The sequence below is a fragment of the Mytilus trossulus genome, chromosome 8 (genome assembly GCF_036588685.1).
Source record: "Mytilus trossulus isolate FHL-02 chromosome 8, PNRI_Mtr1.1.1.hap1, whole genome shotgun sequence".
Classification (NCBI taxonomy): Eukaryota; Metazoa; Mollusca; class Bivalvia; order Mytilida; family Mytilidae; genus Mytilus; species Mytilus trossulus.
In genome coordinates this window covers 60,342,343-60,403,798 of record NC_086380.1, presented here as the reverse complement: position 1 = coordinate 60,403,798, position 61,456 = coordinate 60,342,343, and the positions used below count along the sequence as shown (strand labels likewise).

Below are 61,456 nucleotides of genomic sequence, written 5' to 3'. Positions count from 1 at the left end.
TTGATGGAAATTATAAAAATATTCTCTACGTATTTGCCGCCATTTTGGAACCGGAAGTCACTATTTTCTTCATTTATGTGTTGTTTTATTGTACTTGTAATTTTCTTAACGTTATCATAACTTACATTGGATTATACCTATAACACAATTTTCAAGGATTTACATCCCTTGTGAAGTTGCATGAAAGTATAAAAAATGAAATTTTTGACTTTTTCGCCAGCATTTTGAAACCGGAAGTCACCTTTAGTTTCATTAATGTATTGTCTAGTCGTAATTTTAGGAACTGTAATTTACTTTTTATCAAATCTAACAATGGATTTTACATATAATACACCTTTTAAAGGTTAACGAATTATTGTCAATTTGTAATGACGCCATTCCGAAATGTGTGGTGGCCATCTTGAAAAAATGATTTTTTTTTCTGGCCAGCAGCGGATTTTTTTTAAGTATCATTAAGTCAATCTTTATACCAAATTTCATGCTTGTATCACGATTTGCACAATTATGTCCATAATATCTCCCACTAAAATTTGTTAATAAAGTATCATGTGTATGTTTTTTTTTATTTTGTATTATTATGCTGACATAGAAGATGTTTAGTTCTTTGTTCATTAATTAATTACAAATGCAATCAATTATCAACCCTTCTTACTCTTGAAGGACCCTTATATTTTCAAGCAGCATTTGAAATGATATAGTCAGGAGGTGTTTGCTGAAGAAAAATTAAGCATCTCAAGATAACATTACTTGGTCACAAAAAACAATCCCATATATATAAACCATTCAAACAATACAAAAAAATACCAGTATATCAATTAACCAAAAATGCAACATTCTCTCCTGTGGTTTTTGATAGACATAAACATGATAAAAATCATTACTTAATAAAAAAAAAAAAAAAACATAAACTTAACAAGATACAAAATGTTAGTACAGTTGTAGTTTTACCGCTTATGTGCTTATTTCAATTATATCATTTTCACTGAGTGTAAATTATGTTTTCCCATTACTCCCTCCAATTTAAAAATTGAAAATAGGCCTACTCGGACAATTATAGTGCATTTGATGTCATTGTTTACCTGAACTAACCAATAGATTTGCAGAAATCAGACTGTTGGTGAAAGAGAAATATATTAATATAAAAAAGAAGATGTGGTATGATTGCCAATGAGACAACCATCCACAAGAGACCAAAATGACACAGAAATTAACAACTATCGGTCACCGTACAGCCTTCAAGACCATTATTAAGAACATTTGGAGCCAAAATTTTCATGACTTCGAGTTTGCATTCAACATTAAGGATTAATGCGGCCCATATTATACTAATTTAAGATTTCTAGAAAAAACAGATATAATTTTTAGTGGTACATGGACCTCTATGTGGGACACCTCTTCTTTCTTAAAAGAATTTAAAGTTGTGTTGAAAATTGGCATGTAGAAAGATGATACCTGTACGATTCAGAATATATCTGATTTCTCTGAAGTTAACAAAAAGGTAAAATATATACAAAGCTGTGAAAATTGCAAAATTTGGTTGAGCAGATAGGGCTTATACATAATACTATGAAGGTGGCTGGAAAGTATTCGACTGCACATAATTTCATGCATGAATTACATAACTATTTGTCGTAAATTCCATATATTTTTTTTTAAATATTTTGATTGATTAGAAATGTTAAATCATTGAAGTTATGTTACAAATAGAATATTTTCGTTATTATCCGTATTTGTTAAAGGGTCAATATGACATTTCACCCATTTTCTACCATTTTCCTGCCAAAATTTGGGTTTTAAGGCAAAATATTTTTTTGCCTTATCGGTGATCTATGTTTTTTATTTGCTCATTCTTTGAAGATATATTTCAGCTTTTTATATTACAGTTTTGGACCAAGTGTCATAGAAGGTTTTTTTGATATTCCGATAAAAATATGTCAACACCTCTATTTTCCCTATCATTTCATTGAAAAATGGTCCCTTTTACATACCTGTTTAAAAGTAGATTTTTTAGCTTTAATGGTCCGTGACTCCCTATTTTCTCGACCAATTTGATTCATTTTCTCAAGGACTTAAAATAGAAGGATTGGAATCTCATAATTTTTGGAAAATATGTAGAGAATCGTTGGATTTGAACATATCTTCTAGTCATTTTTAAATTGCTTATATTTAATCTTATATCTTACCCCAAAAATAATTACCCTCCTTTCTTAAATAATTCAAATTACATGAAGGACAGGAACATTATCAACCAAATTAACTCTATCAATGTAGGAATCATTTAAGTTTAAGAAAATCTTTATTTCATTAAAATCCATCAACAACTTTTAAAGTTTTAAGGTGTACAGTGGGGTTTCTACAATGATTCTCTACATATTTTTTTTATCGCAACAAGGATTGTTAAGAAGTTACCTATCCCTCTATATACGTCCCTGATTTTCTGTAAAGAATAAAATAACAAAATTACGGCACTTCTGATAGAAACTTCGAATAGGCCCGAACAACCTTAAATAAAATGATGCAACAAACCAAGTGAGACTAAGTTAATTTATCACTTCAACTTTTTTGCAGTTTGATCTCTTACACAAGATCACACAATGTAAAAATATATTTACAGCCGATAATATCTTTGGTTAGCTTGCTGGCTAGCTGAACCGTTAAGTCAGTATTAGATAAGGTATACAACCCTCCTTTCGAAGAAGCATAGTCCTACATACATACATATTGGTTATCTGTCTAACTAGTCTACTCTTAAAGGAGGGTACTTTACCTTACCTACTACTGATTCCACGGTTCACTGATGAGTCTTATGTAGACGAAACGCGCGTCTGGCGTACTAAATTATAATCCTGGTACCTTTGATAACTATTCAGCTAGAAAGCGAGCTAACCAAAGATATTAACTTTGCCTACACACTCAATGGAATCGGCTGTAATGGTATAGCAGGGGTAACATTTTGTTGATTTCAATGAATAGACGAGATTTTAAAGACAACATTGAGTAAAATATAATTATGGATATCTGATGAATTAATGCTTCATGAAAATGAAAAACATCTCAAAACTGTCAAACGAAACATTTAAGCAAAACCTTGACACAAGCGTCTCCAAAACCTTAATCTTAAATACTTTAATGTTGTTCTTTTCCGTTTGTTTGATGTGCAAAAGTTTTAGCGAATATTTTGTTTGTTTAATTTACTGAAAACGAAGACTAAAGACGACAGTGATAGCTTATACATTGTATGTATCTCTATGTCCGTTTGTCAAAATGAAATAAAAGGTAAAAAGTAAAATCTTACAATTGTGAATAATATCATAAATACCCAGTACGGACACGTTTGAACAAATAAAGATGTACAAAATAGAAAATGCATGGGAGAACATTATCTCAAGGATATTATGTTCTTTTAATGTATAAAAAGTAAAATCACAAAAGTACTGAAATCCGAGGAAAATTCAAAACGGAAAGTCCCTAATCAAATGACAAAATTAAAAGATAAAACACATAAAACGAAAGGAAAACTACGTCATTTTTCTGATTTTGTACCGGAATTTCCTACAGTAGAAAATTGTGGATTCAACCTGGTTTTATAGCGCTAAACCTCTCACTTGTAAAACAGTCGCATCAAATTTCATATAAGATATTTTAAGATTATTATTGACCATATATATGTTAATCATCAAGAGACAGTTACTTATATCTATATATATATTGTTGTGAATTAGTTATAGTTTCAGTTTAGTACTTTATACTCTTTTATTTGTTTAACGTTACTTATATATATCTTCATAAACCAAAGTACAATAGTACAGAGACATGTAAGGATATTAAACCAGAGATTTATTTTTATTATATTTGTATCTTTATATAAAAAGTAAAACAACAAAAATACTCTGAGGAATATCCAAAACGTGAAGTCCGTAATCAAATGGCAAATTCAAAATCTTAAACACATCAAACGAATGGATTACAACTGTCATATTCCTGGCTTTGCTAGTCATTTTCTTTTGTAGAAAATGGTTGATTAAAGTTTGTTTTATAACTAGCTAAACCTCTAACTTGTCAGATTGTCGCATTAAATTGCATTATATTGATAATGATGTGTGAACAAAACAAACATGCATAAAAGGTAAAAATGTCAATAAATGGGGGTACAGCAGTCAACATTGTGTTATTACTTCGATCACTATAAAAACAAACAAAATATGTAACAAAGAAACACTAAAACGTTTATAGACAAAGCACATTAGCAAAAATGAAAGACAAGAATTTAAAAAAATTACTTTCGTACAACAACGGGATGTTTAAGTAAAGAGCCACGTCATATGTAACAAAGAAATTTAAAATGCCATCAAGACAAATCACATTAGCAAAATTGAAAGACAGGAATACAAAAATTTACCATAGCACAATAATGGGATGTTTATGTACAGAGCTGCGTCATATGTAACAAGGAAACACAAAAAAGCGCTTTGTACGTATGCAATTTAAATTATAGTGTTTAAATTTTTTATTGTGTCACATATTTATTTTATCTTAGTGATCAATTTTATGTCGGATAACTCTTCTTTGAAATAAAGAAATGTATTGTCTAGTAGAATGACAATGTTCTTACCGGACAAAAAAGAATTTCTACATAGAGAAATATTGTTTCCTCTACATACAAATATTATAAAGGTTTTGAGATCCGATTCTGTTAAACATTTCCCGCAAAAGGAAAGCATTTTAGTTGCCAAGGTATGCATTTATATTCTAGTCAAAATATTACAATACATTATAGAACTACACCAAGTATAATGCATGTGTGAAAAAACATTAATTGTCAATAAACACCGCCAATATCATCAAAAGTTTCAATCGTGAATTTTAGTTACTATCACGACAAAAATATTGACTGAAAAAATGTGATAATATCCAACTTCATTCCAGTAAAGTCCAGCATCATGGTTCATGCTTTAAGGTTATACATTTACAGTGTAGTATTCACACTTTCCTACGGAATGGATATCAAAACTCAACGTTTTGTAGCAGACAAGCCTGTAAAGATTTGTTCTTCAAACAATTCATCTGTTGAAGTCCGAAAAGTGAAATCTGGTGTAATATGTGCTTCGTGGTGTATGCATCATCAATCATGTTGTTCTTCTGGTTTTGACAAACAAACTGGAGAATGTTTTCTAGATCATGCTTGTTTTCCTGACTGTGTTCCATCACAAAATGCAACGTTCTTACGAAAAGTCACATGTAAGTAAACACGGAATTCCGAAATAAGTTTTACCTAATAGTTATCAAAAGTACCAGGATTTACCTAAAAGACACCAATTCTTCGATTGTTCGTAAGGTTTTGACATGTTTTTTAATGAATGTATTTTTGGCATATTTGACTCCTTTTGTCGAAATACACTCTACTGTAACAAGATATTGAAATAAATGTGGTTTATCGCAAACACATTTATGATTATACAAAAAAGTAGCGTCTAAATAAAAGTGTGCAAATCTTATACTTCAAACTATGTCAGTGGACAATGTGACATAGCCGAAAAATATTCTAAATGGCCACCAAGTTGGGATTCAAAAATCACAATAAATTTTATATGGAAGTTGTTTCAATGCATTCTATTAAACACACAAGATCAAAAAGGATCAAAAAGGAAATAAGAAAAATCCAAATATGTAAAATTTTTGTCGAAAAATAGAAAAACCATATTGCCACAGGACTTGTGTTTACTGATTTATGTTCCGGGAAACAAATTTTGAATAAAGTGTAAGAATGAAATAAAAAAAAAACACTAAACACAAGTAAAGATGATGTTATAACCATAATTAATATTTTTCATGCAAGCTTAGTTTTCTACGAAACAAATAAATGGAGACGTAGCATAAACATGATAAACAATACTTAGATGACAATCAAATAATTTTTTTTTGTCTTTATACTAAAACTGTTGCAATTAAGCATTTTATAATTATTGTATATTACATTATTATTTACTTGCATACGTGGTATACATATTACTAGTATAATATATTCACATGATAATCAGAGAACCATGTTCAAAAGTCTTTCGGAATGATGAGATTTTTAAAAATAACTCACTGAAAAACAATACTTTTAATCAAATACAAAAAAAAATGCTATTTATAAGCTCACATCGGACAGAAGGATGTGACCTGTAGGCTGTCTCTGGGTGAGTTTTATTTTATTTTCTCAAGAGTGCATACTGCATAAATATCTTGAATAATTTCACATTCTTGTTTCAAATCATAGATAAAACTGAAGATTACGAAACAACAGTATCTGAAATCACAAGAGAAAAGACAACAAAGTTTGAAACGACGAGCGAAAGAGACACTCTCAGTGTCACAACAAGCGAACGAACAACAAACCATGGCACAACAAAGGAGAAACTAACAATTCAAAAACAAAAAAGCAACGGACTTAACATGACGAGCCAAAGGACCACCATCAGTGCCACAACAAGCGAACGAACAACAAACCATGGCACAACAATCGAGGAACTAACAAGCCAAAAACCAACAAGCAACGGATTTATCATGACAAGCCAAAGGGCCACCCTCGGTGTCACAACAAGCGATCGAACAACCAACCATGGCATAACAATGGAAATCCTAACAACCCAAAAACCAACAAGCAACGGACCTGACTGTAATGGTATTTCTGGTGGAAGTTCTAGTGGTGTTTACACAATATATGTTGAAAATCTACCTCTCGATGTATACTGCGAAATGACAGGTTCTGGTCAATGGACGGTAATGCATTCAAATTTTAATTACAAAATCAATGAAATTTCAATGGTTTGCTACATAATATCTTTGGACACAATGATATATCATTTTGCAAATAACTTTGGAAAATGACCATTCGTAGTGTAAAGTGTCAATATAAAGTTGATGATTACCTGTCTTATGTCTCTGTATTAAGAAATGACGACTATAACATCATAATGAGGTTTAGCTAGCTATAAAACCAGGTTAAATTAACCATTTTATACATAAGATAATGCCTGTACCAAGTCAGAAATAAGACAGTTGTTATCCATTCGTTTGATGTGTTTGAGCTTTTGATTTTGCTATTTGATAGTTTTTTTTTTGGAAATCACGAAAAATTCATTTATCAAATGATTGAAGAAATTTAATATTTTTGAAAGGAGAAAGGAGTAGGTTCAGTAAGACCCCTTTTTGGACCAAAAATATAGCAGTTTTACAAAATTGTTTAAATGTAAACTTTTAATTATTTTTTGGAAAGTATAGTGCCTCCGATTCTAGCTTAAATATGAGAAATCTGTCAAATATGCCAAAAACTGTCACTTTTCAGATGGTTTTTGTCTAAAACGGAAGTGGCCGCATTCGTGTTCATTCTTGATATTGAAATGTAAGTTGTGTTTAATGATAATACATAACATATATAAAGGTCAAAGATGAACACGGATGCGGCCACTTTCATTTTTGACAAAACCCATCTGAAAAGTGACAGTTTTTAGCATATTTGACAGATTTCTCATATTTAAGCTAGAATCGGAGCGTTTTTAATGAGTGAATCAGTTAAAATCTTTCACACAAAATAATTGAATCAATTGAAATAGACATTTAAGTGTTTAAAAAGTGTCCAAAACTATTCGTCAGATAAACTTGAAATTTGAGGCCAAAACCGGCCCTTACCGGACCTACTCCTTTTACGAAGGGCTAGAATTTGTCCTAATATTTTAGAATTTTAAATGACCAAACGTCAAAAAAGTCCAATGTTTTTTTTATAATTTGCAACAGCTTTTTGCCCTTCTTACTTTGGCTCCTTTCCCTGATCTCCAGACTTTTTTCAACTAGGGATTCAATATCAATCATGGTCCATGGCACATTTTGGATACAGATAAATGATGATCGAAGTGTGCCTTAAAGTATCACGTTCCAAAAACATGCCCTATAATTTCTATTACGATGGATTTTGTTTTACCCAGCAATAATTACGTCTTTTAAAATCTCCTTTTGATTCGGTTATGACTATTATAAAATTAAATTTTTACTTGCCATGTATACTGCACATGCAACATGTGGACCAAAATCTATTCAACCTTGTAGAACACCACAATTTTTTAATAATTAAATTGGCTCTTTTTATTGTATTTATTTTAACTTTATTTTGCATTGATGATCAAAAGTACGGATACTTAGTGCAGCTTATAAATAATAAAATAAGTGACAATGATTAACAACTATACAATTTATAAATCAAATTATACAATACCTACAACTATGTTTGATAAATTTGTAAGAATTATTTTTCATTATTGAAATGTAAAGGTGTTTCAAAGAAGAATAGATGGTTCTACAGATTTCTACAGGACTTGGCAGGAATATAAACAGGGATTTGGGAATGTAAATTCGGAATACTGGTTAGGTAAGTATTTCGTAAGGACCTGACAAAAATTTTAGTACAATTTTTTTTTTACGATAGTTAATTTGATTTCACCCCAAGTATTTGAAGGGGATCGCGTAGCTTAGACTTTATATTTCAATGTTGTGTTTTGGTGTACTATTGTTTCAATTGGTCTATTATAGCCATGGCATTGTCAGTTTATTTTCGACCTATGAGTTTGAAAGTCCCTCTGGTATCTTTCGCCCCTCTTTTATAAAGATTTTCTTTTTCATTATTGCATTTAATTAATTTGAGAAATAACCATGTTTTGAAATCTATTTCCTGAATACTCCGATCAATATAGACCATTAAACATGTTTGGTTTGTGTGTGAATAACTTAATACTTAATTTATACTATCTTAAGAAAGAGTACCGTATACTATTATGGTTTACTTTTATAAATTGTGACTTGGATGGAGAGTTGCCTCATTGGCACTCATACCACATCTTCCTATATCTATTTATTGTACTTGTTATCGACTATTTACACTTTTTTATCTGCGTTTTTTGTCAATAAACAATATATAATTTTATACAGACATATATATTCCTAACCTACTAACATTTATTCCATACTTTAAAGGCACTGGCTACGGTTACAATGAAATGTAACAAAAATAAAAATAGTATTGTTACATTAGAGACTAATTACCGGAATACAGAGTTGGGTAAGGATCCGTTTAATTACGAATGTTACAATAATACTTGACTCTAAGGTTAAATTGCGTTATTGTTACATTAATGCACTTCAATGTACGCTAGATAAATTAAACTTAAATCTTCTATAATTGTGTTACTTATTTTGTTTTGCAATAAAAATGAAATTATTATCACAAAATACATGAACTCTGAAAATGAAAACACCGATTCTACCAGTTTCAATATGTCGGCAAATTTCCTTCACAATTTACTAATATTTTTATGTTTTATTGGGGTTTAATCTATGCTAAGTTGGATGTAAAAATCAGAGTTGAACATAAATCAGTATTGGACGGCAATGACTAATAAAATCTAAAAAAAAAACTTAACTCCGAGGAAAAATGATAAACGGTTAGTCCTGTTTCCGACTTAAACATGGACGAAAATATAAACATCTCAACAGGGATTTTTATATACAAATCCTTGATCGTAAAAGTAAAAAAAATATTTAAAGTTTCTTTAACTTCAAAACGTATTTAAAGAATGGAAATACATACGTGCATATTGCTGCACCACACGTTAGGATTTGTTGAAACTGTAACTATTCAAATATATTTTGTTTAAATTGTATGCAATTTTGTATAATTCAATTAAAGTTTTCAAGTTTTACTTTATTACGTTTTACTAGTCCCACTGTAAATTGAAGTGAATTAATGTAACAATAACCCAATGTAATCAAAAACTCAATAATTATAATTACATTCGTAATTAATCGATTCCTTCCCCTACCTTGCATTGTTGCAATTAGTCTCCAATGTAACAATAATATTTGTATTATTGTTACATTTCCATGTAACCATAGCCAGTGCCTACTTTAGATCCATGTTAATATTCCTGCCAAATCTTTAAATCCTGTAAAAATTTGTTAAACTATCTATTCTACTTTGAAACACCTATATATTCATATATCTAAAAAAAAATATACCATTTTGTCCGATGTCCTATCTAGTTTTCTTTTTCTATTAAACATGGACCCTGGTGAAACCTGGTATATTTCCTGGTAGGGTTCCATACACACATGCCGATCTTCATTTTCATGTTGGTGCTGTGAAAACGGTAGATAAAATGAAGCACAGTATGTAAGTAAATGTTTTGTATTTACAGGGAATGACAATTTACATAAGATCCTATCTACAGGGAACTACAAACTACGAGTTGATCTAGAAGACTGGAACGGTGAGGTGCGGTATGCTGAATATGAAACGTTTGATGTAGGCAATGAAGCTACAAACTACGAACTCACTATAGGAAATTATAATGGAAATGCTGGTTAATATTGTTATCATGTAATTCATTTTTTTTTTTTTTTTTTGTTCAGATCACATCATGACTCCAAGTTCTTACTTAGTCAGGGATCTCCATGGATGAAAATTGAACCATGGAGGAACTTTCACCATCATAAACCGTATCTACGCCGTACAGTGTAGCGCGATCGAAAGTATTTCATTCCTCCACATAAGGATAGGTGAACATGCAAATTCATTGCTTATTTAAATTATATGTAGATCTATTTAAATTTTCATTATAAATACTATATAGAAGTATATATATTTTCAATAATTGCCGTTTGTAACTCTTCAAAGGACAAGCCCTCAAGCCCCCTGCCTTTCCCTTAGTCGAGAATGACCAATAGCTATCACGAAGGTCACCATGTAGTTCTCTTGCTATTTTTGGTAATTGTTATGGGGGTTAAAAATCATTGAAGCTTATTTTTCACGGTAATGTCAAAATTCAGAAGTCATGAAACCATTACCGGTATGGCTGATTTGCATAAACGAGTCGTTCGGGTTATGTAAAAGGTTAAAAAAGATTTGTAAAGCAAACGCTGTCAAATGAAAAGGTTTTTAATGACTTTATTTAGCAAATCGATGCTATGCAACATGCATCGTTTGAGTCTGAATAGAAACCGGAAATGCGGATGTATCAATTTCATTGTAAACTACGAAATGAATTCGGAATTACGATACGATATTTCTTTACAGGAAATATTAATATTTTTACTTTTAACTTTTAAAGTAATTCTATATTATCGTTACAATACAGCAGTACTCGAGTTATTTGCGATGAAATAATAATTACTGTTTTACGTGTTATTTTGTACTTCTTAAAAAGGGGGATGCTGATTGCGTAAGTCAAAATAAACGCACGTGTTCGACTTGTTAAAACTTTGTAGCTGGATTATTAATTTATTTATTTAATCTGAATTATCATAAGCATTTGCGGAAACTTCGTTAAATAATTCGACAAATGTATCGTCTATCTTCGGATAATCTTATCCTGTCTGGTTTGTTGATCTACCTGTACAAGCTCAGGTACAAGTGATTAGCGATCTTAATCTGGTTATCCCTCAGGCGTTAGAACTATATTGGATTATACATGTACTATAAAAAAAAGCCTGAGGGTCATGCAATTACATGCATTTGATTATAATTGCTACAAAAATGGCGTCAGGCTATAAAACAACGACAGTTTTGAACGATGGCAGAAGACAATTGAACGATGGCGCAAGTCATTTGACGATGGCGCAAGACATTTGAACGATGGCGGGGCGCCATCGTTAAACAGGCCATGGAGATCCCTGTTAGTTATAAGTTAGTTTAGCTAGTACTTATGAACGAAAACACGTTGATTTTTTAAACACTTAGGCAAGCAAAAACAAAGTAATAGTTTTATATAAATCCAAAATGTGGGAAGTATTAAGATAAAACTATGACAGTCACATAAACAATGTTCCCTCAGAAACCTGTCTAGTTTAACCCACCTTTTCCATTGGAAAATATCGGTACTATGTCAGGAATATACAAATTTGTTTGCCATTTGTCCCTTTCATTAATACGTTTGATTGTGTCTGTGTTTATTAACTTCCTCTGTTTACATTTGTCTTGATGTTCGGCTTTTTGTGGGTTTTTTTTGTTCGTACAAAAGCCTTAAATTTAAAACATATTGCATATCAAAGTAATCAAAACAAAACATAATAATTTTTATTTCTGCAGTTTGGAGTCCCTCGATTTCAGTGACCGCAATACTAGATCATTTAAACATTTAAACCGACGGTCCATATGTGTATTCTTTACAATTTTATATAAGAATTGCTTTTACAACTCCCAGCGAAATAGTAACACAAACCATACAATACGCTTGTAATTATTATTATTTTATATCGGTTAAGAAATGGATCCTTTTTTACGAAAAAAAAACCCGGACCAGATGGTTAACGATCGTTGAAAATGCCTGTACCAAGTCAGGAATATGACAGTTGTTGTCCATTCGTTTGATTTTGATGTGTTTTGTCATTTTGGGTTGACCATTTGATTAGGCACTTTTCGTTTTGAATTTTCCTCGGATGTCAGTATTTTTTTATGATTTTACTTTTTACATGTAAATTATCAGTGGGCGTGATTTCTATGCTAAGAGTGGTGTCAATTCTATATTGAAGTTGTTGAATTGTTTACTTTTTGTTTTCGCTAATTTTGAAATTTCATAAAACTTTATTTTGAATTCCTATATTGAAAAATTGCATTTAAATGAATGGCAGTGACTTACAGTTATCACTATGAAAGGTCCTCACTTTTTCCTTTTGAAATCGTACAATAACTTTGCTGTGAACAATTTAAATTCATGAGCCTACGGCTCGGTCATTATTACTGTCTTAGGCAATACCATTGTCCTGTGGGCAGTCCATGTTTTACGATAATGACCAATTTTTCAATAACTATTAGATAATGAATGATTCAACCAGTTACACATTTTAATGCTTGCTAAACTGATTGATATAACTTTACTCATTATGCATGTCATTATATATTGTTGTTCTTAATAATATAACATAAATGTTACGTATTTTCAATTAAATTGACAAACTGGGTCTATGACATTATATGAGTTTCGAGTAAAAATTACAGGAAACAATGTTGCTGCGTACCGTATTACGTGAACGAATTGAATTAGAATTAACATTTTATATTCGAATGAGTTATATATAATTATCGCAAAAGTATGAATTTTTCGAAAACCGCAGGATTTTATAATTTAGGCACATTTTACCTTAGTCGTATTTGGCACAACTTCTTGGAATTTTGGGTTCTCAATGCTCTTCAATTTTCTACATGTTTTGAGTTTCTAAATATTTTGATCTGAGCGTCACTAATTAGTCTTATCTAGACAAATACAAACCTGGTAGCTTTGATAATAAAATAAACGGTACCAATTTTCCTGCACCAGATGCGCATTTCGACAATACATGTCTCTTCAGAAATGCTCGTTGCCAAAATATTTGAAATTCAAAGCTTATATAAAACATGAAGAGCTATAATCCAAACGGTCCAAAAAGTAAAGCCAAATCCGCGAAAGGAGTCAGAGCTTTGCACTAGGGAGATACATTCCTTAATTTATAATAATTTCTAACATTTTGTAACAGCAAATTTTAATAAAACAAAAAATCCTTATTTTCTGTACTGGCTACTGGGATGGTGATACCCTCGGGGACTAACAGTCCACCAGCAGAGGCATCGACCTAGTGGTAGTAATAACATTAACGATACTAATTTTCTTGCGCCAGATGCGCATTTCGACATATTTAGATTTTAACCTTAGCCACAGGCACAGTTTACCTTAGCCGTATTTGGCACAACTTTTTGGAATTTTGGATCCTCAATACTCTTCAACTTTGTACTTGCTTGGCTTGATTTTTTTTATATGAGCGTCACTGATGAGTCTTATGTAGACGAAACGCGCGTCTGGCGTATTTAATTAACTATTTACACCACTGGGTCGATGCCACTGCTGGTGGACGTTTCGTCCCCGAGGGTATCACCAGCCCAGTAGTCAGCACTTTGGTGTTGACATGAATATCAATGATGTGGTCATTTTCATAAATTTCCTGTTAACAAAACTTTGATTTTTTCGAAAAACTAAGGATTTTCTTGTCTCAGGAACAGATTCCTTTAGCCGTATTTGGTACAACGTTTTGGAATTTTGAATCCTCAATGCTCTTCAACTTTGAAACGCGCGTCTGGCGTACTTAATTATAATCCTGGTACTTTTGATAACTAATTAAATTAGTGTGAGTCGCAAAGTAAAATGTGGTGGACTAAAATTTAGAAATGTGTTCCTTTGAATTGTATTTTGAATCAATGAATTGTCAGTGGAATGAGAAGATCAGTTTCGTCTTTAGATAAAGCGTGAGGGAAGAATAATAGGAAAAGCTAAACAGTTTGATATTGTTACAGAATTTGAATAATTATTTATGAAAATTATGTATCTTCTTAATTTGTAAAATTATTTGATCTTAAACGAGCGACAAGCGCATTGAATAACGCAAATTTCAAATTTTGTTTTAACCAGATCTATTCTCATGTCATCAAATATTGTCATCATTTGGCGTCTATTGTCGTTGACAACGACGTCCGTTAATTTTCCTACTAGGATCTTCTCCTCGGCTATTACTTTGTTAAAGAAAGCAAAATTGATGTGTAAATTATATCCTAGAAATTCTAGATATGTTAGTGATCACATGAAATGAATGTTGATCGATCCTTCTCTTGGCGAACACTTTTGTCACAAGAAGTATTGCTTTATGATGACAGTTTACTTGAATTCTAATGCAATGAGTTCGTAACGATAATTTTCATTGGACGTTGACAAACAATATGAACGGTTAGATTACACGTTCTTCCAGTCGGTAACTAAGAAAGCCAACATTTTGAATTCCGATTTTTTTCGTTCGTTCGATTAAAACGATATTGACACAAAAAAGATTTTGTGTCACAAAATGTGACTTTACTTAGAAGATAAACAAAAACATCACATTTTGTGACTCGAAACTTTTTGTTTTGGCAATTTAGAAAATAATTTAGAAGCGTACGAAAAGTATAAATGCGTGTTATGTTTATGCTACAGTTTGACATCGGGAGTATACATATGCCGTTGTAGATTATTGCGTTGCGTTGTGTATTTGGTCGTAAGCTAACTAAGGCGTTAAAGATAGAACTACGTCTGCCATTATACGTTTCTCTTCAATACAACATAAAGTATAATAATTACGCGACGTCACAAAGATAGTGGCCGTACCGCAAAAAGGTACGTAAATATTAGCGCAATTCTTTACATTCTGGGACCGCAGAAAATAATATTTAACTCAAATTTGAAATACAATATGAAAAATTCGTAAATTTTAAATTAAATGTTTGATCAATTGTGATATAAAATGAAATAAAATCATAGTTATAAAAGTCTCTCAATAGTTTTTTAACTGTTCACGTCTGAATAATTTAACACTTTTACAAGTCTATATAATAACCGGAGTTAATTGAACAGTCTATACATAAACTAATTTCTCCAGGTCAGAAAAGATCATTCACTGTCATCATTTGTACTGCGTATTTCCATCGGATAGAGCTTCACAATCGGACGGTTGGTGATTCCTGTGTCGTTCTTGATAAAAGCTGATCGAATGAGTCCATCCTTTCCACGAACTAAATCTTGTACAACTGCTTATTTCCACATTATACGAATTGTGTCATTGTGTACTTGTACATTGTCACCTATTTGTATTGTTTGTTCGTTTCTTCCAGATGTACGGTGGAATTCACGGAGTGACGTCAGATATTCGTGTTTCCATCTTGAGCGAAAATGGTTGATTAGTTCATTATTTCTCTGTAGATTTTTATTCAGTTTCACGTGCAAATCTTCGGAAGTAAAACTGTCAATATTCTGTTCCGATTGGTTGTCAAGTCGACGACCATATAAAAGGTGCGCTGGCGTCAGCGGTTCGGGATCTTTAATATCAGTATAAATGTAAGTTATAGGACGATTGTTTAGAGTTTCCTCGATTTCGATTATAATTGTATTCAACATTTCCGTAGTGACACATGACTTTCCTAGTATTGCTTTGATTGACTTTTTCGTGAGTCCAATTAGGCGTTCCGAAAAGCCTCCAAACCACGGTGCGCGGTTGGGTATGAATTTCCACTCAGTTCCTCGATCGGCAAGTTTTTCTTGTATTCGGTTGTCTTTGCTTGATCTTGTAATCTTTTCGGCGGCTGTCTTGAAGGTTGCTGCATTATCGGACAACATAATCCTTGGTGTAGATCTCCTAGCGAAAAATCTTTTAAAAGCAAGCATGAAAGACTTCTTGGTTAAATCTGTGACTATCTCCAAGTGTATAGCTCGTGTAGCGGCGCAAGTGAATAAACAAACATATGTTTTGCTTAATGCGTTGTGTTTTCCTTTGGTATACAAAGCTCCTGTAAAATCAACGCCGGTTACTGAAAAAGGATAATCGTAGTTGACTCGATCTTTAGGTAACGGTGGCGGATCGGGTGCGCTGTAAGGCATTCCTGATATTTTAATACATTGGACGCATTTACGAATTTGTGATTTTACGCACTGCCTTATTCCCTGTATCCAATATTTCTGTTGAATATATGCGATTGTTCTGTTAAGTCCGGCATGTAAAGTCTTTGTGTGTGCATCCATTACGATTAAGGACGTAAGACTGTGGTGTGTTGCCAATAACAACGGATATTTAGTACTCTCCTTCACAGGTGCGTTTTGTATTCTCCCGGTACAACGTAGTAATCCATTTTTGTCTGTATATAGTTTAAGTTATCGAACAAGTGGCACTTTTTTCTGTGAAGATGAATTCAAGCTTTCAAGTTTATCCTTAAATGTTTCTTGGTCACGGCACCAATGTAGATTATTGAGTTGTGTGGTGTATTTGATCGTAAGCTAACTAAGGCGTTAAAGATAGAACTACGTCTGCCATTATACGTTTCTATTCAATACAACATAGAAGTTTCTGTGTCTACTTTATTTTGCGATTGTTCAGTTTCAATATGATGTCTATATATGAGTACGAGTTCTGTTTACATAATGAAGAGTGATGCTTCCGGTTGCAACACTTACACGTATTCTTGGATTTGCAATCGGCTATTTTATGCTTACCTAAACAATTAAAGCATAACCTCTTTTCTTTTATAATGGTTACTCTTTTATCGTGATCTATGACATCTTTACATTCGTTTGGCCAGTGGTTTCCGTCACAATATGCGCATTGTTTCTTCAGATTCGAGTTTAATGATTTGTCTGTTGTGTTTATCGGACGGGATTTATCTGTAGTTACTCGTTTAACGCCTGTTATGAAATTTGCGCTGGGAGTTGCGGTTGAATACGTCTGTGTATAATCCCCGTATCCGGACTCTTGAATAGAAATCTCTTTACCTATCGCGTTTCTAAGCGATTGAATATTCCAACTGTCGCTCCCGTTTTCTTGTGTTATATATTTTCGTACTTCATGCGATATCTTTCCGAGAATCACTGGTATCAATAGCTGTCCGTACATTTCCTGACATTGTCCGAGAGACTCTAGACTCCGTATGTAAGCTTCTGATTTGTCATGAAATGTTCTCAAACTTTCTAATGTATCATGTGGTGCGGGTATACCAGGTAGTGCTCTCATATATGCATTAATGATTTTATGTGGTTGGCCATAGCGGTTTCTCAATAATTCAATTGCTTTGTGATAGTTTGGATTTGTCATGGTCAATCCTGAAATAAAGTTTGCAGCTTCAAATTGAAGCAATGAGTTCAAGTACGAAAATTTCTGAATGTCAGTTAATGTGTGATTGTGATGAATCGTGGTCTCGTATGAATCCCAGAAATTTTGCCATTATAAAATGTTTCTATTAGAATTGGGAAGAGAAAGCTTTGGTAGGCGATGGTTATTACTTGAGGTCGAACTTGACTGAGATAATTGCTGACTTTTGTGAGTAAATGGGTTTGTTAACGGAACAAACTCTGGTGCGTTTGAATCTAGTATCGAAGATGTTGCTTTTGGTACGGGTTTTAAGAACTTTTTAAATTTTCGAATTTTACCCACTAAATCTAAATAATACTCATCTGTTTCAAGAATTTCATTTGTAATATCTTCTGATTCGACTGTATTTAATATCTGTTCGTCTATTGAGGCTAACGTCTTCTTTTTCTTCTCAATTGCTTCGAGCAATGTTGATACTTCCTCCGTGTCTATTTGTGAATCTCCGATGGCTTCCTCCAGTTTTTTAAAAACTTTTGTTACAGCTGCTTTGTTCCCCGCTCTCATGGATTTTAATCGGTTAATGTCCATTCTCTCCGTTTGAAGTCACGGCACCAATGTAGATTATTGCGTTGCGTTGTGTATTTGATCGTAATCTAACTAAGACGTTAAAGATAGAACTACGTCTGCCATTATACGTTTCTATTCAATACAACATAAAGTATAACAATTACGCGACGTCACAAAGATAGTGGCCGTACCGCAAAAAGGTAGGTAAATATTAGCGCAATTCTTTACAGACGTCACATTATTTCAGATGTAAACAAGATGCAACAGTTTTGTGGACTTTTCTTTTATGGCACTTTTAAGACAAATTTTTATTAAATGGAATTGTTTTTTATTTGTGGCATAAAAATGATGATAACTGTATTGTATATTAAGCCTGGCCTTCGTAAGCGTTTTTTGATACCGCAAATGTCAGTTACGCATCGCTAGTTAAACTCCATTTGCGACACTAAAATTTACGTTTTACGAAAGCCAAGCTTAGAATACAATACAGTTATCTCATAATTTTATGCGAATTTTAGATTTCTTTCATGAAACATAAAAAATATTACAAAAAAAACCCACTTCAATAGTCAACCCAAATCACCATCAATTTCTTTATCTGAAGATCGTGTTCACTGTTACACCAGTTTCCACGTGGTTTGAGTAGTCAAAATCCTGAACACTAGACTGTTATACGTTCGAATCACGTTCGAATCCGCCACATGGCAGATACGAGTTTGACTCTGATTCATATTGATTAGGGTTGTCAGTTTTCTTTTTGGGCACTCCGACTTCCTCTATCAAAATAAAATGATATGAACGATATAGCGCAAGAGTGATAAAAAACATGCAAATAATAAAGGGATAGAACTTCATTAATGGAAATTATCTTTAAATCCACAGATGGTTTGTGTCAACTATTTTCATAGATATATTTTAAGCTTCTAGGTTACATTGATTATTTCTAATCTGTTTCAGGTAATTGCTTAAAATAAAAAGATGAAACTTGAATTTTACAGACGCATTTACAACTGATTTACAAAGTTATCTCCCTAAACCAAGATCTATACTCTTAATAAATCAATACATTAATACATAATTTGTTCGTCTCTCCTCAAGTATTGATAGAGTAATACTTGTTATGCTTTCAATTTTTTATTTGATGTTTGGTGTTTAACTCCTCTTTCAATAATCTTTGATATATTACCAATTTGTATAAGTGGATGTCAGGATGTCGAAATAAAACATGGTACTTCGGAGAGGAAAAAATGACCTAATCTTAAAAACTTCGATCAGAAAAGACCGCACCGACCTTTAGCGGGTTGTTACTAAAAAAATCAGTGTTAACAGTCTTACGATTGTTGTTTATTTTTTACACGGCTTCGCCAACAAGGCTTCTTAAAAGGTTTTTGTTAAAGCGTTTGTGATGAAGTAAAATGTAGAAAAGAATACATTACAAGGTATATTTTATTTAACTGTACTTTATTACAGGAGATAGCCTTACTGCACAAGAGGTATCATATCCACCAAATGGATATGGGTTCACAACATGGGATAGAGACAATGATGGATCATCCAATATAAATTGTGGAGAGATAGAACATGCTGGTTGGTGGTTCAACTTGTGTACTGAGGGCAATCTAAATGGGAAGTTTTACAATGGTGGAATGATTGAGAAAGACGGGATATACTGGGAAGCTTGGAAACTGTCGCACTATTCTCTAAGAAGTGTATCGATGAAAATAAAACAAGTTTAAAAAAATTTCATAAGTGACTGATGGAAACATTAGATACAGATTGAACATACAAATTAATGATACACGGAGAACTGAGTTCTTTTGAGAAGAAAACGTTCACTTTTTTATATAAATTTCTTTTACGCAGTTGATTTATCAATGTTAAATAATTTAGTTATTGAATTTTGTTTTAGTTATTTATGACATATGCTAGTTATCATGTTGTATCATATTGTTTAAGGTAATAGTAAGAAATGAAGAGTTTGGTGATCTTTTATTCACATTATTTAAAAAATTGTAAGTCTGGTATCTTTGATGAAATGTTTTAACAATGTATTATGACTCCGATTTAGATCGTCGTTATATCATTAATTGACAGTTATTTCAATTGAAGACTGTATATTCATTTCTCTTTCTTATCTTTGTTTTATTGCATGTTTGATATTTGATTTTCAGTTTTGAAATTAAAAACATTGTTCTACACAAGACTTTGTTATGATTTATCCTAAAGGTTTTTTTTTGCTTCGAAATGTCAATTTATAGTTTTGTTCATCTTCGTCATTCGTGCATTGGCATCTTTAAGAATATACAAAGCGGAATCTCTAAATTACTTAGTGCTTGACAATGCTGTTAACTAGTTTTACAGATACGTCAACCGTCTTTCAATTACACACATGATTGGAAGTTCAAAAATTAGTATACATCTCTTTACGTGTTGTTCCTGAATTGAAAAATAAACACGAAACTGTCATATGTTATTAAAGTCAGCGACAGGATATAAAAATTGAAAATAGCACGTATGAATTTCATGAGTTTGAAGCGCTTTTCTTGCTGGGTTTACTTAATTCACGAACGCTCAAAGCCGAATATTTGAGAGTTAAGGATGTGAACGAACCGAACCATAAGTCGAACATCGTTGTGTTGAATTCACTTGTGTCGAAAACGCGGATGTGTCGAAGTAACTGAACGGTCCCTTTAAAATATTTCCCTTTTATGAGCCGAACTCTGCTGATTTTAAAACTCAATTAAGTAGAGAAAATGTAAAAGAGTGGCGAAAGATACGAGATGGACAGTCAAACACATAGATCGAAAATAAACCGACAACGGCATGGCTAAAAAATAAAAAAAGACAGACAAATAATAGTACACATATTATTTGTCTGTCTTTTTTTATTTTACAAGACACAACATAGAAAACTTAAGATTAAACATTTGGAAATCTTTTATTAACATTTTCCTTGTGATCAGAAACCCTCTATCAAGGAAACAATGATGGGAAACACATACCCATGAATATCATATCAATTGGGAGATATATACTCCGTATGTAGGCTGGAATATTGAAATGTAAAATTCACAATTGGGAAGGTAAAATCATCTCTTTTGTCGTAAAGTTTTGTTTTCAATCGACCCTCACTGTAAATTTTTAGATGTAAGTCAAGATATGAGACGGACTTAATTGTATCTGCTGTATCCTGTATCTCTAGTATGATGGGATAGATGAGTTCAACATAGTCACCGAATTTTGAATTATTAAGTGAGAGAACATCATCTATATAGCGGAAAGTAAAGTTAAAGGATATTGCTAACTTCTAATCTTTCTTCCTAACAAGTTCCTGTATGATGTCAGCCTCATATTAATAAAGAAACAAGTCGGCAAGATGATGGAGCACAATTTGTTCCCATTAGAATGCCGACAGTCTGTTTAACAACACGTCCTCCAAACGTAACAAATATGTTGTCAATAAAAAAATCAAGCATCTTGATTATGTCAGTTTCAGATAATTTTTGGTTTGAATCAGAGTGATCCTTTACAAAGTAGGATTAATCTCTCCCCAAGACAAGATATTGGTATCTATGCTCGCCATTCTCTTTTTATGAACGAAAGCAATACCAATTCTTTCAAATTGTCTTGTTATAGTTTGGAATGGGGAATAATTGTGTAAAGTGTAGAAAAAGTCAAATGCTTAGTACTATTGCAAGATGAGAGATCTAGAGTCTTAGATTATATGTACTTGATTGGAATTGCTTAGTATCCACATCTGATTCAAGTCTAATCGTCCCGTCGTTGTAAAATAAATGTCAATTTACCCCGATGTCTAGAGGTTCGTAAGATGCAGACTTAATAATAAAAATTCAAATCAGATGTATTCTTTCCAAAAGAATTTAAATCTGTATTAACATACTTTGTTGTATAACAGTTGGAATGACATTTTCATCATGTGTTTATGGGGAACGGCAATCAACATCTTTGTTGATCGTCCAAGCAGAACATTAGTGTGTTGAACATATTTGACCTGAAATACAAACACAAAACGCATTTAAATGACCCGAGCCGTAGTTAGATGAATCCTAAGGTTTTTGTGTATTGATTTTATCAACGAATATTTTGTATTTGTTCTTAAATTATTATGAGGGAGCAACAATTATAGATATTGAATACACAATCAAAAAGTGTCATATCGAAAAGGAACACTCTTCAAAATACCTAGTTCACACTTATCGCATACCGTATTTTTTGCATTCAAGATTAACGACGATACAATCGACCTCAGAAGAGTCGAACCTAAGATAAGAATAACACGTTTATTCGTTCCCTTCGACTTCAAAATTAGAAGATTCGAATGTATTCGATTGGCAACAATTGACCCCCTTTTGTTACAAAAGAGAGACGAAAGATAACAGAGGGAGAGTCAAACTCATAGATTGAAAATAAACTGACAACGCAATAGCTAAAAATAAAAAGACAAACAGACAGAGATATCAAAAACCTGTTTAACCCCGCCGCAATTTTGCGCCTGTCCCAAGTCAGGAGCCTCTGGCCTTTGTTAGTCTTGTATGATTTTTAATTTTAGTTTCTTGTGTATAATTCGGAGTTTAATGTGACGTCCATTATCACTGTACTAGTATACATATTTATAAGGGGCCAGCTGAAGACCGCCTCAGGTAGCGGGAGTTTCTGGCTACATTGAAGACCCATTGGTGGCCTTCGGCTGTTGTCTGCTCTATGGTCGGGTTGTTGTCGCTATGACAAATTCCCCATTTCCGTTCTCAATTTTAAATAATAGTACAGAAGACACAACCTAGAAAATTAAAGACTAAGCAACACGAACCCCACCAAAAACCAAACTTGTTCCCATATTCTTAAAAAATAACTGTTTATGGCCACTCCCATTGAAGAGCTTTACAGATTTAGTTCAATTGATAATTTTGATAACACTTTACGTAACTTTGATTTTTGCTATAAAAAATCAAGATATTTAATATTTTACACGGGGGATTTATCTTAGGTGACCTGTACATAAAAAGATTATACATACCAGGATTACATATTTGAACGTTAGACGCGCGTTTCATCTACATAAGACTCATCAGTGACGCTCAAATGAAAGCATCAATTAAAAATGCAAAATAAAGAAGAGTTAAATTGGGACCCCAAGCTCCTTAAAGTTTTGCCAACTACAGATTAGGTATTATATTCCTGAAAAAGATGAGACTTAGTATTTCAAAAAGATTTAAAAAAAAATAAGAATGATCATATAATTTATAATTCATGTCGATACAGAAACTTCTGGAATTTTGATACCCTCATGGAGAATAACTCCATCAGCATTTGCTTATACCCAATAGTTGTAAACAATATTTATCAAAGGTACCAGGCTTATAATTTTATACGCCAGACGACCGTTTGTCTACAAAAGACTCACCAGTGACGCTCAGATCAAAATAGTTATCAAACCAAAGAAGTACAAAGTTGAAGATCATTGAGGACTAAAAATTTCAAAAAGTTATGTCAAACACGGCTAAAGTAATCTATGTTTGGGATATGAAAATCCTTAGTATTTCGAAAAATTCTTAATTTTGTAAACAGGAAATTTATACAAATGACCATACAATTGAAGTTCATGTCAACACCGAAGTGTTGACTACTGGGCTGGTGATACCCTCGGGGACGAAACGTCCACCAGCGGTGGCCTCGAACTAGTGGTTTAAATGGATATCAAAGGTACAAGGATTATGATTTAATACGCCAGACGCGCGTTTCGTCTACATAAAAAGCATCAGTGACGCTCAGATCAAAATAGTTATAAAGCCAAACAAGTACAAAGTTGAAGAGCATTGAGGACCCAAAATTCCAAAAAGTTGTGCACTCGTAGTGTTGAATTAAAGAACAATGCAATTTTTGCTAAAAGTATTACAATTCATTATGCTATTAGTAATTTTTTTTCATATGCTGAATTGTACTGTGTTAATTGTTGTTGGCCGCATTTTTCTAATTGGTCCAAGTTTTTATCAATTAATAATGAATCTTTATCGCTTTCCAAGATAACAGACAATTCCACCATTTTGATCTATTTTAGCCTTGGTGTTAGTGTATGTTCATGGAATTCTTATTAATTGGGAAGATTTTAAAAGATAACATTAAAGGATGTTTGTGACCAATGTTTTTTTTTCCCGTTGAAAAAAAAAAGTTTCAGAAAAAATTGATTTTGTTAAAGGGAAACTTCGGAAAAAAATCAAAAATTGATATTATGTTCATTCTGTAAAAAAATGCTCAAATTCATAGATATTAAAGTTTTATTCTGCTAGATAAGCGATCACCATCGATTTTAAATTTAGAGTATCAATTCTCTGCGTTCGGCCATTTTGTCTTCTTTCCCGAATAATAACAACGATATGTCTATAAACCACAAAGGAACAAAACTACAGTAACCGATGTAGTCGTAATTGCGTGTCGATATCTTGTCAATCGTACGGTTGTTTTATCCGACTAACAAACTTGATACGGAAAATATTCTTAATTTTATAAATTACCATGGTCTGTTGTTTTTAAACTGTTGATATTGGAATTAGGTAAAAAGTCAAAGTTGAAATCATAAAAAAATGTTCCGTGAAAATTGTTTTCGAAAATCTAATTTGTTCATAATTCTTTAAAGTAATAAACTTTTTTCAAATAAATTCTGATTTTCCCTCATCTGACCACCAGCATGGCTAAAGGTATTACTTCCAAAGGTATTGTGAGGGGTGTGAGGTGACACGTCCAGGTATTCAAGCGATTTCCTGTCGGGCTTGCAAGTTCATGCATCGTTTCACTTCTGCAGGTATTGATCAGTGTACACGGCCGATAACTTATAACTTTCCATTTTGAACTATCAGATGTATAATATACAACTCTGTCTTACTTGTCAGTACTAAACTCATACGCTTGTTTATAAATAACATTTCTGGTGTAAAGAATATTATTCATAAAAATATAAATAATACCCTAAAAATAAGATTTGATGAAATTAAATTCTATTTAAATATTTTTTCCAAGGGTGAATTTGGGAAAATGTAATATATACTCATTGTCAATAGTGAAGGACGGATTGGAACACACCAGAAATATTGATTTAAAAAAATGTAGGCACTTGTCGACGATTCGTTTATACGACTGGGTAGAAAGTTACGGAACTATAGCGCAATTTAAATAAAGGCAACAGTAGTATACCGCTGTTCAAAACTCATAAATCCATGGACAAAAAACAAAATCGGGGTAACAAACTAAAACCGAGGGAAACGCATAAAATATAAGAGGAGAACAACGAAACAACACCGAAACGCAACACACACAGAAACGGACCAAGCAACAGACAAAACACCACGAGAATAACAAATATAACAGCAAAACCAAATACGTGAATTTGGGATAGACAAAATATATACATAAAAGTGAGAATGGAAATGGGGAATGTGTCAAAGAGACAACAACCCGACCAAATAAAAAAACAACAGCAGAAGGTAACCAACAGGTCTTCAATGTAGCGAGAAATTACCGCACCCGGAGGCGTCCTTCAGCTGGCTCCTAAACAAATATATACTAGTTCAGTTATAATGAACGCCATACTAATTTCCAAATTGTACACAAGAAAATCAAATTAAAATAATACAAGACTAACAAAGGCCAGAGGCTCCTGACTTGGGACAGGCGCAAAAATGCGGCGGGGTTAAACATGTTTGTGAGATCTCAACCCTCCCCCTCTACCTCTAACCAATGTAGAAAAGTAAACGCATAACAATACGCACATTAAAATTCAGTATACATTGAACATAAGAAAAAAAACATATATTTTGAATAAATTGGGGTAAAAGTTTTGAAATAGACTAGTCCACGTTTGCCAACAGTATGTTATCATCGAAAGTCGATAGACTATTGTATACCAGAAGAAGAAGAAGAGAACGAATTTGATTTAAATACAGGTCGATGTATAACTTTTGCTTTGGTTCACTGAAGTTGTGGACATAGTAAAATCACAGATTTATATTTCAATAAGATTGTTCTCGAACAAAGGAAAGAATTCGTCATCACAATTGTTATATATATGCCACTGGACGAAACTAATTATCCCCAAGGGATGTGAATATTTCGCCGGGAAACTATTGAGTATCAAAGTTTCAAATTAATTTCGGGATTTATTTTCTTTCATGGTATTCAATAACAGAAAAAAGAATAAATTACTTGTCTGCTAAATAGGGATATTCTTGTCGGATAAAAGACTTTTAGTTATATTTAAAAAAAATAGGGAAATATGACATTAAATTGGTTCTGTCTTTTTTTTAAACATCGTTAAAAAGATGTGTGTCAAAGGTGAACGCCATAAGAACCCTGTAATACTAGTACGAGAGTATAACATGTAAACAATCCTTCTTAATAATATGGTTGTATTGGAAATATTTTCATACAGATTGACAACTCATGGTCCGATATGCATGTAATATTTGCCACTTGACGCCCATAGTTCTTTCTACCATCATCATCTTATTCTTTGATATTGCTGTAATCATCGATGGTTCACACCCAAACAAAATGGAAGTAATGTACCTTCAGAGCTTCTCCGTGTTATACACCTGTGAAACTTATATATATAGACGAAATTTCTGTATTGAAATGAATCTACATCTCACAAACAGGATTTTCAAATAACGATTTTGAGTAATCAACTTACAAACCAATATAAACGTATGGCAAGATATAACCATGAAGCAATTTATTTTTTGTCAAACGCAAGAACTCATCACTACCATAAACGTATACGTATATATGCATGCAGTTTCAAATATCAAGAACAAGCGGTCGATGTCGATAGTCCGTTTTCTAACTGTTCAGAGTTAGACATGTCACTTGTTCGTTCCTGGAAGCCTTCATATTCCCCGTCCAACGATGGGAACTCTTTCTGATTGTGTTGACTATAAATGCTTGTATGATAATTCTGTCGTTTATCTGTACAAGTGGTTGCATTTCCTCTCCTTTCCCACCAAACAAACGAACGAAACGCTACTAGTCTGCCTTCTCTGGAGCTCATCCTAAATGGCGCTTATACGTCAGGAAACGTACATGTATACTAATAATGATTGTTTCAAGAACAACGATGTATGGACGAACTATTCTAAATTCGTCAATATCAGTTATGCATGACTAAGATATAAGTTTTATTACAACTACTGTATTACTTATTTGGATTAATGACGGCTATCATGTTCAACATTGCACAAATATTATCATAGAATTTAAAAAAAAGATGTACAAAAATCCTCAAAAAAAGTAATGCCTTAGCTAAGATAATTGGTATTCTTTTCACAAAAAGTTCGTGTAAATGATTGTCAAATGAATTTAATTATGTAAGAATGAAACGTTAAAAAGAAACTAAAAAAAAAATCATGCATGTTCTATGTTGTATTTTTTATCAATTAAAAACTTTAAAAGTGCGATAGTTTTATTAGCATTTAAACACAGTCAGATTTGAATACAAGTTAAGAAATTCCGGTAAAGTCAATGATATCAAACAGATGTGCAACGGTATATCAAATTGGGTAATATTGCATTTTGTTTTTATTAAAGATTAAAACTACTATGTTTTACTTCATATTTGAATCTTTACGCCAATTGCCGCTAAGAAAGTAATCAAAAATCGTTTCCTTTTATTTTTATACACTTTCGGAATTACGAATCTGAATTTTATTTTCAATTAATTTACACAATTTAATTATTGTATCTTTATTCTCATCGTGTATTGAATCTTAGTGTATTAAATTAAATACAGCATACTCTTTCTAATACTTTCTGTTTATCCTTTCCAAATAACAACATTCATATCTGTGTACGCTTGAACTCACACTGCGGCTACATAGCTACAAGGTAAACGAAATGACCTCAAGCCGAGAAATATACAGTGACCTTTACAAAATAATATACACACTCTGCTCACACATTAGTTGCATTGAAATGATTATCAAAACAATATCAGTAAAAATGTTTAATAAATATTTTATGAAAAAAATCTCAACAATATTTAATGAAATTTATTCGAAAACATTTAATAGAGATAATTTTATAGGAGTTTAATTCAATCAATACAAAACGGTACATGCATATTCATTTTCGATCATTCTTATATTGTGGTTAATAACTACGACCATTCGTCAGCTGTGCGCTTTTAATGACGTCTATTGTCGATAAGCTATAAGATTTAAACAGATTTTATTTTTTTCCCAGAATTCAACAAATCGGGCTAAAACGTAACGACCCACTCGAGAATTCAACCAAAAAAGTTACAAATACTTGATTTTCTCCGTTATTAGAAGGAATATAAATTTAAAACTTTGCAAATGTGTTTTTTATTTTAAGATGAACATAATTAGATGATAAGTAAAAAATCGCGGAATTTCCCTTTAAATCTTTAGGTCAGCGAAAACGATAGACGACGGTCGCCAAAAACGGGTAAAAAAACGAACAGTAATGGAAGTTAAAACGGAAAGTCCTTTATAAAATGGCAAAATCAAAAACCAAAAGAGGATAATAGCTCTTACGTTTTTCCCGTTTGGCAAGGCAAGCTTATACATGTTATAGGAAAAGGAAAATATAATCTTACTATTGTGGATGAAATCATGAAAATCTAGCACGTACACGTTTGAACAAAATGCGAATTGCACACCAAAAGTTTATCTGAAGGGCATTTTGTCTCGTAGTAATGTAAAATATATTATCACGAGACCCTTACTTTGAAGGATATTTATTCAGAGATTTTTTTAATTATTTATTTATCTTTATTGTGTTCATATATTCATTTAATCTTATTGATATTTTTTTTTGTCGGAAACGTTCTACTTTGAACTAAAGAAATGAATGGTCTAATAGAATGACAATGTTATTAGCCGACAAAAAGAATTTCTACATATAGAAATATTGTTTCCTTTATATATAAATATTATAAAGGGTTTGAGATCCGATTCTGTTAAACATTTCCCGCAAAAGGAAAACATTTCAGTTGCCAAGGTATGTATTTATATTTAAGTCAAAACATTACAATTCTCTATCGAACTACACAAAGTATTATTAGATTTATTTCACTTGAATGGGCGGGGTTTAAGAAGTTCGCTTATTTTAGACCAGTCCACCTACAAACAGGAGTTTAGGGATAAACCCATCAATGAAGTGTCCCGTTATTTGTTCCATATCATTCACTCAGTTCTTTTGTATATGCGTTTGATGACACCGATAGGTGATTAGAATTCGATAATAAGTATGACGGCAATCATCCTTATCACACACATCTTCAAATAGATTGTCCTAATGCAAATTAAAACATAAGCTCCACCCGATCAGTTAAAATAACATTGGTAATATAATGCCTGTGTTAAAACAAATTAATTGGCAATAATCACCATCAATATTATCACAAGTTTCAATCTTAGGAGACAGTCTTACTGCACCAGATGTAACATATCCACCAAATGGATATGGGTTCTCAACATGGGATAGGGACAATGATGGATCATCCCATAAAAATTGTGGAGAGATAGAACATGCTGGTTGGTGGTTCAACTTGTGTACTGAGGGCAACCTAAATGGGAAGTATTACAATGGTGGAATGATTGAAAATGACGGGATATACTGGGAAGCTTGGAAACTGTCGTAATATTCTCTCAGGAGTGAAAATAAAACAAGTTTAATCATTTTTATATGCGACCATGACAAAAATTTAATCCGAATTGTGCATATGAATTAAATAATACACGAAGAACTGAGTTCTTTTTAGAAGAAAAGGTAGACTTTTTTATAAATTTATTTTACTTAGTTGACATATCCAATGTTGAATAATTTAGTTATTGATTTTTTTTTGGTGTTATTTATGACATATTATAAGTTTGGTGACTATGTGGAACGCATCTATTCCATCGAACTAGAGATAAAGGATACTACAGATACAGTTAAGTCGGCTTCATATCTTGACTTACATCTAGAAGTTGACAATGAGGGTCGGTTGAAAACAAAACTTTACGACAAAAGAGATGATTTCAGCTTTCCAATTGTGAACTTTCCATTTCTAAGTAGCAACATTCCAGCAGCACCTGCATACGGGGTATATATCTCCCAATTGATACGATATTCCCGTGCTTGCATTTCCTATCATGATTTTCTTGATAGAGGGTTGCTGCTCACAAGGAAGCTATTAAACCAAGAGTTCCAAATAGTGAAGTAGAAATCATCCCTTCGTTAATTTTACGGACGTCATCACGAGTTGGTTGACCGTTATGGAATAACCGTTTCACAAATGATATCGGATATGTTCCTTACGTCGTTACTACAATCCCCTTCCCTTTCATGAATGTGACCTACCGAATTAGACTATTTACCGGATTTGTTATCACATAAGAAACACGACGGTGCCACGTGTGGAGCAGGATCTGCTTACCCTTCAGGAGCACATGATATCACACCTAGTTTTCGGTGGGGTTCGTGTTGTTTATTCTTTAGTTTTTCTATGTTGCGTCATGTGTACTATTGTTTGTCTGTTTGTCTTTTTCATTTTTTGCCATGGCGTTGTCAGTTTGTTTTAGATTTATGAGTTTGACTGTCCCTTTGGTATCTTTCGGCCCTCTTCTATATATCATGTTGTATCAAATTGTTTAAGGTAAGAAATGAAGAGTTTGGTGATCTTTTATTCACATTATTTACCAAATTGTAAGCCTGGTATCTTTGATGAAATATTTTAATAATGTATTATGACTCCGATTTAGATCGTCGTGATATTTGATCTTCCTTTTTGAAATTAAAAACATTGTCCTACATAAGACTTTGTTATGGTTTATCCGAAGGTTTTGCTTCAATATGTCAATTTATAGTTTTGTTCATCTGCGTCATTCGTGCATTTAGTGGAGTGACAAATCGTGAAAAAGTCGCATATTTAAAGAGTTTAATGTTCCGAAATACCTCCAGGCTGAAAATCCACATGAAGATAGAGTAAACATCATACTTTCATTTTAGCCCTGTCGTAGAGTTTTCCCACGGTACATTGTTTTGTTAAATCGCGTTAAAGTGTGACTTTCGGATTTTTTTCTTTTTCATTTTCAAACATGGGAACGCTTATGATAAACACCCGAATAAAGATGTCATCAACAAATTGGTTTCAGATGAAAGAGTTATGTACCAGCTTTTATTTGACATCAAACTTTAATATCATGTGAACAGATTAATTGAGTGAATTGGACGATTTTTAAATGTATGTTAAATTTTTTTTCAATCTTACCTTCTGTCAAAGTATATTACATTTTATATATATATTACCTACAGTAAAATAGTGAAACAACTAATACTAAGAAGTTTTGATATATACAAGTTTGATAGAACATAAACCTTAACAAGCCTTTTTATAATACCAATCACATAGCAGTAATACTACTCAATTTTTCACCTCAATAAGTCATGTCAAGCTCCCTTTTCCTATTTTCCCCTGTGATATGAAATGTTGTGTTTTTCACAATGAATTACTTAAGTTTTATATTATATAGATATAGATATGATCAATAGATGTGTCTATGTGCTTGTTTACAGATCTTTCATGTTGCGAAAAGAATATGAAAAGCTGTTTACGATCGTTCGAAATTTCAAAATTATTTCTATCTTGACGATGTATTCCAACCTCTCTGATAAATATTTTGACTAGTTAGTAGATGACAATTATTTTCAAATGGATAATGTTTACAATTCACTCTCAAGTGACACTGATTGGAAATGTATAATTTAACTGATTGTACATGTGTGATATCCCTTTATGAAAAACCAGTACACCCCTGATCAGATAGATGGTATTGGTATTGTCCAGCCTTCAACAATAAGTAAAGCCGTTAGCGCATAGTCAGCAATAAAAAGTCCCTAATTGACTAATGTAAAACAATTCAATTCAGAATAATTAATGGCAAAATAATAAACGAACAACGAAAATGTAACACAGCAACAAAGGACAACCACTGAATAACAGGCTCCTGACTTGGGACATGCACATACAGAATGTGAGCGCCCAACCTTCCCCTAACATTGGGCAGTGGTGTATATAAATAGAAGATGTGGTATGATTGCCAATGGGACAACTCTTCACAAGAGACCAAATGACACAGAAATTAACAACTATAGGTTACCGTACGACCTTCATCAATGAGCAAATCCCATACCGCATAGTCAGCTATAAAAGGCGTCAAAGGAACAGTAAAGTTTTTTTGCAAATGGCGGTAGATCGAAATTGTTCTTCAAGTCAGTGAATGCAGAACAGTTAGAGATTGTAAGAAATTTCTTGGTGCATCCGAAAATAAACATGGGTTGATAAGATTTTTAGGTTCTTATATAGTAACTATTCACTATGGCAATACAGTGATTTTGATTTGCAAGAACATGACGAAATATTTCTAGCTTGATTTTTTCAAAATCTTTAGACTGTGAAGCAATTATATGGAGGATATGTAAGTAAATGAAGAGGCAGATATAAGAATTATTCTGCTTCCTCTGTTTACTATTGAACAAAAAGTGAAAAGTTTTTCCAGACGTTGCATCATATTAAAATCAAGACTGTTATGTTTTACACCACTTTTATTCCCCTTTAAAAGTGTCCTGTACCAAGTCAGGAAGATGGCCATTGTTATAATATTGTTCGTTTCTGTGTGTGTTGCATTTTAACGTTGAGTCGTTTGTGTTTTCTCTTATTTTTGAGATATTAAGATAAGACGTGGCACGGTACTTGTCTATCCCAAATTCACATATTTGGTTTTGATGTTATATTTGTTATTCTCGTGGTGTTTTGTCTGTTGCTTGGTCCGTTTCTGTGTGTGTTGCGTTTCGGTGTTGTGTCGTTGTTCTCCTCTTATATTTAATGCGTTTCCCTCGGTTTTAGTTTGTTACCCCGATTATGTTTTTTGTCTATGGATTTATGAGTTTTGAACAGCGGTATACTACTGTTGCCTTTGTTTATTTCTAATAAGGTATTTTCCTCAGATGTCAAACATGATGAATTGTGATTTAAGACTGGAGGCTTTTCTTCAACCAAAACCAAAAGACAGTGTTTACCTATTCACGACATTTTTTTAAGTTATTGGACCCCTGATGTCTGGCACAACAACAGTAGCTCGTCTTCTCTAATCGAAATTGGCAAAATAAGACAAATACAAGGAGTCAGAAAAAAACATGCATGTATCAAGATTGTCATTCTAGCTGGTTCTTATATTGACACATATATTGCAGTGAAAATCTATTCACCGCGGATCAAAATGACCCCAGAAGCAATAGCAATCGGTATGTGGGGATCTGAACAAATACATCTACTTTTTCCCCAGTATTCCGTTACCTTTTCAAATTGATATGCATACTAGACAGCTTCTTTTAAAGCGTTATATCTCTTGGAATCGTGTTTTTGTCGTTCACATATATATATCGGGCTTTCAAGTCTGCTATACATTCCAATTTTATGCAGTTAAGCTGCATTATGCTAGCACCCTAGATTTGTGCTCTACCCAATAAATGATGAAATACGTGCCATTGTTATTATCTAGCTGGCTAGTATTTTATATATAACTAGTTGAACACTTTTTTAATACTTTTAATTCTGTATTACAAAAAATATGACCAGAAAAACCTTAAATGATCGTCGAATCACCAAAAAGTTTTGAAGTTGCACGTAGGAAGTAGTGCTCTCTAGAAATCCTTATGTAGTTTATTATCGCCTGTGCTTTTGGCTAAGATGTGAAAGAACAATTGTATGAAATATTTAATCGCCGAAAATCTCTAAAGACAAGTAGTTTAGATTTCCCAAATGGCAAAAGTCGTAGGAATATTGTTTGTCGTCAATACGTAGTACAACTACGTCAGTAGTCTATTAATAAGTTCAACTGCTCATGGTGTTGTCGGCAATTTCAAATTAGAAGACGAAATTTTCGTATCTTTTCAATTTGGAGCCCGGCCCGCGGGGGTTCAAATTAGCGGTGGTCCGAGGTCCTCGACCTTCCACTTTTGCAATCGGACTTTCGACTTGGTTATTAGCTACGCCCGACGGACCTTCCACTTGAAAGAAAATAAAAAAAAAATACTTTGCAAACCTTTTCACCAAAGTTTCCAAATAAACGATTCCAAAACTTATTTTCATCATTATTATTCATGACAGCGATGTTCATTTTGTTCAACCGCTAGCTTTATACAGAAAATCGCCGACAAATAATGTGTAAATTCGAGTAAAATCGTGTCTGACTGACACAAACAACATTGAAAACACAATGACAATGGATGCCGAACAGACAATTACAATATCGGATCCGATTCCGAAAGTGGATAAGGGTAATTCCGTCTTTTGGCAATCAACTACAAAAAAAGATCCAGGCAGGTAACAAAATACATCTATGCATGGTAAATGAATATAAACAATAGAATTGAAAACCAAAAGATATATGTAAAAGAAAGAATCAAAGCACCAAAGGCGCTATTGGCAGTTAATTAAAAAAACAGAGGCAAACTTGGCAGAAGTTAAGACAAATATTATGGCAAATTGGTGAAAATATTCATCTCGGCTATTTCTCAAGTATTGAATAATGTGTGTACCCTAAAGTTTTCACTATCTAATCCTGCCACTTTCAAAAGTTATGTCCAATAATTTTTTTAATATTCAATATTTGCGATTATGCACATACTGTACACTGTCCGGTGTAAGGGGAGAGTTTTGTGCCAGCTAACATGTTTAACCAACCACATTCTGTATTTACCTGTCCTTATTGAGGACCCAGTAATTTGGTAATTGTTGCTGTATATCGTATCTATTTTTCATAAATGTTTTGTACATAAATCAGGCTGCTTTAGTTTTATTGTTTTACATTTGTTATACCTGGTCTTTTAAAGCTTACTATGCAGTATAGGTTTGTTAATAGTTACAAGCTGCATGGAGGAATATTCTTATCAGAATAATAATTTCAATAATGGCGTCCAACAGTGATGTATGGTTTATTTCCACTATATTCTAGAGTATGAATATGCCATATTAGCAGTTTTAGTTGCATCAGCTGGTGCATTTATGGAAAATCATCATATCATTTCTGAAACTATCTGAAGTGGTGTAACTTTCTTGTACATTATATAACAAACCTCTCAGTCATATGCATGATTGTTGTGAATGAGTTAAAGTTTCAGTTAAGTATTTTATACTCTTTTATTTGCTTAACGTTTTACCGCCATTTTGACGTAACAATAGGCCCGTAACGTCGTCACTTGCCGACGTAACTTTGTATATCTTAGACTCTAGTAAAGCATACGAAACATTGAAGACGCTTTTGTGTTTACTCGCCTATATTATCGATACGTCCAAAACATTGGTGCCGTGACAAAAACAGAAGAATACGAAAGATGAGTACTGCGACAACGAAGATGAAAACCAGACGAGCTGGACATTGGGGAGTTCTTACAAAGTTGCTAAAGAAAGTGGAACCGAGTCCCGAGGAACTTTTGCAGGAATATGACGTTAGCGAACTTTCTACCATTCGAAGACGTATTGTTAAGAAGCAGGAAACGATCGATCAACTGAACTAGAAGATTGTGGAGGAACTATCAGAAGAGGAAGTGAGCGAAGAAATAGAGGAAGCCGACAGATACACGTATGACATAGAAATGAGCGTAACCAAACTTTCAAAAATCATTAAGGAATCAGAAATCACAGACAAACAGTCAAGTAAGTCATTGCTAAACCCAAATGCACACGAGTTTATTAATTACACGAATCATCAAGAAAGTCAGCCACAGCCCAGTTTCATGCACGCAAATACATCAGCGTCCGTATTTTCAAACTCCAGCATGTACCACAAACTTCCCAAATTAAATTTACCAACGTTCGGCGGGAATATGTTAGAATGGCAACCCTTTTGGGATTGGTTTAGTGCTGCCGTACACGATAACCTGTCTTTAAACGATGTACAGAAAAATTTAAAAACTTGAAATCTCAACTGTTCGGAGAAGCCACCCAATGCATAGCAGGTCTACAAATAACTAACACAAATTACGTACAAGCATTAAATGTACTGAAACAAAGATTCGGTCAACCACACAAGATAGTACAAGCATACATGCAGTTTAATCAGCCTTCCTAGTCCAACATCAAATATTACACATTTGAAAAAATTCTACGACAGCATGGAAAACTACATCCGTGGCCTTGAAAGAATAGGAGATTCTCACGAGTCTTTCGAAAGCCTTTTAGTGCCCATAATATTAAATAAACTACCTGGGAATATCCGAGAAAACATGGTACGTGCCCACTGAGACGACCACTGAATCTTGCCGTCGTGACGGCAAGCTATTCAACATGAGATAACGATTAAAGAAGCGGGTCAGTCTGTAAATGGTGATGATATAGAGCCAAATTACACACCCACATCAACATTCTTTACGGGTACCAATCGCATCTACGCAAATCAGAAAGGGAAAAGAGACATAACCAAGAAGCCGTGCGTCTTTTGTCAAGGAGTTCACGCTCCATTAGCTTGTAAAACTGTTACGGAAATTGAAGATCGAAAACGCATTGTTAAGGAGAAACAGGCATGTTTTAATTGCTTAGGAAATCACAGAGTTGCCGATTGCAAATCCGACAAAACGTGTAAAAACTGTAATAAACGACCCCATACTAGCATTTGTTCAAAGAATGAAACACACTTGTATACCAAGTCTAAAGATAGCAGTACATTAAAACCAGATACCGATGCCGCAGTCGCAAGCATGCATTCATCCACATCATCGGCTAGATCGCAGGTATTGTTGAAAACCGCGATAGCACCTATCACGTATGACAAGATACATTTTAACACCGCTAATATTCTATTCGACGGAGGAGCCCAGCAAAGCTTTATTACTCAAGAGATGGCCGATTTATTGAATCTGAGACCACATAAGAAAGAAGCGATTACGATATCCGGTTTCGGTGAATCCAACAAGAAGGTTAGAAATTTACAAATTGCTACTATCTATATAAAAGGTCTAACGAATACGCTTATCCCTATTGAAGTTCTTATAGTACCACAGATTGCTCATACGATACATACTTACGCAAGGAACCAGTCGAGTTTTACGCATTTAAATGGATTGAAGTTAGCCCACCCAGCTTTACAGGACGAGGATTTTGAGATATCAGTCTTAGTTGGCGCCGATTATTATTGGGATATAGTTAGAGACAGAGTAATTAGAGGTTCCGGACCAACCGCTGTACAGTCCAAAGTTGGATACTTGCTATCAGGACCTATACAATTGAACACTAACAGTTATAATCAATCAACGTCATCGATTATGAATATTTTGACCCCACACAGACTAGAAAAATTTGAAATACATAAATTCTGGGAAATCGAATCCATAGGAACAGAAAAGGACAGTGAAGTGAAAGCGAAAATGGACTTACAAGAAATGACCACTTACCAAGATAATAACATTAATTTGAAAGAAAATAGGTACATCGCCATGTTCCCATGGAAACAGGAACATCCGCAGTTGCCTAGCAACGAGATGATCGCCAGAAAGAGAACATACAACGTGATAACCCGACTTGCTAAAGATCCAGAGATGCTTAAAATATACGGTAACATTATTAACGACCAAGAAAATCGAAGTTTTATAGAGAAGGTTGAGAACCCGGATGAGACTACTAATCGAGTGCATTATATTCCGCACCACCCAGTGAAAAAAGATTCATCGACTACACCGATACGTATAGTATATGATTGCAGTTGTCGCAAAGATTCAGAATCACCCAGCTTAAAGGATTGCCTTTCTTCTGCACCGCCGCAGCTTTATAAGTTAACAGATATTGTTACAAGATTACGCGACGGAAAATACGCCTTAACAACTGATATTGAGAAAGCATTCCTCCAAATTGGACAAAACGAAGAAGACCGCGATACACCCGATTTTTCTGGCTTAGAGATCATAGCAACCCCAAGAGTGAACTTGAGACATACAGATTCAAGGTAATTTTATTCGGAGCGACATGTTCGCCATTTATTCTTAACGCTACATTATTGAAACATTTATCAACGGTTAAAAATGCTACTGTTGAAATACTCAAGCGTGATTTGTATGTAGACAACGTACTTACAAGTGTTAATACGGAAGAAGCTGCATTAAATTTCTTTGAAAAATCTAGAGAACTCATGACAAATGCAGGATATAATTTGAGAACATGGAAGTCAAATAGCAATCAACTTAGCAACGAAGCTACAAAGGCAAACGTACTTGATAAGGATAGCCAGACGAAAATTCTTGGAATGCGTTGGGATGCGATGTCAGACATATTGACATTTGCGCAACAAAAAGATCATATAGATATTGACAACACACAAGCGACAAAGAGAGAAGTTTTGCGGAAATCATCGTCAATTTACGACCCACTCGGAATTCTTGGACCAGTGACCGTAAGAGCTAAGCTACTGATACAAACATTATGGAAAGAAGGATACGATTGGCACCAGGTGTTACCTTGCAACATAGTTAAATCATGGTGTGAAATTTTAGATGACATCCGAGATGTAACTGTTAATACGAAAATAGCACGACATTATTTCAACGATCAAAATGAAAACGAAAGCAACGAGAAAATCACATTACATGTCTTTGTTGATGCCAGCCAACGCGCTTATGGAGCCAGTGCCTACTTATGTAAAGGAAACACTTCTTCTCTTATAATTGCAAAAAACCGGATCGTTCCGCTCGCCAAAATGACATTACCAAAGCTTGAATTGATGACTGCAGTAATAGGAGCTCAAATGGCTAAAAACCTCACGAAAACCATAAAACCACAACGCACAGTACTATGGAGTGACAGTCAGATCGTTCTGCACTGGATTTCGTCTTTAAAATCATTTGGAAGATTTGTTCAGAATCGTGTACTAGAAATTAAAGAAACGACACAAAATTACGATTGGAAATACGTACCAACAGACTCAAATCCAGCCGGCATTCAAACTCGAGGAATATCATCAATGCAATTCAAAGAATCGACTTTGTGGATGCAAGGACCGCCGTGGATATCGGATGAGAATAGATGGCCTACATGGACCCCACAAGTTAAACAAGAGATTCTTTTGTTAACGACAACAGATGACAGCGAAAAGATAAAACCGTGTGTATTAAATGGAATTTCGAAAATAATCGATCTATCAAGATTTTCGTCATTGAAGAAGTTACTACGAGTTACATGCTACGTGTTAAAAATTTGTGAATATATGTAAAAGTAAGCGACCGTATAACTTAAGGAAATATGCTAGACACGGAAAAGATATTACGAAAGATGAACTCGACCGCGTTCCCGTATTCTTATAAATAACAGTTTATGGCCACTCTCAGTGAAGAGCCTTATAGATTTCGTTTAATTGATAATTTGATAACACTTAACTTTACTTTGATTTTTGCTATAAATAATCAAGATATTTCATATTTTACAGAGGGGAATTATCTTAGGTGACTTGTAAATAAAAAGGTCATGAATACCAGTATTGGAATTTTGAACGTTACCCGCGCGTTTCCTCTTCCTAAGACTCATCAGTGACGCTCGAACGAAAACAACAGTTAAAAGGGTAAAATAAAGAACGAATTTGAATAGCATTCGGGACACCAAGTTCCTTACAGTTTTGCCAAATACAGCTTAGGTAATATATTCCTGAAGAAGATAAGCCTTAGTATTTCAAAAAGTTTTAAAATAATTCATGTCAATACAGAAGTGCCAACTCATAGGTTTGGGATAACCTCGTGGAGATTAACTCCATCAGCATTTGCATCGACCCAATAGTAGTAAACAATAGTTATCGAAGGTACCAGGGTTATAATTTAATACGCCAGACGCGGGTTTCGTCTACATAAGACTCATCAGTGACGCACATATCAAAATAGTTATAAAGCCAAACAAGTACAAAGTTAAAGAGCATTGAGGACCCAAAATTCCAAAAAGTTGTGCCTGAACTTTGCACTCATAGTGTTGAATTTTTTCATATGCTGAATTTTACTTTGTATTTGGTTGTTGGCCCCATTTTCTAATTGGTTCAAGTTTTTGTCAAGTATAATGAATCTTTATCGCTTTCCAAGGTAACAGAGAATACCACCATTTTGATTTAATTTTGCCTTTGCGTCAGTGTATGTTTATAAAAATCTTATTAATCGGGAATATTTTTTAAGATAAAATTTAAGGATGTTTGTGACCAATGTTGGTTCCCGTCACGACACCCTTACTTTGACGGATAGTTATACAAAGATTTTGTTTTAATTATGTATGTATCTTTATTGTGTTCATATATTCACTTAATCTTAGTGATCATTTTTTTGTCGGAAACATTCTACTTTGATCTAAAGAAATGTATGGTCTAATAGAATGACAATGTTCTTGGCTGACAAAAAAGATTTTCTACAAATAGAAATATTATTTCCTTTATATACAAATATTATAAAGGTTTTGAGATCCGATTCTGTTAAACATTTTCCGGAACAGGAAAACATTTTAGTTGTCAAGGTATGTATTTGTATTTAAGTCAAAATATTACAATACACTATCGAACTACACAAAGTATAATGCCTGTGTTGTTAACAAATTAATTGGTAATAATCACTATCAATATCATCACAAATTTCAATCGTCATTTTTAGAATTTTTCGAAAAACTAAGGATTTTCTTCTCCCAGGCATAGATTACCTTAGCCGTATTTGGCACAACTTTTTGGAATTCTGGATCCTCAGTGCTCTTCAACTTTGTACTTGTTTGGCTTTAAAAATATTTTGATATGAGCGTCACTGATGAGTCTAATGTAGACGAAACGCGCGTCTGGCGTACTTAATTATAATCCAGGTTCCTTTGATAACTGTTAGTAACTATCACTACAAAAATATTGACTGAAAAAATGTGATAATATCCAACTTCATTCCAGTCAGGTCCAGCATCATGGTTAATGCTTTAAGGTTATACATTTGCAGTGTAATATTCACACTTTTCTACGGAATAGATAAACAAACTCAAAGTTTTGTAGCGTACAAGCCTTTAAAGATGTGTTCTTCAAACTTTTCATCTGTTGAAGTCCGAAAAGTTAAATCAAGTATTATATGTGCCGCGTGGTGTATGCATCATCAATCATGTTGTTCTTCTGGATTTATTAAACACACTGGAGAATGTTTTCTATACCATGCTTGTTTTCCTGAATATATCCCATCACAAAATGCAACATTCGTACAAAAAGTTACATATAAGTAAACACGAAATTCAGAAATAAGTTTACCTAAAATACACCAATTCTTCGATTGTTCGGAACGTTGTCATATTCTTTAATGAAATGTTTTTATGTTACATTTGACTCATTTTACATCGTAAACACATTTACAATTTAACAAAAAAAGAACGTCTAAATAAAAGTGTGCAAATTTAAAACTCCAAACTATGGCATAGGCATCTTTGTATCCTTCGACAATATGACATAGCCAACAAAATTCTAAATGGCCACAAAATTGGGACTCAAACATCACAATAAAATACATGTAAGCTGATATACTGCATTTTATCAAACGCACAAGATCAAATTGGAAATAAGAACAATCAAAATATGTAAAATTGGTGTCGCAAAATAGAACACGATATTATCAGATAAATTGTGTTTCCTGACTAATTATCTCAGAAAGAAAACAATACATTTTGAATAAAGTGTAAAAATGAAAAAAGCACCAAGTCCAAGTTGTAACGTTACTTTAATTAATATATTTTATGCAAGCTTAATTTTCTATGATAAAATTAAAGGAGATGATGAATAAACTATACTTAGACGACATTCGAATAGTTTTGTTTTCTTTATATAATATTTGTCACATTTAAGCATTGTCTTTTTATTGTGGTTTGCATTTTTACCTGCGCACGTGTGTGTATATATTATAATAGATCCACATGACAATAAGAGAACCATTTTCAAAAGTCTTTCAGAATGATGAGGTTATTCAAAATAACTCACTGAAAAACAAGACATTTTTAATCGAATAGAAAAACCCTGATATTTAGAAGCTCACATCGGACAAAACCATGTGCATGTAGGCTGTCTCTGAGTAATTTTTTTTTAAATTTTCACAAGAGTGCATACTGCATAAATTAATTTCTTATATTATTTTACGTTGTTTTTTTATATCAGAGATGAAACTGAAGATTACGAAACAAGAGTCTCTGAAATCACAAGAGAAAACACAACACAGATTGCCATGATGAGCGAAAGGGCCACCACCAGTGTCACAACAAGCGAACGAACAACAAACCATGGCACAACAATAAAAAAACTAACAAGCCAAAAACCAACAAGCAACGGACTTGACTGTAACGATGTTTCTGTTGGAAGTTCTAGTGGTGTTTATACAATATATGTTGAAAATCAACCTCTCGACGAACAACAAACCATGGCACAACAATAAAAAAACTAACAAGCCAAAAACCAACAAGCAACGGACTTGACTGTAACGATGTTTCTGTTGGTAGTTCTAGTGGTGTTTATACAATATATGTTGAAAATCAACCTCTGGACGAACAACAAACCATGGCACAACAATAAAAAAACTAACAAGCCAAAAACCAACAAGCAACGGACTTGACTGTAACGATGTTTCTGTTGGAAGTTCTAGTGGTGTTTATACAATATATGTTGAAAATCAACCTCTGGACGAACAACAAACCATGGCACAACAATAAAAAAACTAACAAGCCAAAAACCAACAAGCAACGGACTTGACTGTAACGATGTTTCTGTTGAAAGTTCTAGTGGTGTTTATACAATATATGTTGAAAATCAACCTCTCGATGTATAATGCGACATGACAGGTTCTGGTCAATGGACGGTAAACTATTTTAAATTTTAAAGTTTAATTACAAAATCGTTAATAACAGTGCTTATAGTGTTTTAAAATAACTACATAATATCTTTTCAGTAAGACACGTGATATCTTTTGAGTAAGACATAAACACATATTTGTTTTGCAAATAACTATTTGAAAAATGGCAGTTCGTAGCGTAATATGTCAATATATAGTTGCTTATGACTTGTCAGTGACATCACAACTTACGTCTATATTAAGATGACAATTTTTATAACATAATTAGGCAATCACGAGAAATATTTTTTCAAATAATAGAAGAAAATTAATATTTGAAAGGAGAAGTTTTACGAAAGGCTAAATTGGCCCTATTATTTTAAAGTTTTTCATAAAACCAAACTTCAGTTTACTGGAAGGGTATAAAATACAATCCGTTAGTACACCAAGTTTGTTAAAAAAAATAAATTTGTGGATTCAATTCTCCTTTTTTTAAGCCATAATTCCGACTGTCAGCATGTCCAACTCTTGCAACTTACAATCGTCATCACTTACTTCCCCAAATGATTTACCTTGACAATTATCTACAATGTTACAATTGTCATTATAAATTTAACCTGTTTTTGTTATACTCATTAAACAATATTCAATATAACAATTGAATTATGTTTGTAAATTTCAGTATTTCCTTAGTACTGATTTTCTCTTCCTGGCATTATCATTAATCAAAAGTAATTCATGTTTCTCAGCAACAACCCGTTCTCTTTTCCTCGTTTATGGCTTTCATCAAATTAGATTGTTTAATCACCATGTATACGGCACATAATAAAACAAGTGAAAATAAATAACAACTATTTTGTATACCATTTATAAAACAAACTATACAATATTTACAATATATATTTGATAAATTTATAAATATTGTTTTTCAATACGAAGGTGTTTCAAAGAAGAACAGATGGTTCAACAGATTTCTACAGGACTTGGCAGGAATATAAACAGGGATTTGGGAGTGTGCATTCGGAATACTGGTTGGATATGTTTACATCTTTTTTATCCGCCATAACTGGACATCACAAAAGTTCCCGTAAAATTTTGACGTCACAATGAAAAAGCAATTTGTGTATGACGTCAATAGTTTAGGTTGCACAGATTCTAGGGTCGAATGTCGCAGATTTAAAAATAGCTTAGATTAAGAAAAGATCAGACAGGAATTGAAGTACTATTTTCGATGTGTTCATTTAGAAAATCAAGGTTCCTTTTGTGTGGTTTACGCTATGATATAAACAGTAAACAGAACCTGAGTTCAAAATAGTTGCTATAGTAGACATTTCAGTTCCTCAGTATGAATTGACAAGCTATGTTTAAACGTAACAGAAAAATTGGTACGTAAACAAGAAAGAGAAAATTACCAAAAGGAGCCTTTATGTTCACATTAATCTCTATCATTTTATCACATTAAATCGGTATTTTTCATATTTTTAATCAAATTACAATATTATTTGAATAACTTTATTTAGAAAATTCCTATGAATTTCAAGTAATAAATGTCATGTGATTTTCATGTAGGATTCATATTAGTTTCACTTTGGAGTTCTTTTGAGTTGAAAGTTAAGTGATCTTCATATGAGATTCACATGATTCGGAATTGAAATGAAATCCTCGTGAGTGAAATTTTCCTGTGTATTTATCAAGAAAATATGTCACTTTTCAGGTTTAATTCAAAAAAGGTAGAAGTGATCAAAAATATTGAAACACCTTACAAAAGTTAATAGCATTCACATCAATATTAAAAAATTGCGCTAAGAGTTTAAAGTTCTTGCGCAGAAGCGATACAAAGTGATGATTGCATTTCTTTGATTTAAGATAATTACCTTTAATCTAAATAAAAGCAACAGTAGTATACCGCTGTTCAAAACTCATAAATCCATGGACAAAAAACAAAATCGGGGTAACAAACTAAAACCGAGGGAAACGCATTAAATATAAGAGGAGAACAATGACACAACACCGAAACGCAACACACACAGAAACGGACCAAGCATCAGACAAAATACCACGAGAATAACAAATATAACATCAAAACCAAATACATGAATTTGGGATAGACAAGTACCGTGACACGTCTTATCTTAATATCTCAAAAATAAGAAAAAACAAACTAAAATATTTTCCGAATACTTCGAATATAGACAATTGTGTTTGCGTGTGAATAACCTAATACCTCATACCTAACTTGTACTTTATCGAGAAAGAGTATACTGAATAGATCTTGTATTTGCTATTAACTATCAACACTTTATCTGTGTCTTTGTCAAAATACTATCAGTTTTATATAGAAATATATTCCGAACCAGTATTTCGTATTTACACTCTCAAATCCCTGTTCATACTCCTACCAAGTCCTGTAGAAATCTGTTGAACCGTCTATTCTTTTTTTAAACACATTTTTATTTAAATATTTACTATAGTTTGATTTTGTTTTTTAAGCTTATATTGATACTAGTTTTTATTTGTTACAGCATGAAAGTAACACCTCCTATATTTCTCTAGGGTTCTATGCACACATGTCGTTATTATTTTGCATATATATGACATTTTTGCACCCGATGTTGCTCCGTTTTGAGCCATTGTGATTCCCTTGTTTATTTACTTTATTCCAAATTATATATTGGAACATCGGTCAGGACTATTTGTGTGCCTTTGTGCACTATAGAAACGGTAGATAAAATGAAGCACATTATACATGTACATGTTTTATATTTGCAGGGAATGACAATTTATATAAGATCCTATCTACAGGGAACTACAAACTACGAGTTGATCTAGAAGACTGGAACGGTTAGATGCGGTAATGGCAATGGAGCTACAAACTACGTTCTCACAATTGCAAATTATAATGGAAATGCTGGTAAATATTGTTATCAAGTCGTTTATTTAGGTTATGTTTTGATCAGATCAAATCGTGACGTCATTTTGCTTCAACAAACCAAACGGATTCTAAATATTTCATTTTACTTTACTTCTTTATTACAGGAGACAGTCTTACTGCACAAGATTTACGGGTACCCACCAAATGGATATGGGTTCTCAAAATTGGATAGGGACAATGATGGAACATCCTTTGTAAATTGTGGAGAACTAGAACATACTGGCTGGTGGTTCAATTGGTGTACTAAGGGCAATCTAAATGGGAAGTATTACAATGGTGGAATGATTGGGAAAGACGGGATATACTGGGAAGCTTGGAAACTCACACAATATTCTCTAAAGAATGTATCGATGAAAATAAAACAAGTTTAAACATTTTTATATGTGACCAATGGAAGAAATTAGATACAAGTTGTGCTAATAAAAGTAAGTGATACACGAAGAACTGAGTTCTCTTTAGAAGAAAAGGTAAACTTTTTTTATAAATTTATTTACGTAGTTGACATATCCAATGTTAAATAATTTAGTTATTGAATTGTTTTTGTGTTTTTTTATGACATATTCTATATATCATGTTGTATCATATTGTTTAAGGTTATAGTATGAAATGAAGAGTTTGGTGATCTTTTATTCACATTATTTACCAAATTGTAAGCCTTTTATCTTTGATGAAATGTTTAAATAATGTATTATGACTCCGATTTAGATCGTCGTTATATCATTAATTGACAGTTATTTCAATTGAAGACTGTATATTCATTTCTCTTTCTTATCTTTGTTTTATTGCATGTTTGATATTTGATTTTCCTTTTGAAATCAAAAACATTGTTCTACATAAGAATTTGTCATGGTTTATGTCAAAGATTTAGTTTTAACTTTTTTTTTGCTTAAAATGTCAATTTGTAGTTTTTTTAATCTGCGTCATTCGTGCATTGCCATCTTTCAGAATATACATAGCGGAATTTCTAAATGACTTTGTGTTTCAAAATTCTGTTAACTAGTTTCACAGATGCGTCAACCATCTCTCTTTTACACACATGACTGGAAGTTCAAAAATAAGTATACATCTGTTCACGTTGTTTCTGAATTAAAAAAGAAACACGAACCTGTCAAATGTTAAGTCAACAAGGATATAAAAATTGAAAATAGCACGTGATGAATTTCATGAGTTTGAAGCGCTTTTCTAGCTGGGTTTACATATTTCAGGAACGCTCAGAGCCGAAATTCAAGGATGTAAACGAACCGAACCCTTTTCAGATCTATGTAACGAAAATGAACATACATTCTCAAATTAATACAAATACATAATACATCTAAGGTCAACTTGTAAGTCGAACATCGTTGTGACGAACTCACTTGTATCAAAAACGCAGATATGTCGAAATAATTTCACGGTCCCTGTAAAATATTTCCCTTGATGAGTCGTCCTCTGTTGATTTTAAAACTCAATTAAGTCGAGGAAATGTAAAAGAGCGGCAAAAGATAAGAGAGGGACAGTCAAACACATAGATCGAAAATAAACTGACAACGCCATGGCTAAAAAATAAAAAGACAAACAGACAAATAATAGTACACAAGACACAACATAGAAAACTAAAGACTAATCATTTGAAACACTTGCTTTAATAGTTTCCTTGTGAGCAGCAATTAACCCTCTATCTAGGAAACCATGATGGGAAATACAACCCCGGGAATATCGTATCATTTGGGAGATATATACTCCGTATGTAGGCGCTGCTGGAATGTTGAAATGGAAAGTTTACAATTGGGAAGCTAGAATCATCTCTTTTGTCGTACAGTTTTGTTTTCAATCGACACTCATTGTAAATTTTTAGATGTAAGTCAAGATATGGGGCAGACTTAACTGTATCTGTTGTATCCTTTTTATTTAGTTCGATGGGTTAGATGCGTTCAATATAATCACCGAGTTCTGAATTATTTAGTGAGAGAACATCATCTATATAGCGGAAAGTAAAGTTAAAGGATATTGCTAACTTCTTATCTTTCTTTCTAACAAGTTCCTGTTTGATGTCAGCCTTATCTCAATAAAGAAACAAGACGACAAGATGAGGGGCACAATTGATTCCCATTGGAGTGCCGACAGTTCTCCAAACGTAACAAATATGTTGTCAATCAAGAAATCAAGCATCTTGATAATGTCAGTTTCAGATTATATTTTGTTTGAATCAGAGTTATTCTTTATAAAGTATGATTTATCCCTCCCCAAGACAAGATAATTGAATCTACGTTCGCCATTCTTTTTTTGAAAAAAGCAATACCAATTCTTTCAATTTGTCTTTTTATAGTTTGGAATGCGGAATACTTGTGTAAAGAGTAGAACAAGTCAAATTTTTAGTACTATTGCAAGATGAGAGAGTCTTAGATTATATGTACTCAATTGGAATTGTTTAGTATCCACATCTGATTCACGTCTAATTATACCGTCGTTGTAAAATTAATGTAGATTTACTCCGATGTCTAGTGGTTCGTACGATGCAGACTTAATAATAAAAAGTTCAAATCAAATGTATTTCTAATTCCAAGAGAATTTAAAACTGTATTAACATACTTTTTTTGTATAACAGTTAGAATGATATGTTCATCATGTGTTTATGGGGAACGGCAATCAACATCTTTGTTGGTCGTCCAAGCAGAACATTAGTGTTTTGAACATATTTGACCTGAAATACAACCAAAACGCATTTAAAGACCCGAGTCCGTTATTACGAGGGAGCAACAAGTATGAATATTGAATACACAATCAAAAAGTGTCTTATCGAAAAGGAACACTCTTCAAAATACCTAGTTCACACTTATCGCATACCGTATTTGTTGCATTGTCCCGTGATAATGTAAAAGATATCATCACGAGACCCTTACTTTGAAGGATAGTTATAGAGATATTTTTTTAAATTATTTATGTATCTTTATTGTGTTCATATATTCACTTAATCTTAGTGATCAATTTTTTGTCGGAAACATTCTACTTTGAACTTAAGAAATGTATAGACTAATAGAATGACAATGTTCTTGGTTGACAAAAAAGATTTTCTTCTTATAGGATTATTATTTCCTTTATTTACAAATATTATAAAGGTTTTGAGATCCGATTCTTTTAAACATTTTCTGCAAGAGGAAAACATTTGAGTTGCCAAGGTATATATTTTTATTTGAGTCAAAATATTGCAATACACTATCGAACTACAAATTAATTGGTAAAAAACCCCATCAATATCATCACAATTTTCAATCGTGATTTTTTGTTACTATCACGAAAAAAATATTGACTAAACAAATGTGATATTTAATATTCAACTTCATCCAGTCAAGTCCAGCATCATGGTTCATGTTTTAAGGTCATACATTTACGGTGTAATATTCACACTTTCCTACGGAATGGATATCAAAATTCAACGTTATGTAGCAGACCAGGCTTTAAAGATTTGTTTTTCAAACTATTCATCTGTTGAAGTCCGAAAAGTGAAATCTGGTGTAATATGTGCCGCGTTGTGTGTGCATCAACAATCATGTTGTTCTTCTGGTTTTGATAAACAAACTGGAGAATGTTTTCTAGACCATGCTTGTTTTCCTGAATGTGTCCCATCACAGAATGCAACGTTCGTAAGAAAAGTAACATGTAAGTAAACACGGAATTCTGAAATAAGTTTTACCTAAAAGACACCAATTATTCGATTGTTCGTTACGTTGGCATATATTTCAATGAAATGTATTTTATGTTACATTTCGAAATACATCGTAAACAGATTAAGAATTTAACAACAAAGAAGGGTCTAATTAAAAATGTGCAAATTTAAAACTCCTAACTATGTCATAAGTATCTTTGCATCCTTCGACAATGTGACATAGCCAACAAAATTCTAAATGGCCACCAAATTGGGACTCAAACATCACAATGAAATACATGTAAGCTGTTTCACTGCATTTTATTATACGCAATTATCAAATCGAAAGTTAGAAAAATCCAAATTTGAAAATTGGTGTCGAAAAATAGAACACGACATTATCAGATAAATTGTGTTTCCTGACTAAACATCGCAGATAGAAAACAATACATTTTGAATAGAGTGTAAAAATGAAAGAAAAAAACCACCAAGCACAAATTGTAACTATAGTAAATATGTTTTATGCAAGCTTAATTCTCTATGATAAAATTTAAGGAGACGCTGTTTAAACTATACTTATACTTCTTTATTTTACATTTGTGTCATTGAAGCATTGTCTTTTTATTGTGGTTTGCATATTTACCTGCGCACGTGTGTGTATATATTATAATATATCCACATGACAATAAGATAACCATTTTCAAAGTCTTTCAGAATGATGAAGGTTTTCAAAATTACTCCCAGAACAACAAAACTTTTTTAATCAAATTGAAAAAAAAACCTGTTATAAAGAAGCTCACATCAGACAGAAGTATGTGACATGTAGACTGTCTCTACGTAAGGATTTTAAGAGTTAATTTTGCATAAATATCATAATTTCACATTCTTGTGTTAAGTCCTAGATAAATCTGAAGATTACGAAACAACAGTCTCTGAAATCACTAGCGAAAAGACAACAAAGATGGCCATAACGAGCGAAAGAGCCATCCACAATGCCACAACAAGCAAACGAACAACGAACCATGACACAACAATGGAGAAACTAACAAGCCAAAAACCAGCAAGCAACGGACTTGACATGACGAGCGAAAGAACCACCCTGAGTGTCACAACAAGCGAACGGACAACAAACCATGGCACAACAATGGAAAGACTAACAACCCAAAAACCAACAAGCAACGGACTTGACATGACGAGCGAAAGAACCACCCTCAGTTTTACAACAAGAAAACGGACAACAAACCATGGCACAACAATGGAAAAACTAACAACACAAAAACCAACAAGCAACGGACCTGACTGTAGTGGTGTTACTGCCGGAAGTTCTAGTGGTGTTTACACAATATATGTTGACAATCAACCTCTCGATGTATACTGCGAAATGGCAGGTTCTGATCAATGGACGGTAATACATTTTAAAGTTTAAAGTTTATTACGAAACAATACTTAAAATAAACACAGATTCTATTTTGCAAATAACTATTTGAAAATGGCCTCTTATAGTGTAGTATGGTAATTTAATGCTGCTGATAACCTGTCCATGACACATCACAAATTATGTCTCTGTAGTATAGAAAAAAGATTATAAAATCATACTTGTTTGACATTCATGATAAAAAAAAAATCTCAAAGAATTGAAGAAATTTATTATTTGAAAGGAGAAGTTTTACGAAGGGCTATTATTGGCCTATTATTTTAGAGTTTTAATCGAATCAAACGCAATTGTAGTCCAATGTTTTTCTTATTTCATAATTATTAATCGTATTTAAAACCTATTTTGTACTATAATGATAGGATTTTTTTATCTACCACTAGATCTTTTGAAATCGATTCATTTGATAATCAAAATGTTGCATTTTTGATATTTCAGAATAAATGTTGAAATTAAAGGCCACTTTAAGCCAAAATCATTGCCACACCTCTTTCTGTTACAAAGACAATAAATATCATAGAAAGGAATTGATATATAAACAAAAATTCAGAAAAAAATAAATCTAGCCGTGGTGTAGTGGTTAGTGCATCTGTGAATACGGTCTTGAGGAAATGATAATAGTCCGTCGGAAGGGGACGATAAATGGCTGACCCGTGTTAAGAGATAGCCATATCTCTTGTACGTTTAAGACACCCTTGTAGATTTCGAAAACGAGAAGGCTGATGCCGCTACAAGGCAGCACACGCATCCGCAAAGTGGAAAGGGATTAATATAAGTTGCAAAACTTGTTTCCCAATCCACTATAAATAAATATGTTTAAACTAAAAATTAAGAAAAATACTATGATACAAGAAATAAGTCGAAATAACACATAACAGTAAACAAAACATCAAGAATAAAAGTGAGCAAAAATAACATCGTGTATTGTTTATAGCAATTAATTTATTCGAAATTTTGAATCTGTAAATACTTTGCCTCCGAGCATTGACCAAGAATTGTCAAAATGCGCATCTGATGCAGTAAAATTGGTTCCGTTCAAGTCTTTACTTCTACTGATTCAATGCTTCTGCACGGGGACTGCACATCCCCGATGGTATCATCATCCAAGTAGCTTGTACTTTGGTACGAAAAAAAGAACTGTGTTATCAAAATTTACAGGTCCTAGATTTTTTAATTAATTTCATATCACGGAAATTTGTATTGTTAGAAACAAGGAAAATATCAGAAAGACATTAAAAATGAACAATTTTTTTAATATAACGGTTTGTTATTACATGCCACAGACGCATTTTGTCAGAATATGTAATATGAGTATATTTAACATTTTATTTTTAAGGTTTCCTAGAAGGATATACAACACAATCCGTTGGTACACCATGTTGTTAAACCACAAGTCAACATGTCCAAGACTTTCGATCGTCCTTACTGATTTCCCAAAATGATTATCTATAATGTTACAATGCATTTAACTTAGTTTTATACTGATAAAACAGTATACTCTCTAATTATAAGTTTTGTTTAGTAAAATTATTGATACTTTATGCTGATTATTTATTCAGCTTTATTTGTTACGGTTGTTTCTGTATTTTTCAGGAACATCCCGTTTTCCTTTCTATTTATTGACTATTATCAATTTAGATGGTTTACTTGCCATGTATACTGCACATGTAACATGTGAAGCCAAAACATTTAAATCTTGCGTTGATTATCTCTGTGTATTGTACAAGTTGTACTAATCTTTTTTTCATTTTGCATTATATATGATCAAAATTACGGATACATAATAAAACAAGTGACAATAAAATACAACTATACTATTAATAACACAAATAATACAATACCTACAAATATGTGCGTTAAATGTAAATCTTATTTTTTAATGTTTGAATGAAAAGGTGTTTCAAAGGAGAATAGATGGTTCAACAGATTTCTACAGGACTTGGCAGGAATATAAACAGGGATTCGGGAATGTTAATTCGGAATTCTGGTTAGGTAAGTATTCCGAGAAGACCTGACAGAAATTATGTAATATTTTCGGAATGTTAATTTAGAAATCAAGGTTCCTATTGTGTGGTTTACGATACGATGTAAGCAGTGAACAAAATATGAGTTGTAAATTGTTGCTTAGTAGACATTTAAGTTCCTTGGTATAAAGTAACAAGCCAACTAATCAAAAAGAAAATAATGAGTGTTTGTTTCTAAAATATTAGTTCTTATATATATTGAATTGGTTAATGAAAACCCTTTTTGGAATGGATTAAAATCATGATTGCATTTGAATGGTCTACCAAAAGCAACTAAATGAAAATTAACCATGAAATTCACCTCAAACGGATGTATACGTGAAATAACGTGCAAATTTTTGAATGAATTTAACCCAACAAAATTGTATTTTTCTTGTTTTTTATCAAATTTAAAGATTTATATGCCATTTGAATAAACTTGATAAACTTTTAAAGACTTAAAATGTTATTTGAATAAACTTGGTTTTGAAAATTCCTATGAATATGTGTTAAATAATTCATTTGATTCTCATAATTATGAAAGTCACGTGAAACTCATGTGAAATCATTTTACGTAAATTCACGTGTAAGCTCGTTTGAGATCAACATCCACGTAAATAAAATTTCCCTGTACAGACTTTCATGTTTTTCAAAAAAGAAAATTATTTCCGCTATTAGCTTATACGACAACGGATGCCAATGTGTAGACATGCACAAACAGATTGACACATTTAATAGTAATTTAGAGCATTCAAATATATGTTTAAAAACCAACATGGCACTGAAATTGAAAAGTTCTTTCACTGAGACGGTGACCATATTTTCAATAAAAAAATTATTTGGTTTAAGAAATTACCTTTTTTCAAATCTTTTTTTTCTTCTGAAAAGTGTTCTGAATACTTTGATCAATATAAATAGATATGATAATATTTGTACTAGTTTCCTTTTTTGTAAAACGATGCAAGTAATACCTCTTATAATTCTATAGGGTGCTATCCACACATGCAGTTCTTATTTTGTATGTTTATGTCACTACTGCGGCCAATCTTTGTACACGTTGCACGTTTGGAGCAATTGCGTTTTCTTTATTTCTTAACTTTTATTCTTAATTAATTAATGAGATCGGAACATCGGTCAGCATTGTTTGAGTGAGTGTGTATGCTTTTGAAATGGTAGATAAAATGATGCACAGTATTTTAGTATTTTTTTGTATTTGTAGGGAATGACAATTTACATAAGATCTTATCTACCGGGAACTTTAAACTACGAATTGATCTAGAAGACTGGAACGGTGAGAAGCGGTATGCTGAATACGATACGTTTGTCGTAGGCAATGAAGCTACAAAATATGTACTCACTATTGCAAGTTATAATGGAAATGCTGGTAAATATTGTTATCACAACCTCAATTATTTTGCTTCCACGAACCAGACGGACACAAGTGATTTACAAACACTTAAAAAATTAATACTATTGCTCTACAAGTAAGAGGTTCAGCTAGCTATAAAACTAGGTTTAATTCGTAATTTTCTTATACCATGTCAGAAATATGACACTTTGTGTGCCTTTGTTTGATGTTTGAGATATCAATTTTGAGATTTGCGGAGGGAAATTCCGTCTTTAGCCTTCCCCATAGCTCAATTTTTTGGTAATTTCACTATTTGTTTAAATCTCTGATCTTTCACGAGCCGCAATCGAACAGTGCAAATATAAAGATTTATTTTAATTATATTGATTCTCATGTCATCAATCAAATTCACAAGGTGGTTCTTACCGTTTGTATATCTTGCCTTCGTGTCTATTTCAATATAAAAAAGATATTGGTTGTCATCATTTGTTGTCGTTGTAGTCGCCAGTAAAATCACCTATTAGGATCTTCTCTTCGGCTATTGTTAACAAAAAAGTAAGATTGATGTGTGCAATATTTCCTAATCACTCTCCTGATATTTTAGTGACAGCATAAAAAATGACTACTAACACTTAATGATGTTTTTGTCACAAAGTGTTGTTCCTTTTGATAGCAGTTAACTTGAATCTGATGCGAATTTTATCAGCTATCAAAGCCGAATTTCAAAATTATTGTAAACTGCCTATTAAAGAGGTGGCTTGATACAGATGTGAGTACTAAAAAATCCAAAGATCTTTTATAGTACATACACTCTTAGACTCGTCATCTTGCAATAGTATTACTATATTTGACTTTTTCACACTTGACATAAAGTATTCCCAAACTATAGGACGAATTGAAAGAGATGGTGTTGCGTGGTTTCATAAAACAAAATTCCCATCGATCTTGAAAAAAGGATACAACATATACAGTTAAGTCGGCCTCAAATCTTGACGTACTTCTAGAAATAGATAATGAGGGTCGGTTGAAAATAAAACGTTATACGACAAAAGAGATTATTACAGTTTCAAAATTAGGGTTTGTCCATTGTAACTAGCAATAGCGCCTGCATACGGAATATATATCTCCCAATTGATACGACATTCCCGGGCTTGTAGTTCCATGATGGTTACTCACAAGGAAAATATTAAACTATGAGTTCCAAATGGTAAAGTTGGAATTATCTTTCGTAAATTTTACGGACGCCTTCAAGAGTTTGATGATCGTTAGGCAGATTCATTTTACAGATGATAGCGATTATTTTCCTAATTTCGTAACTACAATTTGGTCTCCTTTTAACGAATGTGACCATAATGAATAAGATCTAGTTTGTACTACCATGAACAACACGATACGTGACACATATGGAGCAGGATTTGCCTACCCTTCCGGAGCAAATTAAATCACCCACAGTTTTTGGTGCGGCTTGTGTTGCTTAGTCTTTAGTTTTTGATGTTGTTTTGTCTGCTTTTGTTTGTTTGTCTTTTTCCTTTTCAACCATGGCGTTCTCATTTTTTTCGACTTGCGACACTATGATGGCTTTCGCCCTTCCTTATATTACAACTAAGTAAAAATAAAACATAAAATATATCATGAAGCGTTGCAATAGTCAACCTAAATCACAAACAATTGCTATATTTTAAGATCGTGTTCACTGTAACATAACTCTGAGTCAGGGCCGCGATGCCCGAGAGGTTTAAGTAGTCGAACTAAAGATCTCTAGCCTGTTCGAATATGCCACATGGCAGGTTCGGGGTTCGACTCTGATTCTAAATGAATAGGATTGTCAGTTTCTTAACAAAGGTCGGAGGTTCTTTCTGGGCATTCCGGCTGTCTTGACCAAAATAAAATGAATTGAACAAAATAGCGCAAGAGTGATGAAAGTGGCGTAAAACATTCAAATAATAAAGGAGGTAGACCAACGTCAAGGGACATCACTCATACTAATATACATCGATTATTTCTAATCTGTTTTGGATAATTACTTAAAACACATAGATGCAATTTGAATTTTGCAAACGCATACCGGATTTAAAAAGTTATCTCTTTAAACCAAGGTCTATCCCATAAATAAATCTATACATCAATACATTACTTTTTTCATCTCTTTTCAAGTATTTATATAGTAATACTTGTTATTCTTTCAATTGTTTATTTGCTTGTTGGTGTTCAACGCCTCTTTCAATAAATTTGGATATATGACGGCTGCCAACTTGTATAAAAGAGGGACAAAAGATACCAGAGGGAAAGACACACTCATATATTATAAATAAACTGACAACGCCATGGCTAAAAAAAAAGACAAACAGACAAATAATAGTATAAAAGACACAACATAGAAAACTAAAGACTAAGCAACACAAACCCAACATACAAGTGGATGCTAGTACCTCGGCGCAAAAATAAAAATACCAATTCTTATTAACTTTGATCGGAGAAGACGGCACCGAACCTTAGCGGGCTGTTTAAAAACCAGTGTTAACAGTCTAATATGAACGTATTTGCACTGTTTTCAAAGTTTCTCAATTTTTTTTTATCAATTTTAATGAAGCAAAAGTTACAAAAGAAGTCACTATATGTAAATTAATTTAACATTTTATTTAACTGTACTTCTTCATTACAGGAGACAGCCTTTCTACCGCACAAGATTTAAAGTTTCAACTCAATGGATATGGGTTCACAACATGGGATAGAGACAACGACGAATCACCCCATATAAATTGTGGAGTGACAGAACATTCTGGTTGGTGGTTCAATTGGTGTACTGCAGGCAACCTAAATGGGAAGTATTACAATGGTGGAGTGATTGAGAGTGACGGGATATACTGGGAAGCTTGGACACACTCAGAATATTCTCTAAAAAGTGTATCGATGAAAATAAAACAGATTTAAACAACTTCATAAGTGACTGATGGAATCATTAGATACAGATTGAACATACAAATTAATAAAATAACTGAGTTCTTTTGAGAAGAAAACGTTAACTTTTTTTTATATAAATTTCGTTAACGCAGTTGATTTATTAATGTTAAATATTTTAGTCTGAATTTGTTTTGTTAATTAGGACGTATGCTTTATACCATGTCAAATCATATTGTTTCCTGTCAAAGTAAAAAAACGAAGAATTTGGTGATTTTTTATTCAAATTATTTACACAATTATAAGGCTTGTATCTTTCTTGAATTGTTTTCTAGCATTTTTCAACTCCGATTTAGATCGTCGCAATAACATTATTAGACAATATTCTTACTGAAGAACGTTTATTCTTTATTTTCTCACTTTGTTGTTCCATTGTATTTACTTATTTTTTTAATTTTCTTTATGTCATCATTTTTTTTTCTAACTTAAGACTCTGATTTGGTATGTTTCTACTGCAGTTGCAGTATGCGAATGTATATCTGTTTTTTGCTACAGTAATTGATGGGGGTGGGGTGTGTGATTCAGTATGTGAATTGATATTTTGTTTATCTGCGTAGTTAATGCAAAAATATCTTTCAGAAAAAAACATGTTGTTTTTCGTTCAATTTTCGTTTTACATTGTCATTTCGGGGTCTTTTAAAACTTATTATATGGTATGGGCTTTGCTTATTGTTGAAGGCCGTACGGTGACCTATAGTTTTTAATTTATTCGTTACTTTGGTCTTTTCTTTTTTCATAAAGTAGCAAACTGTTAATGACTCAACTAATGACTACTGGGCAGACGAAAACTCGAAGTGAAAAACTCCATCATCAGTGGCATCAACCAAAAAGTTAAATTAAATTGATACCTGAATAATCTAAGTAAATCTAACGTTTACAGCAATTTATTTTATTTTCTAGATCTATCAACTTCACTGTCTGGCTGGAATGTAAATCAAGTACTTACGACAAAAAAGACGATTTTTCGTTCCTGATGGGTTTTTTTCTTTTTTCGAAAAGCAATATTCCTTCATCCCCCTTTCACATTGTGTATATTTCTTAACTCGTTCCCTCTGCGTATATGGGCGTTTTTAAATAAAAGCGTAACTTTCAGACCTAAAAAAATGGAAAATCAACTTGTCTCAAATTTAATTTCAAGAGTTATTTTGAATACCTCTATTATAGACCTGTTTGTAAACAAAAAGTGCAATCTTAAATAATCTTGAAAATTATATTATTTTCATAATTTGTGTACTGTTTCGTAAGGAACTTTTGGGGGACTTTTGTCCCCTACAAGACTTTTGTCCCCTACAAAACTTCTTCTAAACACACATATTTTTTGCAATTTTAAATGTTTCCTATAGACATTCCAGTTTGTTTACTTTATATACTAGAAAAATCTAATTGTTTTCTGAATTGAAAAACCATTTTATCGATAAAGATTAGACAGTACTTCACATATGAAGGTTCGTAGGGGACATCAAACCTATTATATGTTAATAAAGACAAAATAAAAATTACATGAAACTAACCCTTATTATTTATTTTGCACAAATATAATTGCAAAAAGAAAAAAAGACTGCATGGTAGTGGTAGTGTCCACTACGAAACGTTTTTCTCCCATACTTGTTTCGTAGGGGACCGTCTCGTAAGGGACGTATTCGCATGTTTTATCCCCCCCCCCCCAATCCCTATATTGCAATAGTAACAATACTGATTGAATTCATCATAGCATTTATCAAGCTGTACACTGATATTTTTTTCATAATTTTAAAACCAGATACTTAAGGAGATTTGACCCGTTTCGTAGTGGACATTATCAAAAACACGGTATCACGCTGGTCCATTTGATGTGCTCAATTTTTCTTACCAACAATTTAATTGCCGTTATAAAAGCATCACTTCTTTTGTAAGACCCTAATGTTTATATCTCTTGCAAACAAACATTACATTGATGTTATACAAATGTTTATTGGCAAATTTTAATTACTTGGTTTCGTAGTGGACATTTTGCGAGGGACACACCTTCTGAAATTAAAAAAAACTATATTGAAACCTGTTTATTAAAATATGTTGGCTCTGAACATACTTTTGAATTATTAAAGAACTTATGTAAAGTTAAAGAAAACATTTATTTCTTCATTTTTTTACGATATTTTAGAGTATGAATGTTGAACAGGTAGTCTAGGGACATGCCATTTTGGTTGTTTTGGACCATTCAGGAGTCAATATCTTATCAATCCCTCTAAAAATAAACTGTTTCTTTGCTTAAAAATGTTAAATCTAATTCAATGTACTGACTGCACAAACATTACTTGCAAAGATCAAACACATTTTTTTTAAAGTGGCTGGGACAAGAAAATACGTTTTTATTGAAAAACGCCCATATCTGTAGTCTTTGAGATTTCAATGAAGTAATTGATGTAAAACTAATACAGTATTCTGCCAAAGATTTCATATTTTTAAATGATTTAAGAATTCTATTATATACTTTCATAATGCTGAATGTTGTTATGACGTTTGTCGTCGCTGTATAATTTTTTTTGAATATAAAAAAGAAGATGTGGTATGATTACCAATGAGATAATTCTCAACAAGAGAACAACTGACACAAAAATTAACAAATTTTAGTTAAAAGGAATCAAAAACGTTATCACATCCTCATTTTACCGTACTGATGTTTCTAAAGCCCTAAACTGTTGTATACTTGGTGCATTGCAAATGATTATGGCAATACGCGTATTCTTAAGGTGATACCTAACACTACAGGGAGGTAACTCTTGTTGTGAAACTTCTATATAACCAGTGCACCTTTTTTGAAAAATCGGTTGATTTAAATTTTTGGAAGTTTTTATATTATTGTCAAAGGGTTAAAGTAAATATTTTTACAAAATTTTATGAAAACCTTAAGAATCGTATTTAACACCGGTGCTAGATCTTGAAATCTTGCTTTATCGTCACTGATAAAAAAAAATATGTTTGATAAGTTAAAACGAAACTTGAATTGCTATAAATTGTGAAACCGGATGGTCGGAGATCATGTAGATAAAATGTACTTTTCTTACGAGATAAATCAAAGTTATGCTGTTCTCAGAAAATCGTTCATTTTAAAGCCTGTCAACACTGATGTTGTGTGGTAAAATCCGTCATGTAGTATATGTGTTCAATTCCGATCTCAAGTTAATTTTGGAAATTATGGCTCCCTCAACCAATAAAATCTGGTTTATCAAAATTAAATGAATATGATCTGCATTCTTGCACTTCTGTTTAGTTCAAATTAAACTGTATTTCGTATTATAAAATGTTTATTTGATTCAAATACACTATTTGAAAAAGGCTTCTGTAAAACCTCCGGATATTTGACGAACTCTATCAATAGGAGTTTCCTTTATTTTCGACATGAAACCATACATTCAAAAGATTTCATGAAAATAAAAGTTTGTCTTCATGACAAAATGTGGGGGTCATATTGATTTGGTATTTTCATTTATATTTAAAGTAGCAGGTAGTTGTACTTTAATAAGTAATCTTTTCGGTACTAGCTGCATAAAGAGATTATGGTTCATTCGGTTATCTCCTTCTTCAGTTATAGAGATAATGCTTTAAAGTGTTGTAGGATTTTCTTGCACACAATAGAGGTGTGCATGGCCACAGAATTTTGATTAGATATTCTGAAAATGACAGGTTCTTTTGTAGTTGAACTTAGTAAAATTTTTGGTACAAGCTAGGAAATGAGGGTTATTGTCAATTTCTAGTTTTCTTTTATTGTTCACACAATACTATTTTTGGTTTATAAAACAATCAGAGTTTTGGTTTTATTTTAAGTTTCAAAAGTGAATCCAACAGTCTAAGGTGCGTTGATAAATATCAAAGGTACCATGATTATAATTTAGTACGCCAAACGCGCGTTTCGTCTACATAAGACTCATCAGTGACGCTCATATCAAAATATTTTTAAAGCCAAACAAGTACAAAGTTGAAGAGCAATGAGGATCCAAAATTCCAAAAAGATGTGCCAAATACGGCTAAGGTAATCTATGCCTGGCTTGATACACTTTACTGCACATCACTTTAAAATGCATACAAGAAAATCATG

The 61,456-nt window shown here is 32.7% G+C and overlaps 4 protein-coding genes across 4 annotated transcripts; all 4 read left to right on the top strand.

Annotated features, from left to right (window-relative positions):
- Positions 1–4,997: 4,997 nt before the first annotated feature.
- Positions 4,998–10,399, top strand: LOC134727836 (angiopoietin-1-like). The gene is made up of 4 exons (XM_063592228.1): positions 4,998–5,238; positions 6,263–6,765; positions 8,311–8,407; positions 10,230–10,399. The coding sequence occupies exons 1-4, from the start codon at positions 4,998–5,000 to the stop codon at positions 10,397–10,399; spliced, it is 1,011 nt and encodes a 336-aa protein (XP_063448298.1).
- Positions 10,400–19,085: 8,686 nt separating this feature from the next.
- On the top strand, positions 19,086–29,899 carry LOC134727835 (fibrinogen-like protein 1). Its single transcript, XM_063592227.1, has 3 exons — positions 19,086–19,113; positions 19,699–19,815; positions 29,676–29,899. Exons 1-3 carry the CDS (start codon positions 19,086–19,088, stop codon positions 29,897–29,899), a joined length of 369 nt encoding a protein of 122 aa, XP_063448297.1.
- A 7,238-nt stretch (positions 29,900–37,137) lies between these two features.
- Positions 37,138–38,241, top strand: LOC134727834 (uncharacterized). The gene has a single exon (XM_063592225.1). The coding sequence runs from the start codon at positions 37,138–37,140 to the stop codon at positions 38,239–38,241; it is 1,104 nt and encodes a 367-aa protein (XP_063448295.1).
- An 11,172-nt stretch (positions 38,242–49,413) lies between these two features.
- Positions 49,414–57,354, top strand: LOC134727833 (angiopoietin-1-like). Its single transcript, XM_063592224.1, has 5 exons — positions 49,414–49,654; positions 50,537–51,045; positions 52,968–53,064; positions 54,295–54,459; positions 57,086–57,354. The coding sequence occupies exons 1-5, from the start codon at positions 49,414–49,416 to the stop codon at positions 57,352–57,354; spliced, it is 1,281 nt and encodes a 426-aa protein (XP_063448294.1).
- Positions 57,355–61,456: the final 4,102 nt, after the last annotated feature.

Coding starts and splice junctions, on each gene's coding strand:
- LOC134727836 (XM_063592228.1), top strand. CDS start 4,998: ATGGATATCAAAACTCAACGTTTTGTAGCAGACAAGCCTGTAAAGATT. Junction 5,239..6,262: donor GTTCTTACGAAAAGTCACAT/GTAAGTAAACAC, acceptor TTCAAATCATAG/ATAAAACTGAAGATTACGAA. Junction 8,408..10,229: donor AAATTCGGAATACTGGTTAG/GTAAGTATTTCG, acceptor TTGTATTTACAG/GGAATGACAATTTACATAAG.
- LOC134727835 (XM_063592227.1), top strand. CDS start 19,086: ATGGAAATTATCTTTAAATCCACAGATG. Junction 19,114..19,698: donor TATCTTTAAATCCACAGATG/GTTTGTGTCAAC, acceptor ACTTTATTACAG/GAGATAGCCTTACTGCACAA. Junction 19,816..29,675: donor TGGAGAGATAGAACATGCTG/GTTGGTGGTTCA, acceptor TTTCAATCTTAG/GAGACAGTCTTACTGCACCA.
- LOC134727834 (XM_063592225.1), top strand. CDS start 37,138: ATGGCCGATTTATTGAATCTGAGACCACATAAGAAAGAAGCGATTACG.
- LOC134727833 (XM_063592224.1), top strand. CDS start 49,414: ATGGATATCAAAATTCAACGTTATGTAGCAGACCAGGCTTTAAAGATT. Junction 49,655..50,536: donor GTTCGTAAGAAAAGTAACAT/GTAAGTAAACAC, acceptor TCTTGTGTTAAG/TCCTAGATAAATCTGAAGAT. Junction 53,065..54,294: donor TAATTCGGAATTCTGGTTAG/GTAAGTATTCCG, acceptor TTGTATTTGTAG/GGAATGACAATTTACATAAG.